Source organism: Phodopus roborovskii, unplaced genomic scaffold (genome assembly GCF_943737965.1).
Source record: "Phodopus roborovskii unplaced genomic scaffold, PHOROB, whole genome shotgun sequence".
Taxonomy (NCBI): Eukaryota; Metazoa; Chordata; class Mammalia; order Rodentia; family Cricetidae; genus Phodopus; species Phodopus roborovskii.
This window is the reverse complement of record NW_026126410.1, coordinates 35352005-35424093: the sequence shown is the minus strand read 5'-3', so window position 1 is coordinate 35424093 and position 72089 is coordinate 35352005.

Below are 72089 nucleotides of genomic sequence, written 5' to 3'. Positions count from 1 at the left end.
ATTTCCAGGTCACAGTCTATTGCTGAGGAAAGTCAATGAAGGATCTTAGGCATGAACTTGAAGAAACTGTGGAGGGATGCTACTGGCTGGCTAACTCATGGCCTCAGTCTTGTACAGCCCAGAGCAAACATACTAGTTAATAGAGATACCCACAGTGTCCAGGCACTCCTGCATCAATTAGCAACCAAAACAAATCTCACACATATACTCATAGGTCAATCTGATCTAGATAATTGAGACTCTCTTTCAGATGACTCTAGACTATTGACAAGTAAGGACGAGCAAGAATGATTTATCTGGGATCCTGGTTTCAGTTTGTTGTCACGTGGCTACACTACTGTGGGACTGTAAGGAAGCTGGGCATCAGGGTGAGAAGGACCAATAGAAAAGAGCTGCTAGCGTTACGTTAACTGGTAAGCGGGATGGGGGGTGAAGGGGGTGATGAGGACAAGGTATAGCCTTTTGGGGAAAGCCCCAAGTGACTCACTCCCTACAACCGAGCCAGCACCAAATCCCTCAAACTATTAACAAATTGGGAATTTGTTAGAAATGTCTTTCAGGCTTGCCTACAATCCCACCTTACTGAGACATTTTCTCAACTGGAGCTACTTCCTCTCCAGTGACTCTAGTTTATGTCAACTTGACATAGAACTAGCCAGCACATACACCCAGATGAACCTAAATGATACTAAGAAAAAATAAAAAATGCTTATTTTGCAATTCGGATCAGCATCGGATGTCACCAAATTAAAACAGGTGGTGGACTGGGACTTTTCAAGTTGTATCACATGTGCCCTTTCAAGGAACAATCTGCTACACAGCCTTTACCCATCTAGTCCACACTTAATAGCTTGCATCACCTGTGTTAGTATTTTACAGGGAGGTGCCTTCTGTTCTCATCCAGGGCCAGTGTCCAGTCTACTAAGAGCTGAATAAAATAGCTATAGAACAAGTCAACTCTCCTTGCTGTAATTGCCTGTTAACCAAAGTTATACATTATTTATCCACTGGGCAATAAGATGTAAATAAATTCCCTGCTCTGCCTCCAGGAAAGTGTTTATTTGGCCTTGAAAAATTCTGAATCAGGCCTGTTTGTGAGATTTCACTTTGAGAACATCACCCATGATCCACTAAATTTGAATGCATCTGCATAAATTTTGGCACAGCTATAACTTAATCACTTAATACTGGATAAATGCCCTTGCATGTAGACAGATATTTTGGAAGCAAAGAGGATTTTCATGTGATTTTGAAGGCAGTTTGCTTAAATTATTAGCTGATCTCATTCAACTTGTAGTTCATCTTTTCTAGTTTTTAAGAGTATATAAGAGCTTTTAGTAATCAAAGTGATACACTAGGATGGAGAATATAAATTTTAAACTCAGTAGGGTTTGACTTGTACTTGGGTTTGGTCCTAAAATCAACATTTTGGCAAAAGTCATGTGTAAAACAATTACCCTTGGCAGTCCTCTAGCTAAACCAGGCATCCCTTTCCTTCAAGCTCACTGCAGCCAGATCCTCATGTCAACACACTTCCATTTTGTCAATCTGACATCAAATGATGCTGCTGGCTGGCATTTAGGGGCCATTACACAAATAACAGGTAATCTATTCTTTTTTTAATAAAAAGTAAGAATTGTTTTAGTAGTATTAGATATCCATGTAATCAAAAGCCAAGACAATTGCTGAGATAGTGACAGATTTGTTTCCCATTTCCTTTGCATAGGAATGGATGATTTTTGGTGACAAATCAGACATAATCACAGTAATATTCTCTCGTTCCTTTCTGTTAGATGCTCATAGATGCGAAACATTTGTTAAAGTTAATTGTCCTCAATACCTTGTCATAAACCTATGAAAAGATAAAGCATGCTTTGTGCTCCTTCCACTTTAGCACTTCTGTGTGGCAACACAAGTCACATTGCAGGTCTGGGGTTTCAAAATAACCGTACTGCAACCACCTGGGAGAAAAATAGGTTTTCCCAACATACAAAGATTTTTTTTCTGACAGCATTATCTGTGATTCTATGTTTAAGACTATGTTGATTTTTTTTAATAGCTAATGATTTCCACTGTCAGAAACATCTGAAGAAACAGATTGAGAAGCTGGCATATGGAAAGTGTTCCATGGATATACAACTGGGGACTTCTCATAGCATGGTTTTCTGCCCTCTCTTAGCATGCTTTAACCCTGAGATTCAAATAGCACCTCAGTCCATTGAAGACTAACAAAGATTTCATCTGGCATATGGGTGTGTCAACAGCTCAGTGATAGAGCCACTGCAAAACCATCGAAGATTTTCAAAAGGAAAATGAGTAAGAGGATTCAGGGTGCTGACACCTAAAGAGAGAGAAAGTGAAGGCAACTGCTCTTCTATTAATTACCTTCCCAGTCCTCGAGGCCACTTTGAAAAGTTGATATGAGCATTATTCCATTTTGCAAAAGAAGAAACAGAGATTGAAAGGTGTTCAGTGACATATCCAAGGCTATAGACACTGTAGGTGATACAGTAGAAACACAGACAGCTCTGTCTGTCTACAGCACTCCAATGGCTGCACTATATCATGCAATTAAAATTATCCCTAAATCCCATGCTTCCTCTCAGCCTGTATCACAAAGATATTCTTGTTTATTTTTGTGACAGTTTTTACTAATCAAGCAAGAAGTTTTTGAGTGCTTATTTCTTTAACAGATTTGCATATAGCTTGTTAAATGTATAGCAAGAATTCTAGGTCTGGTTACTTAAAAGGAGTTTGGTGTTATAGTCCTCACAGAGTGCATGCTCTTTCTTTTAAAGCCCTTGTTTTCAGTCCCCAAACAGGAGTCCTCAGTCCCATATTCCCTCTGCTTCCACTTCTCCATAGAATAACCTTCTCTCTCTTAATAGAAGAGCATAAATCAGGATGAAATGGGACAAAAGAGCAGGTTTGGGGGTCACTGTTTCACATAAATACTTGCCAACAATCTTTCAGTGTCTACCCTCACAGATCCAAATTGCAGAGGTAGATAGAACTTCCCATCTCAACAAACTCCCACTTCAGGGTTTCTGTGATAGACATCAACTTGACCCTCTCTCCAACTCATAGTCCAACTTCCTGTGTGTTACTAAATGTATTATAATTTGCCTTTTCCTTTCTTCCAAAATTATGTTGCTGTTGTAACTACACCTATGCCTACAAAGGTCACTACAAATGTGACCCACTAGGTTGGTTCAATTCCCTTCCCACTTGAGTGTAGAGGTTCCATTTGTCCTTCCTCTTCCTCTCCAAGGGTTATGTACAAAAGCATTGGATATGGTTAGGTCCATACTTAGGCTACTGGATCACAAAAAGCCAGGTCCCAAGTGAGAATGATGAATGGACACCATGTTGACTACAAAGAGTATGTGATTACTGAATACCAGCAAAATTCTTGAGTTTTTCAGCAACTAAACAAATCAGGTAGCAAATACTTGATTTAAGGAAAGCTGCAAAATGACTCTGTGGTCCCTGCTCCTCCAGAAGCTACAACCAACATGGGAGGATGAGATCCCAATGATGGAATCTGTACCACAAATGCCAACATCCTGGACAATACACTCAACTGGATCCATCACGTCATCTTCATTTAGAGTTTCACCTTTGAGTTAAGGTGAGAGAATTAGGGGTTAGTATCAACCAAACAAGCATGTGATAGCATTTCAGAAGGGAGGTCTTCAAACCCCAATATAGGGGTCTCAGGGCCCCCTAGTACTCATATATCGCAGAGCTCAGGAGTGGGCTATTCTTTGTATTCTATGAGATACTACCATATGCATATTTTTCCAAGAACCCCTCCATTTTAAAGGTGATACTATCAACTAACACAACACACATGGGTATCGTACTGAAATTAAAAGAAAAAAGTCACATGCTAAATCTTCTACATTTGTGGTTAGTAGCTTTACAAATTGAAATCAGCCATCATGGTGATACTTTTTTTTTTTTTTTAAATAGACAGATTCTTCAAATTTTAGCTCTACTCCCAACAACCACAAGGCAAGCTGACTGCTAAACACTTGGAAGCACAGTACTGATTATTTCCCTGGTTACTGCTTTCTTTACCTCTCAGTTTGCCCATGACTAAATGGGTATAATACTTCTGTTTTCCTTTGTCCTTAGACAACATGTTATTGAGACTTGAGCTAGGTCATAAAAACAAATAATATAACACTATGCAAACTCTACTATGAATACCCAGTGAGTAAATTCTCCATGAATTTTCTATATCAAAAGAACAAAACCCTAGAGAATAAAAATTGAAGTAATCTTTTGGTACCTTCCTTTCTCTTTTACTAAATAGCAAATTTAAATCACTCTTCTCAGAAATATTAAAACAATCACCCTTTCTGAAGGTGAAAACCTTGTCAGATCAATGTATTAATAGTTTATATTTGTACATAAATATATTTTACAAAGTAAATCTATATGCCTTATGATCTTCAACTCTGCTAACATCTATTTTTATTTCAAAATTCCAATATAACTCTCACCTTGTTTCCCCCCCTTACTCACATATAAAATAGACATTTTTAGATAAAATACAAATTGAGTTTCAGTTTCAGGTGAGGTGTAGGGATGCACAAATCCTATCTTAGATCCATATCTTGGATTTTATGGACTCTGTTCTGAATGCTTAAATTGACATCAACTCTATGTCCCTCATTGGAAATGGATGTTGAATCAGAACAGTGTGGCTATTTATCATTGGATGGAAAAAAATGTTATGAGGTAGGCAATTCAGATAACATTAGACAACTGCAACACACCAGGTGTTCTGATTATTTATAGAATGGTTCTGAGAGTGTAAAGAGGGACAGTCACTAAAATTGTGTTTGAAGGACAAAAATGGGGACAAACACAGTGAGCGCATCAGAAGGCACGCTTCACAGATGAGATATCACAGACTTTGCGTTTCATCCATCTTATTTCCTGGAGCCATCTTTCACACTTTCTCCTAAGGGGAGGACTTTATTAGGGGACCACATTCAAAGATATGGTGAAATATAATCTCAAAGAAAATTTGCAAGGAAGAGACTTAGCTGAGCAAAATCTAAAAGAAATATTTTTTTTCACATATAAAGTATAGCCTGGGAAAATTGATAGGGAGAAAGAGAATATCAATACTTAAAGAAATTGAAGAATGAAATATGGGCTAGAGAGGTGAAATTTGTCCAAGACAAAGGAAAGAAAGACCTTTAGGGAGGGTAGTAATGGCATAGCATTATATCTTTAATTACTAACAGTTCAAAATTATACAGCCCTCTTGACCCAAGCTCTCCATCATTACCAGAATGAAATCTACAAAGGAAGATATGAACAGACTTATGCATCTTTTCAGGTGCCAAATACGTGTGTCCTCACCAAGACCCTCCATAGGTCTTTTATCTTTATCTTTAAATTTTATCTTTGATTTAGCATGAAAAGCCTGGTCCAGGTAAAACAATTTCAGGCATCATTGAGCAGGAAAGATTTGGCTCATGGAATCTATCACAAGCTATCAGTTGTATGTACCTATGTATTTTTAATTATTTTTTTAGTGTTGGCACAGACAAAATATAACTTCAAAGTACTGATAGTCATGTTGAGATTCAGTAGGTAAAAATTTCAATCTGAAAATAAACTAAGCGTGTGGCACAATTAGATATTATAATAGTTATTGTCAAGGCTGGGGGCTATTGAAAACCTTCTATAAAGAGACATAGCAGCTTCCATGTCAGTAACCTCTTCCATACTTTATTTATGTATTTACTCACTGGATGTATATTATTGAACAACTATTCTGTGTCAAATCATAATCATATCATTTGTTTTCTGGGGAAAGTCAACATGAACACACACACACACACACACACACACACACACACACACACACAAGAACATTCTCCCATGGACATTCCATTCTAGGCAGTGTCAAAAAACAAGCAAACAATTACAGAAAAACACGTCAACCAATGACAAAGTGTTCTACAGGGACCTGGGAAGACATGACTCTTAAGTTGTGTGGGCAGAGATCTCTCTGAGGAGGTCACGATTTATTAAACCAAGTATTTATAATAAGAAACAAAATGAAGAGAAATAAAGAATGGCCTAAGAACAGGACACAGCTATGTTAATTGTGGAAGGAGCCCCTGTGGCCTCCCTGGACTGGATGAGGAGGATTGTGAGGAGAATCCCAAGCAGATTGAAAAATCACATCTTCACTTCTGGTCTAATTCCTGAGTGTCAAATGCCACAGAAAGACAAAGGGGGGTGGGACACATGGAAGAACGTTAGAGGGAATAGTATAACTCATAAAAGCATGTCTCTAATATTCATAGCTGGGTTTCAGGTTTGATCACAAGCATTTTTATTAAACAAGTGATTACTGTGTTTTCTTTGTAGACAAGCCACTTAGTTATATCACTAAATTAATAAACTTGATTTTACTACCAAAGAGAAAGTGAGTTTGCTCACTGTATGCATCATCATTATTATGCACCAAATGGAAATAATGTACCTTGGTACCTTGATCCCTGTGCTTGAAAGTAGTCACATCAATTTTTTCCTATTGTTCTTTTTTCTTTCTTTGTATGGGAGTGGGAGCTATGAGATAGGGTTTCTCTGTTGTACCCCTGGCTGTTCTGGAACTTACTCTGTAGACCAGGCTGGCTTCTCTCAGAAATCCTCCTGTCTCTGTCTCCCAAATGCTGGGATTAAAAGCATGTGCCACCATACCTGGCTCAAGTGCTTCTTAGAGTAGGGACATATCACATCCTTCATAAATAGTAGCAACATTGTGAAACCACCCATGCTATCCTTCCTCTCGTGTCTAGCAATTACTCCCCTCTTCGCTATATCTTAAAGTTATTACTTCATGTTTTGTTCCCACCCCCCCCCAACAAACCATTTCCATCTGCTTGCCACACCGGGAATTGTTTTGACCCTTGGTAACAGGTTTAGGAGCTGCTTGCAAACCAATTTCACATTTGTATTCATGTTAAGCTGCTCCTGGATGGTCTCCCTGAAAGAGCTTTCAACATAGAAACCAAGGGGTCACTTTGAAGCCTGGTTGGTTTTCACATCTTTATTAAGAGTCTGAAGGAATGGGAAAACACTAGTCATGTAAATCTGATTTTAAGTTGGAAATTTCTGTGATGACAGAGGAAGAAATCGAGGAGAAAACCACAGAATGGCTGAAATTCAACTTGGCAAGTTATAATGTAATATATTAGAGAACTGAAAAGTACTGCAAAATGTGGACACCCAGTTGATGAGGGAAGTCAATCAAATATTAATGTCTTCAAGGCCCGAGAATGATAGCAAAGTTAACTGTGCATGTTAGCAGAACCATGACTGGTTAGGCAATGATTGGTGCTATTTTGTACCATATATGAAGATTCACTCTAGGGATAGAAAAAGTGAAGAATAGACAGATGTCATCAGAATTCAGCAATGTGTTGAATCTGCCACTATGTGGAAACCCCTCTTAGTTGAAGATATATTAAAGGTAAGAGTCAAGAAAAGAGGGGAAGGAGAGAATTGACCTTCCTGTAGACAAGTAGAGTGGGTACGAAGCAGCTATGAGAATTTATCTGCTTAGCAATTATTGAAGGTCAAAGAAGTGTGTGTAACACACAGAAAGAACTTGAAAGCCAGATTTTGAATCTCCCATTCTGCCTTTTGTTTGTTTTCAACCTTGGGAAACATATTTGACTCACAAAGTCTCAGTATCTTGATCTGACAACCTGAAACAGCAGAAATGCTAAATTATTATAGTTGTTTGAGAAGTGAGAGGGAAAGCATGTGCTAAGAAATTAATATAGTCCCCGATACAAATAAGCTCAGTAAACAGAGTGCAAGAAACAATAACAATAAAAACTTGGAAAGGATTTTTATAGTAATGCACGTAACATTTTGTCAGAAATTTTACTTTCCCTTAGACTTGGGCAGGGCAATTTTTCTAGATGTGCCATTCAACCTATAGTTTCTACTGTTAACAGTGTTAATTGTAAGTAGTTTACTGCCTGCATCCCTTTATCCACCATGTAACTCTGCCATCTGTCTGCCTATCTCTTCTTAATCAGAATAGTCCTAATGGGTAGTCCTGGATGTAGTGCTTTTTTGCATAAGGAGAATATGGAATGAGAGCCAGATGGTAAATTCAAGTATATTTAGGACAATCACTATTTAGCTTCAAAAACAAACACACAACATTAAAGTGTCTTTTCTTTGTTGTACATTACTTTTCTGGTCCAGATAGCTTCTTAAACCCCCCCCCCTTTTTTTTAAATGATAAAAGTGTTCCATCTACTCATGATATAACACATATACATATTACCTTAAATCACAAAATTTCAAAATTGGAATGTGGTGTAGCTGAGCAATATTGAAAGGATTCAAGTCACCAAATAGCCAATTGTTCTCTATTGTACATGCCAAATCTCTTCGGTAATTGTAGACTGAAAGTTCCTTTAAAAAGGCTTTTTTAAGATCAATATTTGAGAGTAACTAAATTAGAACTACAGAGTACAGGAATGGGCAAAGGGAGAGAATGTCACTATAAGGACAAGGATGTACGGGACCTGGTTCAATAGATGTTCTTTCTTCCTGGAGGTTGCTTGCTATTTCACACATTTCCCAGAGACACAAGCAGTTGAAGAAAGTATGCCCCCCCATGAAGTTAGAAGCCAGCATTTCCTGTGGCAATCTAGGTCTGCTATATTAATTAACAAGACACATTCCCTTTTCAATTGAAACCTTGTGCTCCGATGACTTGGTCAATCAGATAACATTGAAATAAAAGTATCTACTCCCAGTCATTTTTATGAAAACGGAAATAAATGGCATAATACTTACACATTGTCCAGATGTGTTCACTTCTTTGTCCAAATTGAACATTTTTTCAAAGAGTAGGTAAAAACTATGAAGTAGACATTGTTTGAAGTAATAGGGCAATTTCAAGTCTTTCTCTACCATTTTGACTTTAGTGCTACTGAAATAAGTTATTGTACTTTAGGCTATTTCTAGTGAGGTTATCAAACTACATCATAATACTTGCTCGAAAGTTTAGTTTTCGAAACTATGATTATCTTGATGAATACCTCACTTCTTCCCTTAGCACTGTAACATAGCAGAGCAATAGAGAAGATATTTTAAATTTTATAGTATACCTTGAAAATTGTTTTTGAGATTATAATCTAATTATAGCATTGCCCCTTCCTTTTCCTCTCTCTAGACTTTCCCATATATCCTTCCTTTGCTCTCTTTCAAATTCAGTCTCTTTTTCACTAATTTTTGTGATACACACACACACACACACACACACACACACACACACATATATATATATCTTAAACACATAAATACAATTGATCAGTTTATATACTATTACTTGACTACTATATGTGTTTGGTTTCAGGCCTGATCCCCTAGTATGAGCTGCCTAAATGTGACTTGGACAAAGAAGACACTAATAGACATACTAATGTGAACAGGGCAGGAAAGCTTACAAGTCCACAACCCTACACAAAGAAGTACAGGCTAGTAAGGACTGCTAAGAGTGGGAGAAATAGTCTTCTATTGGTTATCCAACAACAGTGAATGGACATACTCTCATTATCAGACTTCCTGTTTTGAGCCAGAATGTATTAGTTACTTTTCTGGTTACAAATGAGAGATCACCTAACAAAATCAATGTAAGGAATGGAAAATTCATTTTAGTTCACTGTTGGAGTGTGGTACTGAAATAATGGTGGCAGCTGGTCACTGTCAGGAAATAGCAATGAGGGCCACAGTTCAACTCACTGTCCCCTTATCATTTGGCCCTGGACCCAAGCTCATGGAACAAGGCGTTCCATATCAACTAACCTAATCTAGAAAATCCTGCACAGCTATCCACATTGGGTAGTTTCCACAGTGTTTCTAACTTCCACCAACTTAACAGTTAATATTAACTCTTAAAGGGGTCTTGTCTGATCTGGAATACCAGGTTTTCTTGTTGTTTTGTTTTTTGTAAACCGTGCTGGTAGCAATTTTCCTACCATTTCCTCCCAAGCACTGGAACTGCTGGTGTGCCACCATGAGTGATCTGTTTTTCATTTTTGCCCAAAGGAAGTTTCCTCCTTAAAATGGAGAACATTTTTACTTTTTGTAAATATAATAATAAAAAGTCCAAATGTGAAATTGGTCAAATTAAATACAAGTTTATTATCCTTGAGAGGCTGAGGGAGAAGGATTGAGAGCTTGAGGCAAGTCACAGAGCAAGAACCTTTATCCAAACTAACAACAAACAAGAAATTTTAACTAAAAATACAGGGACAATTTATGGAACATTTACCCTAGCCTGCACCGGCTAAATTATTACTCCTCATGATTGAATCACATTGCCCTTTGCACTGCACCAAGCTCATCCAGGTGACTGGAGCAGACTTCACTTTGTTGTAGGTGAAAGCAAGTTGCCCTACAGAAGACTCAACAGCACATCATTAAATGTCTGCTACCTTAGGGGTGCTCTCTGCTGTTCTGACTCAAATACTTGATGTCGACATATGTTTAATTTCATTTAACATTTACTGCTTTTGATTTGGAAGTCTATTCTCCCCAGATGTCCTTGGCTATGAGAGAAAAAGCATGGAAACAATGTCTCTGTTATTTACTACAGAGAACGGCTCTTTTATTTATATGACTAAGTCAGTTCTACCTAAATTGCTTCACTCGTCACTAAAATACTATCCTTTAAATTCGTTAGTTTGTGAGTACACTGTTTTACAAACAGTTAGAAAGCACTTACACATCTCTAATTCTGTTCATGGAAGGGAAATTTTAAAATAAAAAAGGAAACAGGGAACTACTCAACATTTTCCTATAGCTTCCCCAGCCAGATAACGCTTCAAGCTATTCTAGATGTCAAAAATGTTTCATTCTTCCAAATCTTTGTGCAAAAACAAACAAAACACAACTAAACACCCCCAAAATGATAAAAAATAATCAAAGCCAAACAATTCAAGTGATTAAGAAAAAAGAAGAAAACATACAGTAAATGTGACTCAAGAGTGCAGAGTTGTCTTGCAAGTGAGAAAGACGAACCACAAGAAACTACAGACTACTCACTCAAAGCAAGGATTCAGGATTCCTCAGCATTTCTGAACCTTTCTGCGACACAGAGTCTAGATTCCCCCACAGTCCATCCAAGGAGCAAGACAGGAAATCCAAGAACTTTCATGTCTACCACCCTCCAGAGTGTCTATTCTTATGAGTAATGAAATCTGAGAGCTGCTTGCATATGGTGTCCTGTGTATTAAAAATCACACTGCCCTGCTCCTAAAACTACCTTGATGACATTTAATGTGTCAAGTAACAACAAAAATTACCCCTCATGTATCTTACAGTGTCATCAAAATGCCTCCAGAGACAGAATATCCTTCGGCTCACTCAGGTCTCAGCCCCCTTCAAATGTGCTGTCACCCCTTATCAAAAACTAGCTAGAGATTCTTTCCTTTCTTTCCTTGTACCTCTCCTTTTTTCATTTTTATCATTTTTAAATTTCATTTTACTTTCCAACCACAGTTCTCCCTCTCATCCCTTCTCCCACCCCACCCTCCATCTTGCCCTCCTACCCCACCCCCAACCCACGCTTCCTCAAGGGTAAGGGCTCCCACGACGATTCAAGATCCTGTCAGTTCTTTTCTGTACACTCTGATGGCTGTGTGAAACCCAGGCTCCTTCAGAACATAGTGCAGGCTTCTCCTGCCTGCCTCTCCTTTACCTCAAGCACCCTCCCAGGTGTCTCCTTGCAGATTCTGGAACACAATCAGCCGGTCGCTCTCCTGGAGCTTTTGAGCCCTTAACAGGCTATTGGGTAGACTGCACTTGATAAGAATAATTAGAAAAGGGTTCTACAGCACCGCCACTAACACCCCCAACACATACATACACATACACACTTTTTCAGGAAGAGGCTTCCTTCTCAGAACCTCCCCAGTGGAGTCACCTTATGTTCAGTTTGGGTTTTTATAAGATCTCACTGTCTTAGCTCAGTTTCTGTGTTACTGTGGTAAACACTGATCAAAACTACCCTGGGGAGGAAAGGGTTTATTTGGTTTTCAGTTTGCAATCCAGTCCCAAGGGAAGACAGGGCAAGAAGACCAGGCAAGGCCAGAAGGCAGGAGGAACTGAAGCAGAGAACAGGGAGAAATGCTACTTCCGGTTTAGCTTTCTTTCTTTCCTTTAAAAATAAAGTAAATTTTATTTAAGCTTATTTAAAATGTTAATTTGTTTATTTAAACTTTTACATGAAATATATTTTGATATGATTATTTTTTCTCCTCCCCAAATTCCTCCTAGATGCTCTCCACCTCTCTGTCATCCAACTTCTCTCTCTCTCTCTTTCTCTTTCTCTATCACCCAAGGAAAAAAAAATGAAAATCAAAACAAAATAAAAATAAGACAAAAAATACCAAACCAAAACAAAATTACATAAAAAGTTCACCAAAACAAAACATGGAGTTAGCCCTGCTCACTGTGGGCTAGGCTCTTCTATATCAATTAGTAATCAAGAAAATGCCCAAAAGAGGCCCCAAGGCCAGTCTGATGCAGGCAAGTCTTAAAGGAGACTCCATCTATCCAGGCCTATCAAATGGATAACTGAGATGATTCACCACACTCACTCTACCCCCAGGGTAAGGTGTGTTCCTTTCCCACTTTCTGCTCTGCCTGGTGTTCAGCAGGTGGGAGTAATTCAACCCATTTCGTTGCCTTCCCTTGCTTCATCGCCCCCTTCAGCATCAGAGTGGGGAGAGGGCATGGGGTTAGAAAAAATGATGCTGTGACTCCTTTACACCTGGAGCAACTTGAGTTGCCTCCTCCTGTCTTGGCTAGAGCTCAAGTGCAAGCCTCCCAGGCTCAGCAGAGTGATTCTTCTCTTCCCGTGTGACTATGACACATCCCTTGGCTGCTTTCAGCAGGGTGAACTAGAAGGTTGATGGAGATTGCCCTCGGATGCTTGGCTCCTCACATTGTTTGGTAAAGATCCTTATCATTCCTTGTGCATCCTGCCAGTATGAGAGTCTCAGGGAAATTTTTTAAGGCATCTTGTTTAAGTGATAGAAAATAGAAGCTTCTAGATCTGCCAAAAGATCAGCTGATAGCTGGCACACTTCCATGTCTGCCTAAAAACTTCATGTCGCAAGCCCAGATTTGAATGAAGGAAACCAGTTCCCACTTCTTAATCGGAAGAGTAGCATACTTGCAAAAGGTGGGAAATAACATATGAAATTCATTATTGAGGATTCTTTCTCATCCTGGCCCTTCTGATTGCTATGTTACTTCCAAAAAGCTCTGGTTACCAGCCTTGTTCACTTCACCTGGGTCTCAATTTAAATGTCAGCCCCAAGACCATCAACCATTTTCCACCAATCACAAACAACTACTGGTTACACTGAGCTTGTTTTCCTCATTTCCTTTCTTATTTACTATTTGTTATACATTGTAGTTATTTACTACATAAATGTTACTTATTTGTTACTGTGTGTGCCTACTAAATCTTTAGTACACTTTGGAGTGTGAAGTCTTCAAACAGCAAGACATTTGTTCTTATTGCTCCCCCACTATTTTTTTTATTTATTTTTTATAACCAAGTCCACTAAAATGAAAACAAACATTTATGGACACTATTTGGGAATTTGGGCATTGTTCTATCCAAACTACTACCTGCTGATAAGGGGCGCTGTCATGGGGGATTCGAAGAAGATTCAGAAATCCTGGCTGTAGTCTGTAAGGCCGCTTTGTCCAGCTGTTTTGAATGTAGGATCACCTGGTAGTCTGTTTCAGGCGGTCTGGCTTGATCAAACCACATTAGTCTGGAAGGAATCCACATCTTTTCATTTTCTGTGGAAACAAAAATAGAAATCCTTTTCACCAGTGACTTCTCCTTGAACTTAAATTTTGGAGTCAAAGCATTTTTTATTTATATTTAATTTATTATTTTACATGTCGATCCCAGTTCCCTCTCCCTCCTTCCCTCCTTCTCTCCCTCCCTCACTTTTACACTTTCTGCCCTCTCACATGCATCCTAACCACCCTCCCCTCCCATCCCCCCCACACCAATTCCATATGTAGGGGAATGCCATCCAGTTGGGGTCATGTAGCTCTGAGAGGTCATGTGAAATAAGGACTAGGGATTCTCTCCTGTCTCTAGGTTAAGGCAGTTATCCCTCCATGGGGTCCTTTTGTGCACCTGGCTCCACTGGCTGAGGTCCCTTAGACTGCTCAGTCCTTCTGGCTAAGTGTTTTCTCCTGTTTCCAACAGGCATTAGATGAGGGCTCCATGGATAAGTTAGTTGTTGATCACACTCTCCGGGAAGGGCATTGATGGTAGCCTTTCCACAGACGCTCCAATTGTTAGTTGGCGGCAGTCTTGTAGTTCTCTAGACCTTTCTTTGTGTTCAGTTTTCTCTTCAAACCAATGATGGCTCCCTCTTTTATGTCTCTCTCTCTCTCTCTCTCTCTCTCTCTCTCTCTCTCTCTCTCTCTCTCTCTCTCTCTCTCCTGTCTTCTATTCCTAACCGGGCTCAATCTTCTGGTCACACATGTTTTCCTTTCCTCCCCCACGTTTTCTCCTACTTCTCTCTCCATTCGCTGCCCCCCCTCTTCCCCTGTGCTCTAGGGACTTGTCCCTTCCAGGTTCTGTGAGGGAATTTATATGAATCTCTTAGAATAAACCTTGTATCCTAGTTCCTCTGGTGGTGTGAATTATAGGCTGGTGATCCTTTGATCTAGCTCTAAAATCCATATATATGAGTGACTACATACTATGTTCCTCTTTTTATGAGTGGGTTACCTCATTCGGGATGGTTTCTTCAAGTGCCATCCACTTGCCTGCGAATTTCAAGATACCATTATTTTTTTCTGCAGAGTAGTATTCCATTGTGTAGATGTGCCACATCTTCATTATCCATTCTTCAATTGAGGGGCATCAAGGTTGCTTCCAGGTTCTTGCTATTACAAATAGTGCTGTTATGAACATAGTTGAACAGATGTCTTTGTTGCATGGATGTGAAATCTTTGGGTATATGCCTAAGAGGGGGACTGCTGGGTCCTGTGGTAAACTAATTCCCATTTTCCTGAGGAACCGCCATACTGATCTCCAAAATGGCTGTATGAGTTTGCACTCCCACCAGCAGTGGAAGAGTGTTCCACTTTCTCCACATCCTCTCCAACATGAGTCATCATTGGTGTTTCTAATTTTAGCCATTCTGGCAGGAGTAAGATGGTATCTCAAAGTTGTTTTGATTTGCATTTCCCTGATAGCTAAGGACGTGGAGCATTTTCTTAAGTGACTTTCAACCTTTTTGATTTCCTCTATTGAGAATTCTTTCTTCAGTTCTGTACCCCATTTTTTAATACGGTTATTTGGTGTTTTCCTGACTAGTTTCTTGAGTTCTTTGTATATTTTGGAGATCAGCCCTTTGTCAGATATAGGATTGGTGAAAATCTTTTCCCAGTCTGTGGGCTGCTGTTTGGTCTTGTCCACTGTGTCCTTTGCCTTACAGAAGCTTCTAAGTTTGAAGAGGTCCCATTTATTAATTGTTTCTCTCAGTGTCTGTGCCCCTGGAGTTATGTTCAGGAAGCTGTCTCCTATACCAATTTGTTTAAGGGTACCTCCTACTTTCTCTTCTAAGAGGTTCAATGTGGCTGGATTGATGTTGAGGTCTTTGATCCATTTGGACTTGAGTTTTGTGCATGGTGACAGACATGGGTCTATCTGCAGTCATCCAATTGTGCCAGCACCATTTGTTGAAGATGCTGTCTTCACACCATTGTATAATTTTAGCTGTTTTGTCAAAAATCAGGTGTTCATAGGTGCGTGGGTTAATATCAGGATTTTCTATTTGATTCCATTGGTCTACCTGTCTATTTTTATGCCAATATCAGTCTGTTTTCAGAACTATAGCTCTGTAGTAGTGCTTAAAGTCAGGAATGGTGATGCGTCCTGAAGTTCTTTTATTGTATAGGGCTGTTTTGGCTATTCTGAGTCTTTTGTTCTTCCATATAAAGTTGATTATTATCCTTTCAAGTTCAGTGAAGTATTGTGGTGGGATTTCAAAAGGATTGCATTGAATCTGTAAATTGCTTTTAGCAAGATTGCCATTTTTACTATGTTTATCCTACCTATCCAAGAGCATGGGAGATCTTTCCATTTTCTGGTATCTTCTTTCATTTCTTTCTTTAGAGCCACAAAGTTCTTATTATATAGGTCTTTTACTTGTTTGGTAAGCGTTACACCAAGATACTTTATGTTGCTTGTGGCTATTGTAAAGGGTGATGTTTCTCTGATTTCTTTCTCTGTCTCTTTGTTGTCTGAAAAAAGTAGGGCTACTGATTTTTTTTTTTTTGAGTTTATCTTGTATCCTGCTAGTGTGCTGAATGTGTTTATCAGCTGTAGGAGTTCCCTGGTAGAGTTTATTGGGTCGCCTATGTAAACTATCATATCATCTGCAAATAGAGACAGTTTGACTCCTTCCTATCCAATTTGGATCCCCTTGATCTCCTTTTGTTGTCTTATAGCATTAGCTAGAACGTCTAGTATGATACTGAAAAGATATGGAGAGAGAGGGCAGCCTTGTCTTGTTCCTGATTTTAGAGGAATTGGCTTAAGTTTCTCTTCATTCAGTTTGATGATGGCAGTTGGTTTGCTGTATATTGCTCTTATTATGTTTAGGTATCTTCCTGTTATCCCTGACCTCTCCAAGACGTTTATCATGAAAGGGTGTTGAATTTTGTCGAAGGCTTTTTCCGCATCTAGGGAGATAATCATATGGTTTTTCTTTTTCTATTTGTTTATATGGTGGATCACGTTGATAGATTTTCGTATGTTAAACCATCCCTGCATTCCAGGTATGAAGCCTACTTGGTCATGGTGGATGATTTCTCTGATGTATTCTTGAATTCGGTTTGCCAGTATTTTATTGAGTATTTTTGCATCGATGTTCATCAGGAATATTGGTCTGTAGTTTTCTTTCTTAGTTGTGTCTTTGTGAGGCTTGGGTACCAAGGTTATTGTGGCCTCATAAAAAGAGTTTGGCAATGAACCTTCTGTTTCTATTTTGTGGAACAGTTTGAGGAGTAGTGGTATTAGTTCTTCCTTGAATGTCTGGTAGAATTCTGCACTGAATCCATCTGGCCCTGGACTTTTTTTCGTTGGAAGGCTTTCGATGACTGCTTCTATTTTATTGCGGGTTATAGGTCTATTTAAGTTGTTTGTTGGTTCTTGATTTAATTTTGGTAAGTGATAGTTATCCAGAAATTTGTCCATTTCCTTTGAATTTTCAATTTTTGTGGAATACAGATTTTCAATGTATGACCTGAAAATTGTCTGGATTTCCTCTGTGTGTTATTAAGTTGCCCTTTTCATTTCTGATTTTGTTAATTTGCATGTTCTCTCTCTGCTTTTTCGTTAATTTGCTTAAAGGTTTGTCTATCTTGTTGATTTTCTCAAAAAAACCAACTCTTTGTTGCATTGATTTTTTTGTATTGTTTTCCTGGTTTCTATTTTGTTGATTTCAGCCCTCAAGTTGATTAATTCCTGGCGTTTACTCCTATGGGGTGAGTTCACTTCTCTCTGTTTTAAGGCTTTCAGTTGCGCTGTTAATTCTCTTATGTGACTATCCTCTATTTTCTTCATATGGGCACTTAGTGCAATGAACTTCCCTCGTAGCACTGCTTTCAAGGTGTCCTATAGGTTCGGGTATGTTGTGTCCTCATTCTCCTTGAATATTATTTCTTTATTTCTTCTTTGACCCAGGAGTGGTGCAATTGCACTTTGTTCAGTTTCCATGAGTTTTCAGGTTTTCTGCTATTTGTGTTGTTGTTGAATTCCAATTTTAAAGCATGGTGGTCCGATAAGATACAGGGGACTATTCCTATTCTCTTGTATCTGTTGAGGTTTGTTATGCCACCTAGTAAGTGTTAGATTTTAGAGAAGGTTCCATGTGTAGCAGAAAAGAAGGTATAGTCTTTTGTCTTTGGATGGAATGTTCTATAGATGTCTGTTAACCCCAGTTGAGACATAAATTCTGTTAGTTCTTTTCTTTCTTTGTTGAGTTTCTGATTTGTGGTCCTGTCTAGTGTTGAGAGTGGTGTATTGAAGTCTCCCACTATAAGTGTGTGAGGTTTTATATGAGCTTTCAGGTTTAATAGTTTTTCTTTTACGAATGTGGGTGATTTTGTATTAGGGGCATAGATGTTCAGAACTGAGACTTTGTGTTGAAGGATTTCTCCTGCGATGAATATGAAATAACCGTCTTCATCTCTTTTGATTAATTTTGGTTTGAAGTCTAACTTGTTAGATATTAGGATAGCTATGCCTGCTTGCTTCTTATTTCCGCTTGATTGGAAAATCTTTTCCCAACCCTTTACCCTGAGGTAATGTCTATCTTTGAAGCTTAGATGTGTTTCTTGTATGCAGTAGAAGGATGGATTCTGTCTTCGTATCCATTCTGTTAGCCTGTGTCTTTTTATAGGTGAGTTAAAACCATTAATGTTGAGGGTGAGTAAGGACCATTGACTGTTGATGCTTGTTTGATTTAGGTTTGTTGTTGGCAGTGTTTTTGTGAATATATTAGTTTTGCTTTACCCTTGGTTTCTGGTGTAGTTGGATTATCTGTTGCCTACATTTTTGTGGGCATACTTACCTTCCTTGGGTTGGAGTTTTCCTTCCAATACTTTCTGTATGGCTGGATTTGTAGATACATATTGGGAAAATCTGGTTTTGTCATTAAATATCTTGTTTTATCCATCTATAGTGATTGAGAGTTTTGCTGGATATAGTAGCCTAGGCTGGCATCCGTGTTCTCTTAATACTTTTAGAACATCTATCCATGACCTTCTGGCCTTGAGGGTTTCCATGGAGAAGTCAGGTGTAATTTTGATAGATCTGCCTTTATATGTTACCTGTCCTTTTTCCTTCGCTGCTCTTAATATTTTCTTTATTCTGTATGCTAGGTGTTTTGATTATTATATGTCGAGGGGTCTTTTTACTTTGGTCCAGCCTATTTGGGGTTCGGTATGCTTCTTGTACTTTCATGGGCATGTCCTTCTTCAGATTTGGAAAGTTTTCCTCGATGATTTTGTTGAATATGTTTTTGGCACCTTTGAGCTGGGCTTCCTCACCTTCGTCTATGCCTATTATTCTTAGGTTTGGCCTTTTCATGTGTCCCACATTTCCTGGATTTGTTGGATTTATGATTTTCTTTGGTCGATGAATCTATTTCTTCTAGTTTATCTTCTGTGTCTGAGATTCTTTGTTCCATCTCTTGAATTCTATTGGTTATGCTTGTGTCATTAGTTGCCGATTTTTTTTGCCCAGCTTTTCAATTTCCAGCATTCCTTCGGTTTGTGTTGCCTTTATTTTCTCTATTTCAGTTTACAAGTCTTGAACTGTTTCCTTCACCTGCTTAATTGTTTTTTCTTGTTTTCTGTACTTTTTTTTTTTTTTTTACTTTCCTTAAGGAATTTGTTCATTCCACTTTTTTGTTTGTTTTTTCCTCCATTTCTTTAAGGGATTTTCTCACATATTCTTTGACGGCCTCTATCATTTTTATGATGGTAATTTTTAAGTAGTTCCCTTCTGCTTCCTCTGCTTTGTTGTTGTGTTCCATTCTAGTTGGTGTAGATTCCCTAGATTCTGGTGGTTTCATGCTTGTCTTTCTGTTGTTAGGTGTTTTCTTTTATTGCAGTCTTCCCATAGCTTCTTCCCCTCTCTCTATGGTACTTCCCTGGTGGGCTTCTGTGGATCAGAGATTCAATATCTGTAGCTCTGTGTGGTCAAAGCTCTATAGGAGGTCTCTCTGCAGACAGGGACCCAGGGATGGGATCAGTACTGAGGATCCATTAGAAGATACCTCTAGCCAATGGCTCTAGCCAATGGCTGCCAGAAGAGGACAAAGGCTGAGCTGTAACTTGGGAAGTTTTTGCAGGATAGTTGGATCTCACTAGAATCTGTAACTCTCCAGCTGAGGCCTCTTTCTTTAGCAGAGGCCCTACTTTGGGGGTCAGGGATATTGCCTATGTGAACTCAGAGTGGACCCGTGGAGATAGGCAGATCGCTGGGAGGGACTCCCCCACTATTTCTTATCTAGAAGAAAGGTGTCAGTCTTTAGGAAGGTAAGAATGGCTCACTCCATTTTACTACACTAAAACCCAGCTCTAGTAAGTGTTATAAGGACACAACTCTCTTTGTCTACCTAAATTTCATTTGAGAGAAGTATTTTCAGTATATTCACTTTATTTATTTTTCTCTCTAGAGAGTGACAGATTCCTAAGTAAATTTATACCATAAATCTAACTTGTTTCTTTGTAATATAAAGGATTTCATCTGGACACAATGACCTCAAAGTTAACGAAACATCTTAATTTCAATAAATAATTTTCTTATTGAATGATATTTTCTTATTGAAGAACAAGGGGGAATATTGTCACATCTTTGATTGTCCTTCCTTCAGTGGCTTGTTCTAGTAAATTAATGTCCATAATTTCAGAGAAAATTTTCTCAGGGAGGTTTTATGCTGTTGGTTTTATACTTGGATCTTAACAATACTTAAATATCTAGTGTCTAGACATCTGCCTTTGTGCCAGATCCCAGGACACATGTTTTTCATGGTTCAAATATTGGGTTGTTTCAAGCAATTGACCATAAAAATCTTCCATGGTCTTTGGGCAAATGTCTGAGCCTTTACGCATATACTCTCAACAAACAACCACCACAGGAACTGCCTCCCTTTAGATTCTTTTGAAACTCTGAAAAAAAAAGAGGTGATTTGATATATTACTTTTCAGGAAAGAATGATCCTTTCCCAGGAACAACCATACTATAATATACATTGACTTAAACATGACTTGGGTTTAGAGAGATTGGTCAATGATTGACAGAATGTTCTACTCTTGCAAAAGATCAGAGTTTCTTTTCCAACATCCATGTCAGGCAGCTTACAAACACCTTTAACTGTAACTTCAGTAGATCCAGTGCCTCTGTTCTCCAACCTGTACTTGCATGGACAAACCCACACACAGAAAATATACACATAACTTTAAATGATAAAATAATTCTTTGAATGTGATGCATTATATTTTATTCTTTAATGTATAAATAAATTCTTAGTCCCCAGAACACCCTGTGCATTTCATCAGAAATGTATTGAATACATGAGCCTTAGATATCTTCTTATACTTACATTTTTACTTGATGGCCTCTTCCAGTAAGGGAATAAGAATATTAGCAGTTCATTGCCTTAACCACTTGGCCACCTCATCATTGTTGGGAATAAGAATATTAGGAAGCTCAATGTTATATACTTATTTAAATATGCCTGTACTACAAATGGCATTTCGATACACAATATATTTCTCTGCTTTGAGTTCTATTCTAAATATATTTTGATGATATTCTCTGGAGACAGATAAATTCATTTTTATTTTTTAAGTTGACCAATTTCCTTAAGTTTTTGACAAATATAATCTCAAAAGGCAAAAAGAACTTCTGCTTAGAAATAAGTTCACCCAGTGGTTGCTCTTCAAAGCCCATACCTTGCCTAACCATTCCATATTGAAAATTCTTGTCTGAAGATCATTATTCCTTTAATGGATGGTTACTGTCTTCATAACACAGCTGTTATCCCATCAAGACACTGTTAATGAACTTGGCAATATAAATTGCATTAACTTTTTGGCCCTAAGGTTAATCATAGGTAATATTTTCAAATATGTCTTTTATGTCCTGAGCTTTCCTGATAAATATGGTTAAGTAAAATCAATTGGGAGGAAGAATATCAATACAATGAAGATTGCTTGGCAATAGACATTGGACTCAGGTCTGAGGAAAGGGAAAGAGATGCCTGTGCATCCCTAGTCTGACACAGAACACAGCTCTGACCCAGAGAAGTGCCACTTCCTTTCACCTAAACTGTAGGAGTGCTGACCAATACATCAACATTATTGTTTTGAGTATGATATCATTGTATTTTGCATAGAAAATGTATGCAGTTTTGATGGGAGATGTCATTCTGTAAATATGTTTCTCATACTGGTTAATGAATAAAGCACTGTTGGCCAATAGGAAAGCAAGATAGGCAGAACTAGGAGACATGGAGGATTTGAGGAAGTAGTAGGGAGTGGTCAGCATGTAGAGATTGGAGAGAGCAGATGCCATCCCCACTCTCCGGTAAGATGAGACCACGTGGAAATACTTAGATTAATAGAAATGGATTAATACTTAAGACAGAGCTAGCCAATAAGAAACAAGTAACCGGCCAGCAGCATTATATCAAATACAGAGTCTTGGTGTATTATTTGGGGCTGGCACGGTGGTGGGACCAGGCGGCGGGGAAAAAAATCTACTCGTAACACAGTTTCCTGGCCTTCGTGTCAAAATGGGCACTGCAATCTTTACTAGAATAAAAGAAGTCTACTATATAGTTACACGCACTAACTAAAGAGAAACAAACTGTAAATATTATGTAAAATAGTAAGTTTAAAACAAAATGTATTTTCTTACTTTTTAGGGACAACAAAGTCAAATTCATCTGTTGCTGCTGCTTCTGTGATTAGCCCTCTTTTAAAGATGTTCTTTACGCCTTTTGTTCTTTGAGATTATTGTATAGTTACACAATTTCCCCTTCCCTTTCCTTCCTCAAACACTCCCATTTTACCTATTCTTTCTCTCTTTCAAAATCATGGCTTCTTATTTCATTAATGTTGTTACGTGTGTGTGTGTGTGTGTGTGTGTGTGTGTGTGTGATGTGGTGTGTGTGTGTGTGTATGTGTGCACAAGCGCCGCGTGCATGCATGTATGCAGATATATATATATTCCTAAATAAAATCTACTCAGTCTATGTAATGTTACTTGTGTGTATGTTTTCAGGGCTGACCAACTGGATAACCAGTCAGTGTACTCTTCCCTGGGAAGACACTTTCTCCCACTTGGCATTCTTTAGTTGCCTGTAGCTCCTCATATAGGGTTGAAGCCTCCTGGGCTTTCCCTGTCTATATTAGTATGCCTATTGTCCTTATTCAGCTCATGTGTATGAGCTGTATACACACAATATATGTATATAGGTAAGTGACATGGAGGCCAGAAGGCAGTGCTAGATTCCCTAGGGCTGAAGTCTCAGATGGTTGGGAGCTGCCCCATTTGGGTTTGGGTGGTAGGAACTGACCTTAGATTCTGTGCAAGAGCAGTGAGTGCTGTTAACTGCTGGGCCTTCTCTCCTGACCAACTTACATCCATTGCTCTGAGTGCATCATTTTAGCCCTTATTGATTCATTTGATGGACTAATCTGGTAACAAAATATAGGTTATACGGAATTTAAAATGATGAAGATTGTACAGGTCATTAGAAACACATTTTGTGATCTAATGTTTCTTATTTTAGTTTCCATTAGTGTGATAAAAATAATGGCTTTAGATTTAAATTCTGCATCATTTGTCTGAATCTAAAACGATGTTATTTTTGAACATTTTGATATAGTCAATTTAGTCATTTTCCCTGATGCCTGGGATGGTGACATCAGTATTGGAGATGATAGCAACCACCATTGAAGAGAGAAAATTAATTTATATTTGAATTGGATCCAGAGGGGTTTTTTTCCATTCAAGTACAAAATCAGTACTTCTCAGCCCTTAGCCCAAAATGTATTTGCAAAGGTGGAAAACCTGGCTGACACTTCCTGAATTTATCCTATTTCATCTTGGCTGATGGAAAAAAAAATCACAGAGCATGTGTTAGTGAGGGAGTAACCACTACTCTTCTCACAGTGCATAATGGGGGTAGGAGTTTTCCCACAAGTCACTGAGGCACCATTTTCAAGCAGACCTCTGCTCTCAGGGTTGGGCTACATGGTTTCCGTTTCTTCATTAGCTAGTACATTTGAATATTTGTTAGAGAATACTTTCTGTTTGGTCAAAGAAGCCCAAAGGAAGCAGAATTATCAGAAAAGGTATTGGATTAAAAAAAAAAAAAAAAAGTGACACGCTTTAAGCACACTACCCCCTTTGTCACGGGGGTGGGGGCATAAATCAGACCCTTTCCAGAATTCATTATATATAGATCTGAAAGCGTCAAACAATAAAACAATGTAGACTAAAGACATTCAGTACTAACAATTAGGAGTCAATGAATAAGACAGGAGTTTATGGACCTATGACAGTGGTCTATACATCATAGTCAAACCCAGCCTGCTATTTCTTTTCATTTGAAAAGATGTAGTTGGCTAATAATGATAGTGTGTGTTGAAGATTCATAATGTGATGATTTAATGTACATGTACATTGTGTACTGCTTGCAGAGTTACATGGAAACATACATCACCTCTTGGTGTTACCATGGGGTGGGGAAAGGGAGGATTGAAATTGAAATTACACTTACCAATTTTTGAAGAAATAATCTTGTATTATTAGCTGGGATTGCTATGGAATACACGAGATCTACGAAGTATATTCATCGTGAAACTGAAAATTTGTAACCTTTTGACCAATGTCTGCTCATTTCTGTCACCTTTTCTCCACCCCTGGGAGCTGCCAATCCTTCCTTGTCTTCTTTGAGATCAGTAATTTCATAATGGAGTCACACCATTTTGTCTTTCTATAACTTGCTTATTTCATCCAACACAATGTCATCCAGGTCTATTCTTGTTGGCACAAGACAGATTTACTTCCTTTAATGTCTAAATCTAGCCACTGTAATACAGATGATATTTACTGTAACATAGACAATATAGACAATGTAATATAGACAATATTGTCCAACACTGTATAAGTTTGGCATCTGGTTTTCTATTGTTTCCTTTGCTGTTTTAAGCCTTTTTATTGGATGGAGTCCTACTTGTTAATTTTTCCTCTGTTGTTGTCATCTGTTTTAATTAAATTTTATTAAGACACTGTCTCAATATTTGTGTGTATTATCTGAGTGTTTTGTGCCCATACTCTTTCAAAAGTAGCTATGGTAGGTGTATCTATCCTATGAAATATTAAATGTTCCCATCTATTCCTTTCTAGGAAATGTTTACTTGTCTCTCATCCAGAAAATATGTTGAAGAGAAAGACTATGGGAAGATTCAGAAGAGATCCTGCTTTGGGATTCCATAGATGAACACATTTAGGAGAAAGGACCATCAACAGAGAATGCATGAACTAGTTGACATGAATCTTGGCTTCTTTAGACTGTTACTCTGGGTTATTGTGTTCTAAGTGTTTCTCCTGTTTTCCCCTCCAAATTTTATGAGATATGCCATTATGCTCATTTATCTCCACTGGAGCCAGAGACTGAAAATGGAGCTTTGTGTGCCTCATGTCCCAGAAGGAGGTCAGTCAGGAGTGAAGTGATAGAAGATGAAGAAAAATACCACTGTGTTGCATTTGTAAGTCCTAAAGAACAGTCACTGTGCCCACAGTTAGTCAGTTGAGTGTTTTCTTTATTGTAATGTCAGGACTGCAAACTGAAAAATTATAACATCATCTTTACACATTGGAGAAGCACTGAAGATTTGACATGGAAAGAGGTGTGCTTTGATATTTTCCTAAGGGGATGAAATTATTACAATACTTGTAAAGCATATTGGAGAATAAGAGAAGTTGCATCACAAAGAACAGCTAGTACACTCACTTGAAAAGTTCCAATTGGTGCCAAGAGCTAACGGGAGACAAGGATGAGCAGATTGTATTTCCAAATGGCTGCTTAAAGAGTTTTTATCCTGTTTTCCCTCTCTTCATATCACACTGATTTCTGCAAAGGGTTTTCTCTGTCTCTCCAGTTGTGGCAGGTCTACATAGTGTACTCACACTGTGAAACTCTTTGGAGTAAGATATTAATTCAATACAGGTTCCATCTGGTTCTCTTGGGATGCTTACCATCATTCTGTAAGAGAATAGCTAGATGTGGCAGAGGCCATCCGTGAGTTTCTGGCTTAAAGCTCAAATGGGGCCCCAGCCAATGGTGATCAAGTACAATCTACATATGCTTAGGTGAGAGGTAAGATTGCCGAAGTTCCAAACAAGAAGCCACAGCATCATGAATAGCTGCCTGTAAAACTGCATCGTGGAGTCCAGTCAGCAAACACTTGAAGAAAATGAAATGATTCCTGTTATGCTGATGTGTGTGTGATTCACTGCATGGCAAAAAAATGCCAAGGAAACACAGTAAGAAGAAAAGGAAAAGATGCTCAAGTGTGTGACCATTGCTCTTTAATAAACCCATGGAAAAGTGGAGTTAATGTTGCCAGGTCCAGCTCTAATTCTTATTTGTTTCACTTTGAACAAGTGGCTTAAGATTTATTTTCCTTCCCCAGTGTGCCACTGAGCCCACAGGACCCTGCCTTTGCCAGGAGGTGGTCTATAGGAGCCAGAAGCACAGCATTCAAATTGCTTCCCATGCATTTCATTAAAAGTAAAACATTATACATTCTAAGTCTGTCTAATTTCCTGAAATTTTTGTAGTGTCATTTTCTTTTGATCCACTATTTTTCTACACATATATACCTCTGTGTGTGTGTGTGTGTGTGTGTGTGTGTGTGTGTGTGTGTGTGTGTGCACGTGCATGTGCACCACATTTTCATTTTCCTCCATGTGTTGATGGATGACTTGGTTTATTCCAATTCTTTCTTGTAGTGAATAAAGTATAGTAAATGAAGCACATAATCTCAAAAAGAAAAGAAACTTATGTTTCTTCCTCATATGTGAAATCTAGCCAACCTTACATACACATATATCTATGTATATATGCATATATACATATATATGCACATATATGTATGTATATATATGCATATATACATATATATGCATATATATATACATATATATATATATATATGAACAAACACACATGTGAAGTGCACATGCAGAAAGGGGAACAGGAAAGGCTTAAAATTAGAGGACAAAGAAGAATTGAAAGTATATAGATAATGAACATGAGTTGTTAAAAAGGATATAAAGCTGTTTTGCTAATTCTGTTAAGGATATTTCATTCTTGGTATTGGATAAGTGCATAAAATATATATTCATTAGTGAAAGTGTAAAGTCCAATGGGAAGCATTATGGCTTCAGAAGTTCACTGAGGCATACACACTTTGGGCCTTGTTAACTATGGTGTAATGTTTATTTTTATATGCAAGGGTATTTTTAACAATAATGTTTATAAAATTAAAAAACTAAATTAAGAATATGCCATTCATCATTCCATGAATCCAGTTCCCAGGAGGTTACAATGGAGTCAAAAGGTGCTGAACCCAGGGTTGCAATTCATTTTTAGGAGTATATTTCCTAATTACACTCTGAATATTTGTCCTCAAGCCACAGAGAAATGTCTTTCCCCATCAAACAAACATCTCTTTGAAAGAGATAGAGTCCATTACAGAAAGTCACAATCAATCAAAATGCAAAGAAGCAATGAGTAAAGGGTGGCCCATCTCCATCTGACCATCTACAGCACAACTCCTGCACGTGAGGCTCAGTGATCACAGCATAGAAGGTAATGCAAAGATTGGAAGAGCCAGAGGAACAGGAAGTTTGCTGTAGGAGTGTGTGTTCTAGAAATGCCAGGGAGCTGTAGCCCATGAAGTCTCATCAACATGGCTGCCTAAACAGGACCTGTACAAGGATGACACCAATAAACTTAATGACATGGAAGGAAGAAATCTCATAGGGTCTCAACCATGCACAAAGAATCTGCAGGCAACTAAGGAAGGATGATAATGGGAAAATGGTCTTCCCCAGGGAAGAGAACAGCAACTGAATATCTAATACCAAGTCACTAGCTATGAAATCATATACACACAGGTTTCATATTGACTGAGGAGTCAGCATTTATGTATTATGTAACATTTAGGAATATGGTTTGTGTGTATGAACAATTAATGAAAAAGACAGCAAGGGGTATATGGGAAGGGTGAATGAAGAAAGGGGAAGGGGAAAATGTTATATTTTTAATTTGAAAAAATCTTTAAAGTATGTTTAAAAGACTAGTTTTATATCCCTCCACCCCTCGTCTTTTACATGATGCTTCATCATTTTTTACCTTTTACTAATTCTGTCACAGATCCTATAAGACCCTACAAGTCTTGCTAAGGCCTTCTGAGTGCACTTTAATCTAATTATGGCAACAATTCCAGAAGCATGTCATTCATTTGGATTCTATGAGATATGTGATTTAACAGGTCACATTCTTGGTCAAATTCCACTAGTCAACCAGGATGCAGCTGCTTGAGCATGTTCAAGGATGTGGAAAGCAGATTCATCTGCTTCCACACCTGCACTCGCCACTTCGTTCTCCAAAAACAAAATTCTCTCCCACTGTTGGACTGAGAGTAATGCCTTTGGGTTTGCCATCTACTTCTTCCCCTTGTTTATATGACAATGCTCCTCACTTACGCTGACTATACTTACTATTAAATTTTATTTTGTTCAGTGTGGGTGGGGAGAGAAAGAGGGAAGAAAGGAAGAGAGGGAGGAAAGAAGGGAGGGAGGGAGAGAGGGAGGGACAGAGATATGGAGGTGGGGACATGCCAAGCTATGGGTGTGGCTGTCAGAAGACAATCGCATGGAGTCCATTTTCCCCTTCAACCTCTACACAGGCTCCAAAGGCAAACTCAGGCTGTCAGTATTGTGTTGTAAGTACATTTATCTATTGAACCATCTATGTGGATTCCAGAACAAGCCCTTTCTAGTCTACCTTACTTCTTAAATCCACCACTTTCCTATGTTCTCTGAAACATTGCCCATAAGTTATTCTCTCTCTTCTTAGTGTCTGGCTACCCCCTTCTTTCATGACTCCTTTCATGACTTTACCCATGAAAAAATAATCCACTCAAAAACCTACCACTGCCTTATCTTTTTGTCTCTGTAGTGTGCCTTTTCCTCCTTTTCAACAACACCTTAAAAAGAGATGCCTGGCTCAATTCCTGCTTGCTCCTTGTTGTGGAGGCATTTGAGTGCCACCCACATGAGTTGAATCATTAGGACAGCCAACCATGCACTGAAGTGGTTTCCAGGCTTACTGCACTTGACTTCTGTGACAGTTCAGAGATTTTTCACCATTCCATCCTTGAAAATAGTTAGTTCACTTCCCTAATTTCCAGAAGTCTCACAAACAATATTTTGTTGTTTTGTTTCCTTCCTTTCTTGTTTCTCTCCTACTATTTTCTTTGCCTCTGTCTTTTTCTTGTTGGTTTGGAGGGTAGAACTCTAGGACCAGTGCATGCTAGGCAAGAGCTCTCTTTCTACTAGGTCCAACTAGTTACTCACTTTTCCTCTGTTTCCTGGGCATTTGTTTTTTGTTTGTTTGTTTGTTTTTCATGTACAATGCCTTACCCACTTAGATTCACTCTCTAACATTTCCCCTCACTTAGTACCATGCCATTCAGGACTTCGTATGTCTTGTACTGAGGTATATAGCATATGATTTTATATCTTTGTCAACACTTTTCACTAGTACTGGATATGAAGATGCAAGAGATGGGAGAGGAACTTCTCATTTTCATTGTTGAACCCACCTATATTAATCAAACTTATGGGCCTTTGAAACCAAGTTTATTTCAGCTGGCCAAACTTGCATATACTGAAGTAATGACAAAACTTCCCCACACTAAGCTTTCAGGGTCAGACATTTGAAGGAAAGACCACTATCATTCACTTCCTTTGCAACTTAAAGGAAAGAATACAGTACTTTCTACTAAAGACCAACTAACCACTGGGCCAAGCTCCAGTAGTCCAGCTGGAGAGAAGGAGGAGCTATAATAATATGAGCAAAACCCACAGAAACAGCCAACTCTAGCTATTGGGAGCTCACTGACCCTGGGCTGACAGCTGGGGAATCTTGAGTAAGACCAAAATAGGCCAACTTAATGCTGATGACAGTGAATGGCTTGGGCAGTTTGTGGGGCTACTGGCAGTAGGACCAGGATCCATTCCTTGCACATGAACTAGCTTTTTGGAACCCACTTCCTATGGAGAGATAACTTGCTCAACCTGGACTTATGTGGAAAGGCCTTGGTCCTGCCTCAACAGGAAGATGGGACAGACTTTGTTGATTCCCTTACCCTTGCTAAGGAACAAAAGCAGGTGATAAGGAGAAGATGGAGAGAACAGGAGGAGGGGAGAGAGGGGGAACTGGGATTAGTATGTAAATACACACACACACACACACACAAACACACACACACACACACACACACACACACACATACGAATATATATCCACAAAAGCATTCTAAGATATTAAAAGGTTAAGTTACCCCCTACAATAACATGTTATCTTCTATAGGCAGGGGTGTATGTGCATTAATTTATTTCACCACTTTATATGCAATTTCTACCCATCTGCATTACATGTGGACTCCCCACAATGAGTTGCTATCAATGCCTAAGTCTACAGAATAAATCTTGGCTCTGCTCAAGTCACCGGTCTCTTGTGAGTCTGTTGCTTTACCCTTCTGTGATTTTTCTAGATAAATAAGACCATTAGGTGGGAGGAGGGAAATTGCTATCCCTAATGATGTCCTGGAATAATGGTGTGGCTCAAAAAGGCAAGTGCTTTGTTTTTAGGGACAGGAAGTTAGCCTCAGTATTTCAAGGCTCCAAAAGTGTAATTGATCTTTGGGAAAGACAATATAAGAAAGCAATATATCCTTTTGAATACAGGTCAAAAGTTGAAGGCATGGCATATGTGATTATATCAGAAATATTGCAATAAATCATAACAATTGAGTTCTGCTCTTCAGTGAGATTCTCAGCATAACAAATAGCTCCAGAATATAATACCATAATTAAAACTAAGGTAATATTAAAGTATTGTATCATAACTTATCCTACTATATTTAGACACTTTGATTAAGTTGGAGGAAAGTTTATTGGCTGCTAAGAATACATAAGTAGTTTTCAATTAATTTGTTACAGATAAAAAGTAAATAAGTTGTCTCCCCCAACTAAATTGTTATTTATATTTCATTATTCTTTTTTATTCAAATAGTTGTACTTGAAATTTTCAGATTTTGTTATTAATCTCATTAATCTCATAGCACAGAGAGTGACATATCTTATATTTACAGTGTCTCATTTTCTACTGTCTTTTTTGACCTATCTCACTATATCCAAGTCTCACATTAATCTTATGAAGTAGATAAGCCAGATATAATTTCACAGATGAAGGAACTGTCACCTCATTCACGGTCATAAGAGTAGCAACAGGACTAGAGGAAAATTCTGATCATCTGATTTTTAGCCGTGCTCTTTGAAACTCATCAATGATTCCAAACTCATAAAATAAATCTGACTTTTCTACAAGTGAGCATTGGATTTTCAGGGGGTGTGCAGATCCTGAATTGCTTGCTGACTTTTGATCACTGCTTTCTTTTTGCCATTTCAAATCGAAATGGCAAAGCTTGGGAAGGTGTCCAAGTTTTACGCAGTGAAAACTTTACTTCTTGGGACTTGGAAAAGTCCACTTGAGTCTGTCAATGTAGGGAAAACTGCCACTCATGTAAAATTCATAAGATAAATGAATTTTTAAAACTTGAAATGATGGCTAAGTTATAACCTCACAAACTATTTCAAGATACATCAGTGGTCTTCAGTATTATCAAACACAATGTTACTTGTACAGGTAAAGCCCTCTTACAGGGAACAGATACAACTGGACAAAAATATGAAATAATTGTTTTCAGATCCTATAAAATAGGCAGCACAGGTTTGTAAGCCATGAGTAAAGAAACCGTAAGATAAGCTATAGGTGTCTGGTCTGTGGACCTGAAAGAGTGGCCACACCCCTTTGGATGTGGCTTCAGGTGGATGAAGTGGAAAGAGAGGAGCTTGAAGTGTGGCTTTCTTTTGGATGCTCTTTCTAGTGGGTCAGGGCATCCAGTAGCAAGAGCAGGGAAACACTCTGGTGGCTCTTTTTACTACATTTTCTGTCTAATTGTCCCCAATAAAACACCCATTAATCATTTATCTTGGGTCTGGTGATGTAATTACATCCTCGCCTTCAACAAACTTCTTGGGGAAACAGCAGCCTAACTAGGAACACTGGCCAAATGATAGTGGTTCGAGGAGCTGTGTCCTGAAGCCACTATTAGAGCTCTGAGCTATTATCCCTTTTCCCCAGGAAGCATGTGGCTCTTTCTTCTTCATACCAACTCTTGACAGTTTATCTAATGAAACAGATCACTGGTGACTGTCCTATACAGAAAAGCAAGCACACCATTGTCACTTAATTCCTTTCGCTTTCATTTATTTGTTTCAGCTGCTGTTGCTTGGCTCTATGTTATTATATGTTTTTGTTTGTGGTCTCTTTCCCATGCAAGTTTCACAATAGCACTAGATCAGATTTGCCTATTGATGCAGCTATGCTCCTGGCACAAGAGGGACTGAATCTACATTTGTTGAGTGGGAGCTGACAATTTGTGTTCATATAAATATGATCTTTATACTTAAATGTATCAGTGTTGGGAACGAGAGTGATGTATTAAGCATGTGGTGTAAGGAGGTAAAACTAAAAATCCCATCCCTTAGAGGAAATGAAAAGATGCTGATAGGGAGAAGGAAAGACAGAAAGAAATCTAGCAATGACCTTTGTCATTGTCACTTTGCTTAGAGTTTATGTTCTTAAAAGAAGTTTGCCAGTTTTCAAATTCCATACTCTTTTCTAAGTGATATTCTTCAAATATTAAACTGAGGTTGCATGATGACATCAGCAAGAGCCATGTTAAACTGAGCCTCCATCATAGTTTCTGATGAGAACCCATCTTCTTCCCTGTATGCATTAGACAAAAATATGCTAACACTTCATTTGTGACTAGCACAAACACGTTTAAAGTTGACCAGCACAGTAGGTATGAAGCCAATAGTCTAGGTAGGAAAGATCTGAGAGCAAGTATGGAAGACACTGACTGGTGCTGAAATAGAAGTCTGTACAGATTGCTAAGGAAACTCAACAAAAGGACATTTAACTTAGGCCAGCTATAGGAAAAAGGACTATAAGAAAACTATACATGTGCTGAGCCCAAAGTCATCTGCTTATTTTGTGTGCAGAAGGAGGCAAAAAAAAAAAAAAAAAAAAAAAACAATAACAAGAAAAAGCCACAAAGCCAAAACAAAGAAAAAAGAAAGTTCACACTGAAGACATCTACAGGAAGTTCCTCTTTGTCAGACCAAAAGCAATATAACAATAAAAAGTCAGATCAGTAATGTGGCATGCTCCTCGGGATTTTGTATTTAAAAATGAGTAACTGTTCAAATATTAAAAACATGACCAAACTTGGACCACTGAAAGAATATTCAAAGATAATTAAAAGAAATAGATCAGTTCGTAGACTATTGTTTGAATTAAATCCAAAACAATAAGGGCCTGATGCAAATTAATGATGGTAGGGAGACAGAGATGGGGAAGCATAATGGACAGAACTAACCATGAATCTTAGTTGTTATTCAAATGCCAAATGTCATGGGCAAGGAAGGGTTGGGTTTTCTGAGGAGATGGCTGTGAGGATGGGTATACCTGCACTAAGGGAAATCCATTGGTGGCTGCCATTTATTTGGGTGATATTTCTGTCCATATCTCAAACTCAGGAAAATCCAGAGGACGGACATCTACCTTCCCTCACAGTCAAAAATAGTGTGCAAACATGTGTGTCTTCACATGTGCTGTGAAGCCATGGGAATAGATGGGATATCAAGAAAACAGTAAAGGACATGACATTCATTGCTATAACGAATATCATTATATCTCTAACTTTTGTGCCTGCTTTTAATACATTTTTCCTTCCTGTTGGTTTGCCATGTCCAACTTCAATATGTTGCTTCATCTTATTATATTTTATTTTGTCATATTTGATTGTTTTCTCTTAGCAGCCTGTTCCTGTCTAATGAGAGAGGGGAGGAGGGGGGCAGGAACTGGGAGGAGTGGAGGGAGGGTGAACTATATATAATCAGGGTTATATTGTGTGAGAAAAGAATCTATTTTGAATAAAAGGAACAATAGTAAAATAATAATAAATACTATATAATAATAACAATGAAACACCACATGGTTTATTTAGTGCTACAAATATAATGGCGGTACAATGTTGTGATTATTTGGGGTAAGTAAACAGTAATCTACTCTTTTCCTGTACAGCTATACACTTTAAAAAAAATTGAGACATCTTTATTGAATTGACTCCCTCCAATAAATAAATGATTGAATGAGTGAATACCACAGCCAAAGGAAACCTAGGGAGGGAAGGGTTCCTTTGGTTTATGGTTTACAGTATATCATCAAGGGATGCCACAGCAAAAGCTCAAGGCAGGAACCTGAAGACAGGTCTTGAAATGACATCATAGAGGGATATTGCTCACTGACTTGCTTCATCTGGCTTGCTTACCTGCCTTTCTTATACAGACCACTCCTTCCTGCCTAGATATGGCACCATCCAGAGTAGGCTGGACCATCCTACATCAGCTAACAATTAAGAACACTTCGCAGACATGGCCACATGCCAACATGATCCGAGAAATTCTTCAATTGAAGTTTCCTCCTCCTGGGTGATTCTAGGTTTGTGCCAAGTTGACAGCTGAAGCTATCTCTAACAAGTGGCAAAAGGCAACTTTCAAGTAAAATATGTGTATTTAATTTCTGTATAAGCAAACATCTTTTGTTGTTCCAGATCCAAGTTGGATGCAGCGAACTTCTGATAGGGATTTCAAACATCAGTTTCTCTCTAAATAAAGGGACTTACCTGAACAGTGGAGAGACTCATGCTGAATATCTAGCAGCTGTAAAGTGTGGGCAGAGACTCTGGGAAAGTATGCTAGTGACAGTGCTTCCAGACCTTTAACAAGGACCATGTTTCCTTCCGCCTGACTTTTATAACACATGCTCTTCTCTACAAATTCCACTCCCAACACCTCCTCTTTCCATGCCTCTATCAGCACAGTAGTGTGTTATTAACTACTTAAAATGTATATCACAATCTCATATATCCAGAGCAAATTCAAGGTGGTGCTACAAAGTTGTCTGGTGTACTTCTGATGGTAAAAATAGTTTTTGGATTTTTGTTTGTTTTTAAGGATTTATCAAGAGTGACCCCAGCTAAGACCCTAATCATTCGTGGAAATGGTGCCTGAACTGCCCTTCTCCTGTAATCAGATTGATGACTACCTGACTTATCATAGGACCTTCATCCAACAACTGATGGAAGCAGATGCAGAGATCCACAGCTGAGCACTGGGCCAAACTCCCAAAGCCCAGTTGAAGAGAGATAACATGAGCAAAGGGGTCAAGACCATTTTGGTTATACCAACTTAAGCAGCTGAACTGAGCGAGTGGGAGCTCACTGAGTCTGGACTGACAGCAGGGAAACCTGCATAGGATCGAACTAAACCCTCTGAATGTGGGTGGGTTGTGTGGCTTGGGCAGTCTGTGGGGCCTCTGGCACTGGGACCAGGATTTATCCCTAGTGCTTGAACTGGCTTTTTGGAGCCCATTCTCTTTAGAAAGATACCTTGCTCAGCCTGAGGGCCTTTATCTTGCCCCAAGGTGATGTGACAGACTTTGTTAACTCCCCATGGGAAGCCTTGCCTTCTCTGAGGAGTGGATGTGGGCGTGGAGGGGAAGGTAAGAAGAGCAGGAGGAGAAGAGGGAATGGGAACTGGGATTAGTATGTAAAATGAGAAAATATTGTTTTAAAATAAAAAATGATTTAAAAATTATAAAAGAGAATTGAAAAAAATAATTTCTTTTTTTCCTTTGGTATATGTATCTATGAATGTGCATGTGAGTATGTGTATACAAGTACCCATAGAGTCCAGAAGAGGGCATCAAACCCCAGAAGCTGGAATTAAACATATCTGTGAGCCACTTGATGTGGGGGCTAGAGTCTGAACGCCTCTTGTCCACGTCTCTAGACCACTGAGTATAAAGTTTTGTAGTATTTGCAAGGATAAGATAACTGACATTCATTTGCACAAAGACTGTACCAATTGCAAGTTCTAAACAGCTGGCACTACAGTCACACAGGGACTATAAATCCAATGACCTAGGAAATAGATTAATAAGGTTAATGTAATATTTGTGCTGGATAATTTTATGTCAACTTGACACAAGCTAGAATGTTTTGGAAGGGGAACCTCATAGAGAAAATGTCCTTACCGAATTAGCCTGTAGAGTCATTTTCTTCATTGATGATCTATGGGATAGGGCACAGCCCATTGTGGGTAGTGCCACCTCCTGGGATGATAGTCCTGGAACCTATAAAAAAGCACTATGCAAAACATGGGGATTGCCTTAGTTAGGGGTTTTATTGCTATGAAGAAACACCATTATTATGGCAACTCTTATAAAGGAAAACATTTAACTGGTGTGGTGTACAATTTCAGAGGTTTAGTTTGTTATCATGCAGGACATGGTGGCTTGCAAGCAGACAATGCTGGAGAAGAACCTGAGAGTTTTACATCTTGCAGGCACCTGGAAAAGAACTGTCTCACTGGGTGTGGCTTGAGAATATATGAGACCTCAAAACCCTCCTCCACAGAGACATACTTCCTCCAACAAACCCACACTTATTCCAAAAGACCTCACCTCCTCATAGTGCCTCATCCTTTGGGGACCATTTTCTTTCAAGCCACCACAGTGAACCAGCCAGTGAATGGCACTCCTCCATGGAGTCTGCTTCAGTTCCTACCAACTTGTGTCTGCCTTCTTGAGTTCCTGCCCTAACTTCCCTTAGTGAAGGATTGTCTCCTGGAAGTATAAAATGAAATAAACCCTTTCCTCCCCAAGTTGATTTTGCTCATGATGCTTCATCACAGCAATAGAAACTCTAAGACAACATTTTATTCATCAGATTTTGTCAGTCAGAAAGGTGATCCTCACACTCAGGTCTTCTGCAAGCTCTGTCTGCTCCACAATGGGTTCTCTGCCTGTTTACACATTTCCATCACTTGGTGGAGAGTTGGGAACCTCGTGGCTCAGGACAGACTTAACAGTACCCAAACCACATCCCTGAGGAAATATTGCCAAAAGACACAACAGTGGAAGACAGAGATGAAATTCTTTGTGTATTTGCTTTTAAAGAATTCACTCACTGATGGTTGAATTGTGCCAAGTACTCGTGTAAAGGAAAGTTGTTCCCCTTATGTGAAGAAATATGTAGTAGATAGATTATTTCTATTGATTCTCAGTTGTTGATAGGTTTTATGGTTTGGACTGCAAGATTAAACACCTAGCAACTCTCTGTGTTCTCATCTACATAAATTTGAATCAAACATTTGGGTTCATGTTTTAGTTATCTTTTGAGTCCTTCTCCATCAAGTATATTAGCACCTTCATAGGAATAGAACCATTTACTCTAGTAGATGAATTTATTTTATTATTTTATTAATACTTTTTTCATTTATTTTACATTTCAATTACAGTTTCCCCTTCGTCCCCACCTCCCAGTCCCTCCCTCTGACTTCTATTTAATCACTTCCCCATATGCTGCTCCTCCATCTCCATTCAGAAAAGGGCAGGCCTCCCATAGACTTGAACAAAGCAAGACACCTCAAGTTGAGGTAAGGTCGAGCTCCTTCCAATGAATAAATGCTGGGAGAGACAACCATGCATGGGGAATATGTTCCCAAAAGCCAGCTAAGCACTAGGGACAGGTCCTAATCTCACTGCAAGGAGCCTTACAAAGAGACCAAGCTACCCAACTGCCATACCCATGCAGAGAGCTATGTCAGTCCCATGCAGGCTCCCTAACTGTTGGTCCAGAGTCCATTTGCTCCCACCAGCTCAGGTCTGCTAGCAGCAGAAGTTTTTATTAATTAGCTGTTTGTGGTGTCATACTTGCACACATGCATTATGAGCACATCCACCTATTTCCCTTTTGTAACCCCCACCCCTCTTCTTCCCGACTAGTCCCCTTCCCACCTTCCCCTGCCTTCCTTCCTCCATGCTTCCTCTTCCTTCCCTCGCATCTTTCTCTCTTTTTTTCCCAGGTCTTATTCAGGTAGTTTGTGATATATTAAGCACGCCCATGTTGTTTCCATCAGTCAGTCCCCATTGCCGCCCCCCCCGCCCCCATCTTACTCCCATAGTCCTTCTACCTCTTCTCCCTTGACGCTATCTGGGCCTCTGAGGTGTGATATCAATGTCCCACCTAGAGCTAAACATTCACAGCTGAGTTTTGAAATCATCTGTTTCCTTATATAAGCCTTAACATACCATGAAATTATTTTTCAGTCTCTCTTTTTAAAAACTAGATCATATCTTCAATAAGGGCCAGAAAAGCAAGAACAGTTGTGCACGAGGGAAATTGTTTTAATATTTCCACATTGCCCTGGGATTCTTTGAACAAAGAAATTGTCTCTGCTTTGGAATCCTATCCATTTGCACAAAGTAGCATTTATTATGTTCTATTTCCAGTCTTATAGGAACCCGTGGCTCTGTGAATAGAGAAACTGAGTAAGAGTTATGGTTCCAGCTCAGTGGTTGTGTGAAATGAACAAGGTACTTGAACTCTTCAGAATCCAGTCTGAAACATAAAACAGGTAGTAAGTGAGTGACTCATGCAATATTTTTTGTTTGTTTGTTTGTCGAGATAGGGTTTCTCTGTTAAATAGCCCTGGCTGCCCCAGAACTCTCTCCATAGACCAGACTGGTTTTGAACTCACAGAGATCTGCCTGCTTCTGCCTCCTGAGTGCTGGCTGCGATTAAAGCCTTGTGCCACCCCATGCAATATGTTTATCCTGTTTTATTTGACAGAAATAAGTTTGCTTTGAAGCTCTGACTTCAAGGTCATTGAATGTATACACATTTAGAAAGCAATATCATGAAACTCTAAATACATAAAGAATTTAGCCATATTTCTCATCTCATCCTGAAAATAATAGGAAACTTGATATATATTTTCATTAATTAGAAATGATTCCACATTCAATATTTCCTTTCATTTGGGAAACATCTGCTTAGGTGATAGTATTGCTATCATGTAACACTGTGTTTTGTCTTAGTCTCAGAATCTGATTGACCTTGAATGATACTTACAAAAGACCATTGATCTCCTGATACATCATTATCCTCAAAGTCAACGTCAGTGAAGTTCCCTCACTGTAAGAAGCATGGCAGTGGCCACATGTGCAACCAAACATAAGGCAAAGTCTAACATGGACTCAGAGCCAAGAAAATAGACCTGAAGTGCATATGTAGTTGAGTGCACTAAAATCTTCACCAGAGATGGACACAGATTGAGTGGAGTGGTCAAGAATCTGCTTTGATGCAAAGCTAGTCTTCTAATTACTATCTAGTGACAATAGAAATTACTACAAATGTCCACAATAAAGTAGCTAATGCTTAAAACTTTTAGAGTCAAGGAGAAATTATTTAACATATGGAGGGGCAAGAAGAGCTTTAGACTTTAATTGAAAATTGGCTAAGGTTACATCTTTTGCTTCAATTCCATGCGAATGGTATTAAAATTATACAATACTTGTGTTCTTTGTTCCAATACAGATATTTTCTACCAGGTTATGAAATCCTAGTTAAACATATTTAATTTAGTTGCTTGCTTTTACTTGCAGTGCTGATTTTAAATTGGAATTTAATTATAAAAAGCATTGACTAAATTAGCCTCAGAGTTACTTTTATTGTTTTTATGCAGTGGATTAAAAAATAATAATATAAGCAGGGTGGGACTACAATAGAACAATCCCATATAAACTCTCTGCTCATGGATTACTCCACATTCTAGCCTACTAAATGGTCCAATGAGACAAATATCTTGCCCTGTTCAGGAAGGGCAGTTAGGAGCACATTACAAAATCATGTGTATCAAGGTGCTATTATCAGTAAATACTGTCAGATCTGCACAATTATATGTCAGATACACTGGGCACATTTAATCTAGGCAAAATGTAAAGCGATTGAATTCACATAAGGACTTAGCTTCATGGTACTGACTTTGCCACTGGAATAGGGAAAGAGGTAATGTGTGCAGTTCCTTATGCTACAGCTGTTTCTAGATTGTGTGGCACAAATGCTTAACTCCACTGCTATGTTTGCCTCTTTAAGATGACATCATCCCAGTTGTTCGCTCCCAAGGAAGGATTATACAAGCAGATAGACATTCGAATATTCAAATAGAAACTTTTTTCCTCATTATGGAGGTAGTTTCCAAACCTCATGGTGGTAATAGGGCCTGACTGAACTGTGGTCTCAGGTAACCCTCCAAGTAGTGTTGGAGAAATCTCCTAAGCTCTTGAGACTCTGTATCCTCCTAAAATACTGGTCCTTATGATCCATCCTGTACCAGAGTTCAATACTCCAAGCTGTCTAACTTCCTTGCTCAAAGCTGGCTCTTAAACTCTTCACCAGAGCCTGAGCTCACAGTTCATGCAATAATGTTTAAATTTGCTGCTGTAATCTTTTCTCTATTGAAAAATGGAAGAATACACAAATAAACAAATGAATCAATAACAAATGATGATGTTTATATTGCAGACATTTCTAACATGCCTTGTTCATTTTAAAATGCCTAATATGTACTTATTTACATTTACAAGAGCTAGGAGCCTGAATTAAGGATTTCCATATCTGCCAACAGGATGAGCAAAACGCATTTCTTCTAGGGAAGAAACGTCCCTCCCCATTGTTTTTGTGAAGTATATTGTTTTGTTGCTTCCTGATTTATATTTATGTAGGAAGAAGAAGCTAGAGCTTCACACATATTCTGCTCAGAATATAAAAATGATAAATTATGTGAAGAAATCAAATAGAAATGAGATTGAAAGAGAAAGGGTGTTATAAAATGTCTAGCTATTAAATAGCATGCTCATGAATACTTTAAGTGGATATTTTAAGTAGTTGTCTATGCTAAATAATAATATCATTTAAGCAATTGGATATCAATTTGTTATTATTGCTGATTCTATGAAGTATATTCTGAAGCACTTCATGGAGACTTTATTATAGTTTGGTGATTATGATAACTCCTAAAGTTATTCATTTAAAATGTTTAAAATATGATGAGAAAACATTGTGAACATGTGACTCTGCTGGGAATACATAGATGCACTTCTCAGAGCTCATTCACGCACACAGATTGGGATCACTACCCACCATGAGCTGCCTCCACCTGTCGTTTCCCTAACTCAACACATCACCAGCTGAAGTCTGACCAGTCTTTTCCTTATCAAAGCCATTTTCATTAACCACTAATGTTTATTTCATGAATCCAGTGGACATCGGCTTTCCTTGCTTTGATCAATTTGAGGCTGGCTGCAACTTTATTAGTTTTCTAGGTATAACAAAGCAAAAAAAAAAAAAAAAAAAAAAAAAAAAACCTTAGAGGCTTAAAGGCACTCTAGCAGCGTTTGGAGACTCTGGGTAGATGTTAGATGTTTCCTTGCCTCGTCTTAGCTTGTGATAGTGTCTGCCCGTCCTCAGTGCTCCTGCCCTACAGCTGTCTCAGCGAAGCCTCTGTCATCACAGGCCATCTCCCTCTAATACATCTACATCTTAGCAGGGCCCTGTCTTGTTGGATTAAGAATTTACCCTACTCGAGTGTGACCACATCAAACCAATCACATCTTCAATGGCCCAATTTTCAAGCTGGCTCATATTCTAGGTTCCAGAAATGAGGACACACAGTTCAAACTGTATCTATGAGAAGTCTTGCACTTTTCTTTGATAAACCCTCAAAGCCCGTGCTTGAGCATCTCCTTAATCACCTCTGTGATCCTTCAGGCTCCTCATCTCTTCTTCCTTGACCTCTCACCACCACTGTACCTAAGGCCCTGCACATGGCACACATTCTAGTCTGCAGGCCATCTGCTGAAGACATCCATGTCCCAGATTTCACTATGGGCTACCCAGTATCTCTCATCATGACCTCTCTTCTGAGCTCAGATATGCAACTGTCTCCTTAAAATAACCTCTTGACTATCTCACAGGCATGTCTAACCCACTGCTCCGAAATTCCACTGCTCACCCCACACTCCATCTGTGCTCCCTCAGTTGTCTCTAGCTCGGATTCTGACACCCACACCCCCAGTTGTTCATGCCAGTAACCTGACAATCATCTTGCGTCTATTCCTCCTCAGAACATATCTTGACTCAACAGAGCTTTCTGTTTGGCTTGCCAATACTCTAAATCGAGCCATCATCAGAACTCTCCTGAAATCATTACATGTTGGGTAGATTCCAAAGTCCACACAAGGCCTTCAGGACTCCTTTTATTAGTTATTAGGCCTCTCTTATGATAAAAGTTGACAAAGCCCTCTAAAGAATAAGTGGCCACCTGCATGGATATGACATCAACCTCCAAACCCCTTTCCTGTAGCTGAAGTCAACCTTCCCTGCTTGGTAGGATTCCCAGGGAGAGGGTTCAGGGCAAGTAAGTCCTAGTGGAAGACCCTTCTTTAGGAAATAAAGGGAACACAGGAAGTTTCTGCCTGTATCCACTGTCCCTCATTTGTGCTCAGTTCAAAGTAATCAACTTTGGCATGTAGCATTTCCTAAAGTCCATTGGCAAAACTATTACAAAGGAAGTAGACAAGTCCCTGACTTCAGATGACTAATCCAAGGTTTTATAGTGTAAGCATTCATTATAAAGGACTGAATGAGTCAGTGAGTGAACAGTGACAGTATTCATTTTAATGTTTTAATTCCTCCTTGGTACACATTAGGCTTTATTGAGATTCTTCTTATGCTAACCAAGATGTAAGAAAAACTATTCTCCTAAGACTTTCCCTTCCCCGCCACAAACTTTCTCCTATATCTTAAACCATTTTCTATATTTTTTCCATTGTCTATCAATATTGTCAAAAACAATTGGTATTGTCCAATTCATAGCTATACTTGAAGGAGCCCAAGATTTTGGCAATGGCATGAAGGGAGTGAGGCTGGAAAGGCAACAGTTTTGGAGTTAAGAGTATGGGTTTGGATGGTTCTCTCACCTTGGTTGATTGTCACTCAGGCCTTCACTGGGCTATCAGCACCGTGAATGGATAGTAAGGGAAAACAGGAAAGTTACTATCATAGTATCTGTCAAGATACACCACAACTGTTAACGTTCTGTCCATTATCTTGCTTTCTGAGTTTATTTCCAAAGGCCACTGAATCCAAGGTATGCTAATCACTGTCTTAGAAAAGGGAAAATTCTTTCGAAAACCTCTTTTATAGCCATGGCAAAGAAATGATATTTACTTTAAATAATTTATTTTCAAATCCTTTAAATATGAGTTTAGTGATAAGACAATCATCAAAACAAGTCACATGAGTAGCAAACAACCCTGCTACTTTCTCCACATTTGCCACATTTGTGGTCTTGACTTGTTATTCTCCTTTTAAATTTTTTCACCCCTTATTACCAGCCTGCCTTCCCTTCACATATATCTAAACATCTGACCTGCCTTTGGGACTCTACTACCATTGCCATTCCATTGTCCCTTACTGTCCATTGTTATTACCACTAGCCCAGATGAGTCTAGAGCTATTACATTCAACCAAGAGTGAGACAATCCCATAGCATGCTCCTTACTCCACATCGTTTCCTCTTTAGCCACACTTCCCTCATCCGGCTAATATCTGCAGCTTTGATTACCTATACCAAGCCCATCTATAACCATGTAACTACTTGGCTTTTGGAATAAAATGCAGAAACCTATCACAGAATTTAAAAGCCTTCTACCATCTGTTTCCACCTTAATCCCCCTTGCCTTCAGTTTTATAGATCATTCACACTTCCCAAACTTTCTACTGCTACTCAGAGTGCCTTTCATTAGAAGTCTTTTTTCTCATACCCAAACTCCATCTGTTTTCATATCTAAATTAGAGATTGTTAGTGTTTTTTTCTCATGAATATTTTCTGATATCAGAATATTACTTCTGATATCTCCTAAGAAAAAATATCCAAAGTTTATTTTTAATTACTAGAACTGATGGGCCTTAACCTTCGATTCTGCCCATGGTCATTTGCAGCATTTACTGCATGTCAGTGTCAAAGGAGTCCTTCCAAATAATAATGTCCCTAGGTGACTGCAACCACTTACTTCCCCTAGAAGAATCATGCTACTTCTTCACCGTTTCTCACTATCGGTCGCATTTTCTTCAATAACACCCCCAAGATATAGCACTAAGAAATTCCTACCTGCAAACACTATTTTCAGTATCATCTAATTGGAAAGATTATTTAACTGTCTCAGGGGATACCTACACTTGACTTTGCTCTTACTATTAGTTACAGCATTAAACACTCAATGGGACTGCATGTCTATGTGCTGATTGTATTCTACTAGAAAGAAGTTAGGGTTTTGCTGATCTGGAGGATATTAGTTAATGTTTTATCCAACTAAGCCAATGAGTTCTAGCATTCTTTCCCTAAACTGTGTGTAAATGCCTCCAGTTTTCAGAAGGCTGCTTTGTCTACTTTGCAGGTCTCTCAATGGTGGTTTCATACAACTCTGACTCACACAATTCTGTAACACAGATAAAAAAAAATGACCCAGAGACTGATATTAGGGTTCAAGCTTCAAGCTCAATATCAGACACACAAAGCAGCTGGCCACTAGCTTCTTACCTTCTTACCTCTTCCTCAGGATGAATGGGCTGATCTGAGCTCTCACCAAGCCTCAGACTGTAACCTCTCCTCAGTGTGGCTGGAATATGAATGCCTCTGTCTTCATCGTTGCTGGAGAATGAATGCCTTACTTTTGTCTCATATACTTCCCTAATGTTGGGGTTAAAGGTGTGAGCTATAATTCTCTTTTAGACTGAATTGTTCTTGTGTAGATCTGGGTGGCCTTGAACTCACAGAGATCCATCTACCTCTTAATCTTGAGTCCTGGGATTAAAGGTGTATACCACCATCTCCTAGCTTTTGGCTGCTGGGATTAAAGGTATGTGCCTGGCTTCTATGGCTTGTGTCTGACTTTGCTTTTCTGAATCCTCAGTCAACCTTTAATAATAAATCATAAACAATATATCACTATAAAACTCTGTATTTTCATAATGTTCCTGTTTGAGTAAGAAATGTCCCCAGCAGGCTCACATGTTTGAATACTTGCTCCTTAGTTTCTGTTGCTGCTTGGGGAGGTTATGGAATCAATAAAGTGTGGAGTCTAGCTAGTAGAAGTTGAACAATAGGAGCAATTCCCCTCTGACTCTGGTCTGTGTTCTCCATTTTTTAACAGGTGTGAAGAAGTAGCCATTCATGCCACCACCCTCCTTACTATGAGGAAATGAAATCACTGGGCAACTACAAGCCAAAATAAGCTTCTTCTTTAAGTTGTTTCTGTCAAGTATTTAGTCACAGTAATGAGAAAAATCAAGCTAATGCAAATGAGAACTGTGCCTTTTAAGTTTTAAATTATGCATTAACATCCTCATTGGAAGCATTTTAGAATTGTTTGGTTTTTGTAAGACCCACAGCCTCACTTACTTTTTGTGTGCTATTTATTTTTTTATAGCTATTATCCTCAAGAAGGCTGGGCCCATAAAGAAAATTCACCTTTATATCTACAAATGGCAGACACTCAAAAATATCATTTGAATGTGAGGGAAAATATGGTCAAAAGTTTGGCTTTTTATAGTGAACATTAAGAAGGAATTTTAATTGATAAAATTATGTTAAACCCTATTTAAAGTTCTCATTTTTTATAAATAGGAATTCAGAAACCTTCAGTTACCATGCTTGCCTTTGATATATTCTTTTAATTTTACAACATCATCTGAGGAGGTCATTATTATCAGGTTATTATTATCACTAAAAGGAGGGCCTCAGCACCATCAACAACCACATTCATATCAGTTATTATAATAAATTAGGTGAATCAAAATAAAATTTTTGTATGGATAGCAAATTGGAAAATACACAACATAACTTTGATATGTACAAAGCAAATATCTCTGATAAGTGTCTCAAATCAGTTGAGTGGTTGCAGAACTACATTAGTTACCACTGCACTGGTTACTCAACCTTCCTAATGCTGCAACCCTTTAATATAGTTCATGCTGTGGTGACTCCCAACCATGAAAATATTTTATTTCTATTTTTTCTATTTCATAACTGTATTTTTGCTACTGGTATTAATCATAATGTAATCTGATATGCAGGATATCTGATATTTGATCCCCAGAGGGTCATGACCCCCAAGTTGAGAACTGCTGTCATAAGGTGAGGCTCCCCTGTGTTTGTTCCAGACTGTACACATACTTTCCTCTCCCACAAGTTTCTATTGTATGATGTCAAACATCATGTGAAGCAATGGCTAAGGAGATGATGTCATCATATCTGTCATCTGCTATGAGAGGCTCTGACTAAGCAGATGGTGTCATCATATACTTGGACTACAACTATGGAACAAAATAACCTTCTTTATAAGGTACCTAACTGTGGAGTTTCTTTTCTGTTGCATGTGATTCAATATCCCACTTAAAGGGACAGAGGACAGAGGGAGAAAGTGTTTTACAGCTTGTAATTCTAAGTTAAAGTCCATCACTGTAGACAAGTTGGTCATGTCACATGGACAGTCAAAAGCAGAGAGAAATTAGTGCACACATACTGGCTCACTTGCTTGCTCTCAGTTTGATTTCTCCACTTGTAGTAACAATTTAGACTCCTTGTTCAAGTAATGGTGCCCTACACTGGGCTAGGTCTTCCTGTATTGGTTAACTTAATTAAGACAAAGCCACAGACATGCCCACAGTCTATTCCATATATACAAGACCTCTCTGTGTGAGAGTTTAAGTTTATCAAGTTGACAAAGCTAACCATCAAATCAGTCCCAACGTTTTGTTATAACAACACAAGTAGAATATGGCCCCACTGAATGAAGCTAGGAGCTGGAGTGATAGATCAGCCATAGAGAACAATTACTGTTCTCATCAACAACTTGAGTTCAGCTCCCAGGACACTTATTGAAAGTCTCACAATGAACCTTTTAAAAATAGCTATGCCAGTGGAGGTTTATTGGAGTTTATAGATAACATAAGTATGCAAAACTAATCAGATTTATAATAGGTGAATGGCTTTCTTTTTTCCTTGTTTCCCTATATGATTATTCAGTGCCAACAATAGGAAAAGTTGAAATATGGATGAGTTTTGACATGTGTAGACAATCCATCTATCCACTTAAAATGAATTGCTTAGGAATAGCTATTGAGGGAAATTCTGAAATTTTCCTATGAAACTCCCATTTTCCTTATTGTTTTCTTTCTGTTCAATGTAGGCTTTATTCTGTTACTCTTGTCCCTCATTTGATCAGTCATTTACTCCTTGCCATGACTGACTTCCATCAATCTTTAATCTCCTCCATCTCTCACCTAACCTTCACCTGTCCATTTGGCAGCTCTGTGGCCTCCATAATACTTTGTAATAATATTACAGCATTTTCATTCTAAACTTTTTAGTCTATTGAAAACATGAAAGTGCTTACTTTCAGTTAAAAGGATTTCAGGAAAAAAATGATATGGACAATTTCAGAAATACTAAGGATTCTTCTATACTCATTTCAACTATTGTGCCCGTTTAACCTATTAGATAGGCTAGTCATGATGACACTAAAGAAATGGGAATGATTATAGTAGAATAAGCAAAAACAATCAATGAGAAGATAAAATGCTGCCAAGGATATTTAAAAACTAGTACATTTTGGGACTTTGCAGCCCACATGGTCCCTGTTATAACAACTCAGTTGAGCCTTTGTGGAGAGAAACCAGTCCTGGACAGCACACAAAGGGGCATGTAGTTCCTTGTAAAGCATTATTTCCAGCAGCAGGCAGCCCAGCAGATTTGGTCTGCCTATCTTGGTATAGAACACAGACTCTGCTGACTTAATAAGATGCAATGTACAGTCTTGGTGTCAGTTGGTATTGGGACAAATGATCTGTCAAGATGCTTGGGAAAGACTTGTGTAGTCATAATAGGATTTATATAACCATGATGACTGACTTACTGTGGTTCAACTTATGACTTCTCCACCCCATGGTGGAGTAGAGGAACTATGCATTAAGCATAAACCAAATATTGGTTTTTGATGAGTTTCAATCTTTCACTAGACTGGCAATACCTGAAGGGCACAGCAAGCCAACACACTCAGTCAGCCCTGTGCATCTGAGCTGTAGTGTTCAGAACATAGTGAAAATGGAACACATTTTTAGCTAATAGATTTTTTTTCTGGATGTTCACCTATCCTACATCAAGAAGTATCTGTATCTAGTGGCTCACAACTCTCTTAACATGGAAAAATTAAAAATACTAACTAAAATGCATATTACTATATTTATATAGTATTATTCTATTTCAAGTCATTTAAAATGCTTATGTCTAAAACTTTAAAGTAATATTCAATAAAACTCCACTGAATTTTCCAATGACAACTATCTAAATTCTTACATTTTTACATTTAAGTTTCAAGTATTCGCACAACATACCTTCACTTACTCGTTTAGAAACACATAAGGAAATTAAGAATTATTATATACATAAAGTGATTAAAATGGAAATGCCAAATCCTCAAAACTCCATCAGTCAGTTTTTGATAATTTTTATTTTAGCAAGGTAAGTATAAAATTCATTTAAAATATATTTTGAATAGTAATTAAAACAAATATTATTACTTAAATGAATAAATCCCCAATTTTTCTAATATTTTAATGGTTTTTGGAACTGTCCCCAAGAGAATAAGAAACAGACTTCCCACAAATTGTGACTTATAAATCACATTTATTGTTGCCCACAGAAAATTTTATGCTTAATGTATGCAATGAATTATGTGAGGCAATAAATGTGTGTCATTTAAATATATATAGCTATTAACTGTGGATTTCACATTTTATTAAAGGAATTCTGCAATGCATTTCTAAGTGGCTGTCATTTCACATAACTGAGACTAAATTTACACAAAGTATTTCTTCTGTATAATGTGTTTTTTAACTCAGCGTTTAATATTTTTCACATTATTTTGATTTTCTTTGTGTAATCAACTACAGGAGTTTAAATCTTTGCATAGGTGCTAGATATGGGCTCAAGGAAAGCTCAGCTGCTAAAGGCTAGACTCACAACTGTAAATAGGTGCTAGATATATGACTTAGTAAGTACAAGAACTTACTGTGAAAACATGAGGATCTAAGATCAAATCTTTAGCACTCATGTAAAAATATGGGCATGTTCATGCATGCACATGTAACCTCATGCATCAGGGAGCAGAGAAAGGACAATCGCTGGGGCTTTCAGGCTTCCTGACTAGCTCCAGGCTCAGTGAGAGACCCTGCCTAAAAGAAATATTGTCCTCTGGCTTCTGCATGCACCCTCACACGGGTACATGTATGTGTAATATCCTTGTGTGGGTGATTTTTGTGGTGAAAAGATTCATTTAAAGTCAAAAGAATCCTCCAGTCAAATGACGTTTTGCCATATATGTATTACAAGTACCCTTCCAGTACAGTGACATGCCTCTACAGTTAATGTTTGTCAGCTCTGTGGACTTCCCAGCTTCTCTGAAAATGAGAGGTTAAGGATAGCGTCTCCAATAGCTAACTAAGCACCAACATGACATGTTTACTAACTGTGTGTCTTATTCACTATACATTTTATTTACCACGGACAAAAGAGCTACAACAAACGCAGACTAACTTCGCCTCTCCTTGTTATCAGTGTCTTCCTGTAGCTCCTATTTTTGAGACCACCCCATAACTGCACTCCCTTCCCTTTCAGCAGCTAAAATCATCTTCGTTCTCACCAGCCCTGGAACACCATCTCTACAGCCTATCTCTACACATGTCCCCAATGGGATAATTAAGTTTATGTGTCCATCTGATTGAGATAAGGAGTCCCAGATAGCTAATAAACTATAATTTCTGGGAGAATTTCCAAGAGGGTGCCAGGCAAAGCTTGCAATGTGATTCAGTAGACTTAACAAAGACCATCTTTATCAGTGTAAATGGGCACCATCCAATCACACTATTGAAGGTTCAAATTTGATTAAAGTGTGGGAGAACGATAAAGTTGCTATCTCTCCCACTTGAATGGGACATCCATGTTCTCCTACTATAGACATTGGATCTCAGGTCCTCAGGACTTCAGACTTAGAGCAGTACTAATATGGTTGGTACCACTCAGCTTTCCCTGTTCTCCAGGTCATGGGCAACACACCCCGAGATGTCTTAACCTCCACAGATACATGAGCCTGACCTTTGTAATAATTTCTTGTATAACTCTACATTCATATCTACATACAATAGTTTATCACATATTCTTGGAGTAGCCTCCCTGCTGATATGAAATCTATGTATACTTATGTCCCTTGTGTAAAATGGCATGGTTTTTACATATAACCTTGGTATATCTTCCTGCATACTTCAAGGAAACTCTAGATTATTTATGGTAACCTGTAACGAGTACTGTTTTTCCGCCTGCCGCTTGGTCTTGTCCTGCCTCTGCGCCAGGCCCAAATACCACACAGAGACTCTGTATTTGATACAGTGCTGTTGGCCCAGTTACTTGTTTCTTGTCGGCTAGCTCTGCCTTAATTATTAACCCATTTCTGCTGATCTATGTATTTTTCTTACCGAGGAGCCGGCGTCATACTGCTTTCTCCAGTCTCTCCATCTTCGCTCCTCCTTCCTACTTCCTATTTCCTCCTTGTCTCCTAGTCCCTCCTATCTTCCTTTCCTATTGGCCAACAGTGCTTTATTATTAACCAGTATGAGAAACATATACAGAATGACATCTCCCATCAGTAACCAATACAATTTAGATGCTAAATAAATAGCAGCTATCCTGTGCTTTTGGTAGATAAGTGACAAGGAAAAGAAGTCTATCCATTTTTAGCACAGGTGCAAGTTCTTGAGCTGATTTTGACCCATGTTCAGTTCAGTTCAGGGCAAGAATGTGGAACCCACATACATAAAGAGCCAGGAGTGTATGCATATACATATATAATGTATAAATTTATCTGTGTTATAGAGTATATATTGTTTGTTCTATCTCTCTAGAGAAACATGACTTAGATTTCTACAAACACAAGAGAGATGGTTATAATTTGTCTATCAGTTCTGTCTTCTGAAAAGCACTTGTTTGCATGCAAGTGCTTTCAAATCTCTGTTACAGATTCTATTGTTCTACTTCTGTGACAGAGTATCATGACAAATGCAGCTTACAGAAGAAAGCATTTCATTGGTCTTACCGTTCAGAGGGGGAGTCTATGACCATTCACATGTATAACAGACAGACAAGCATGGTTGGTACTAAAGCAGTAGCTCTGTGTTTATATCTTATCTATAAGCAAGATTGGGGGGGGAGGTGAGAACAAGCTTTTGAAACCTCAAAGTCTACTCTCAGGAACATACCTCCTCCAACAAAGCTATACCTTCTAATCTGACCAAAACAGTTCCACCAAATGGGGAACAAGTGTTTAAACATATGAATCCATGGAAACCATTCCTGTTCAAACAACTATAAGGTGATAGGTTAAGATATTATTTAAGGGCAGCATGCTGGGGATTTGAATCCAGAATCTGCCTTATTAGTTAAATCTCTAAGACTGTGCTTCTGGGCTCACATGCTAAGGCCACTTTGCTTTCAGTTCTTTGTTTTGTCTCTCAAATTCCCTTTTCCCATCTGCACTTCCCTTTTCTAGCTTGATCTTCCAATGTCTCAGACTGTGAGAAAATCCTATCCAACTATTTGATAAGAGTCAGAGTTTCTTAAAATTCTGTCCTCTATCCATAATAATTATATTTAGTATTTTTAACAAATATCATAAAATAAAATGAATTATAAATATGGTTTAAGAAAGTATGATTCTCATTTATAAAGCCATGTAAATGCCGCTAATACAAATTAAAAATATAACCAGTGTAGTCCAAAATAGAATAGAAACATCACTGTATTGGATTGAATCATGGCTTCCCAAAATATACAGACTATTTTGTAATACTAGGATCCTTGCAGGTGTAATTGAGAGAGAGATTTGGATCATACTAGATCATCCTAAATTAACCAAGTGAGGCTGAGATAGAATGATTTGTTCTTGGAAATGGAGACATGCATACAGAGTGAAGACTTGAAACCATGAAATCAGGGTTGCAATGACTTGTCTACAAGTCATGCAATGCAAAATATGGAATTTGCCATCAGAACCAGGAGCAAGCCACCAGTGCCACTCTCAGAGCCTTAAATGAATCACCATGCCCAACACCTTCATTTTTTTTCTTTAACTTTTTAACTCCAAAATGGTGGTAGGAAAAATTTCTGTCACCCAGTTTGTTATACTTTATTATAACAGTTCTTAGAAACTAACATAGGCTGGTACATTTTTACTCCTCCAAAAATATGAAAAAGAACACCTATATGTTGCTATATCCTGGTAATGAATAATGATAACAGTTTCTATTTTAAGCCATATCTTTGTAATTCTTTTTCATGACTTTGTCGACCTTGATCCTCAAACATGTGTATTCGATGGTTCACAAAATGAGATTTGCCGTCTGTTCCCAAACATTGTTGGTTGGGTCATCATACTTATTTATCTTATTTTAGAAACATTTCATTCACATTAAGCCACAGATTTACAAATGGTCAGAAAAAAGGCTAAATGTCATAATAAATGTAGTATGTATCCTTTTGCAAATTAAATTCAGAAATCAGAAACATACCCATGTCTTTGCTGGTATCCACACCAGAGGCCTTCAGACTCCTTCCCAATGAAAACATCTAACTACAAGTAGCAACTCAAGGTTGCCATGAAAAGAAGCACTATTAAATGTCACATTGTTCATTTTGATTGACATTCTTTTAAAGATGTTGAATAAGTCCAGGAATGCATCCTGCCACAGGGATTGAAGGCACACACTACAGGGTGAGGATCTGAAAAATTCTGCCATTTGCATGCCTGTGTAGCTGAGAGCTTTCCTATTAACATCCAGATAGAATGCATCTCTCATTAGAAGACAGAATTTTAACGTGTTAACCTGAACCCCATGTGTGTATAATTTTTTATTATTATTATTAATTCAACCATAATTGTAGCAAATGTTTAGGTCTTATACCAAAAATACTTTTGGAGAAAGAAGACATTGTCGTTTGCTGGATTGGTTTGGAATTGCTGGTTTGGGGTGATAATAAGAGTAGAACACCTTTAGCCCAATTTTATTACCATCTATAAATTCTCTATAAATAAAGCACCTTCTTATTGACTATACAGACTACTTCCATCACCCAGCTTCCTGTACTTCACTGCCATGAATGTTAAGGAAGAGAAAGGGGAAGCCATGCCAGATTTTTAGGGATGACATATAAAATACCATTCACTGGAGTTCCCATTTTCCTTCCATGAGCCTCTGGGTGGAGTCATGGCTTCCCTACTGCTAGTTTTCTCACCTGTGACTGTACCTCTATGATGTCCAACCTTGTACCCCTCCAATTTCTGCTTCTACAATCATGTGGCTTTCATACTGTGTGTCTCTGTCTGTAATCCAATTACCCTCTTTAAGGACATCATATTGAATTAGTGCCCACATGTATGACCTGATCGTAATTTAGATCCTCTCTCTCTGAATAAGATGATATTCATAGTTATGTGAGCTGTATTTTCAAGCAATAGCCTCAGAGGAAATGATTCAATTCACAATAAAAGTTGAACTGTTCCACTCCTGTTAACCACAAAATGTTTTGCATCATATTAGAGTCACTTAGGGTGACTTCTTGGGGATTCTGATGGCTTGTTTGAAATGGCAATGATCCCTTTTCAGTGACAACATACTGAAAAGTGTACATTCTTTGTCTTTTTCTATAAGAAAAAATTAACAAAAATCCTGGCTATTGTTGTTGCAGTTTATAATACATTTGCTGTTCTTGATGCTGCCTCTTCATTTGATACCTATGTTATTGGCAATGCTTCTCAACTAGCCTGATCACTTAGCTGTATAGTAGTACTCTAATTTTTAGTTATTCACATGTGCTCCCTTCCTTTTTAGTGTTAAATCCTTTAGTTAAGTTGTACTCTTAAATCTCTCAAGAAAATGTAATGTTTTAGTTAATAAAGCTTTATTACATATCCATAATTCCTTCCATGAAATCATAGGCAATTTTAAAAGAGTTGTCTTTCTTCACTTAGCTTTTGGAAAGACCGAAAGGATGTTTAGTTCAAATTAGGAGTTTTTGTAAAACTCTGACTTCCATCCACATATAAAATGCTTTGTCCTTTCACTCTGTGCTTCTCACCCTTCTTAAATTCTCTCAGCAGTCATGTCTCCTTTTCCATCTATGTATTTAACAGAATATTTTCCCACACTGTGATGGTTTCAGTATCACACACATGTGCACAGCTCCAATTTTCCTTACTACTTCTTCATTTTCCTTCTGCTGGAAGACCCCTGCATTCAGTGACACAGGGCTCTGCTTGGTTTGTGTTATGCACCCCTTCATCTTCTAATAGTACTCTTGGAAGCCCTGCCCCTGCATCTGCATGCACTGTGCACACACACACACCTCTCCAAACAATGCACTTGGCAAACTTGGAACCCAGCCTGCCTCTGGCTACAGGTACATCCCTCTTGAACCACTAAGATAAATTTGTCCTCCTCTTGACAACCACCCAATTTAGATTCTACTAGAACAAACATTTGTTGTATCTGGGTGGAGGAATTTGGGAAAGCCCATTTGCCTTGAACCAGTTTTGAGTGCACGAACAATATGGAACAAGTATTTGCTCTAGTGAATTTTGAGGGAAAATCCTCTGTTAGCCATTTTATGCCTGCTCGTAATTGGGAGTGCATATGGTTAAATCAGATGCGTTATGAGAGGGGACATGCACAGTTCCTGAGAGCAGTTAGGACTGAAATAGCTCATTGATATCTGGAGTCTTGAAAGGAGATCCTTGGCTGCTGTTGTCAGTGGAATTCATTTCAGGGAAAGAAAATCATCCTGGCCTCTGTCTCCCTTTTGCATTCTCATCAGTGTTTCTCTTTGGCCATGCCCATATGGATTAGCAAGGGAGGCTCAGGGGTATAAGGCAACATAAACTTTCCACCCAAGGCAAGACAGGGAAAATAAATGTTAAAGATTGGGGAGAAAGAAATGGAATTAAGCCAGCATGCCATGCTGAAATAGCTGGGTAGTAGAATTAGTAAGCCCCAATGAACCACCCACTTTCTTTAGTGCATGGTCAACCACTGGATCTCTTAAAGGTTGAGACTGAAGCTGTAAAAAGGGTCTAATTTTTAGTTGCTCAAGTTTACTTCCTACATCATTATTATTTCAAGACAAAACAGAAGTGAGTGGAATATGCACAACAACTTGACAAACATTTAAGTCGTTTCTATTGTGACCAAAGAGGAATGCACATCATCTCGATTTGAGCTCTGCCATTGGTCATGGTTGTCTGATGAGAATATACTGCTGATTGTGTGTTCCACCATTGAAACCCACGGGCAGAGCTCTTCCAGGCAGTATGCAAAGTGTGCTTTCATGTACCATCTAATCAAACTCTAAAAGAAACTAGTGGGAGGCCATCTGGATTAGAAAGCAAAAGGGTAAAGTAAGATTCTGACATGAGAAATACCCTCCAAATGTCTTCTTTCATACATACTAGAGGAGGGAGATTAATTTAGGTCACACTAAAGATACAGGGAAACAAAAAGGAGAACACAACTCCACCTGATAGTAATGTCTTTCGATTATCCTAAAGTCAGAGATGCTAAGTCTCATATCAAAATTAACTAGTATAGTCTTTACTACATTGTATCCAGAGAGAACTGCCAGGGAAACAGATGCATTCTGGGTATCAGGAAAAGGCAGGCTAGCCAGAATACTGAGGAAACTCTAAATGTGAGCAGGCATTTTCCTTGCAGTTATAGATCACATCATCTTTGGTTACCACATACAGTGTGACCAGTGCGGACATTATGAAGAATCCTAAAAACACTAAGGAGAATGAACAACCTTAAGATCCAGAAATATTGTTACTGGATATTTACCCCAAAAAAAGTTAAATCAGTGTACCAAGATATAAAGTCTCTTATTATTCACCAAGTCATCGCTTCAACAAAATTAATTATCACTAGATACCATATGACAACACCAACCTCACACAAACACACACTCAAACACTAGAATACCATCCACGCAAAATTTTTTGAGTGAAACATAAAAGGAGACTATACTGCTAATTAAGTAAGACAGACAGGCAGACAGACAGACATAGGAACTTTGGAGAAAGACCTCCTAAGTTCACCCTGACCAAATGGATACAATAGGATGGTATAGTCCAGATCTACATCATCTAGGTAAATTGTAGTTTGGAAAAGATGTTTGGATATTAAATACTGATGCATAAGATAAAAGGCCAATAATGAGAGGATCACAGGATTCTCCATGGTGATAAAATGGATATATAAAGATAGATAACAGGGATAAAACAGTAATATTGATGTAAAGACCTGAAAATGAATAAGAACCAGGGACCCTGATGAGATCTTGCCATGGTGAAATGCCATGCCCTTTATACTACCACCATCAGCTTCGAATAGATTTCTATTGAAAGGCCAGTGTGGTAAACAATTGTTTTCTGCTTTAGTGATGCTCCATACAGTGCAAGAAGGGACATTTGTCATTGTGTCTAGGAGATCTGAATAGATTGATAAGGACATATGCATGGGTGATGTGAGGGTGCCTAAAATTATATGAATCACCTATTATTTCAAATAGATGATCTCTGATTCTTGTATGTGTTTATTTCAGGTTCTATGACACCAGTCCAGAAACCCAAACTGCTGATTTTAAACATTAATAGTTAAACATAATAGTAAGGATTTGACTCTACATTTCTTCCTAAATACAGTTTTAAATTTTATTGATTATAATAACACATCTTTATGGAGAACAGTGTGATGTTTTGGGATTTCTACACTGTACCAACTCAAGAAATTAGGTTACATTTCATGTTAAACTTTTACCTTTTTTGTAGTTATCAGGCTGCAACTTTGGACCCACTACCCAGTTTTTCCCATAGTTCTCTCTTCTCTTCTTCCCTTGGCCTATAGTGACCATTGTTCTTACCAGTTCTATGAGCACTCATATATTTCTGTATGAGTGAGATCATATAGCACTTCTCTGTTTATCTGTGGCTTATTTCACTTAGCTGTGTGGTTTCTCATTACTTCCATGTTTTGGTGATAAAGTTTTATTTTTATTTTTTGAGTGGATATTTTTCCTGTGTGTGTATGTGTGGGGGGGGAGGGGGTACATGGTGGGGAGGGTGGGGGATTTGTGTGTGTGTATGTGGTTGTGTTTTGGTGGTATGGGGTATGTGGGGTGTGTATTTGTGGTATGGGGGGAGGGTATGGGGGGGGCTATGTGTTTACATGTGGGATGTATGTCTGTGTGTCTGTATGTGTGGTATGTGTGGGTATGTGGCATATGTGTGTAGGTGTATTTGGGGGAGTGTAGTGTGTGGGGTGTATGTGTGTTTGTGGTGTGTGGTGTGGTGGTGCAAGCTGGTGTGTGTGTGTGTGTGTGTGATATTTGGTTTATCCATTCATCTAGTGATGAACACCTTGGTGATGCCATGTCTAGGTGACCAGTGTTTCAATAAATGAGACTGTGTCTCTTGATGTAGAGTTCATTTTCTTTGATTACATACCCCATAATAAAATTGCTGTATTATTGCAATGAGTCATTGATCTTGTTCAAGACCTCTGGCATACCATCATCCTTGAGTGAAGTGGTGGTTTTGGTTGTTTTGTTTTGTTTTTAATTGATTGGGGGGGGCACACTTCAGGAGTGAGGAGCATATATGGAGGGGCTTGAACAGAGCAGGATTGAGGTGCGTGGTGTGAAATTTCCAAAGAATCAATAAAAAGATATGTTTAAAAAATTGCTGGATTATGAGGTAGTTCATTCTTTCTAGGTGATTTGTAACCTCCCTGTTCTTTGTTAAAGTGGCTGTACTAATATACATTTATCCAAACCAGAACAAAAACAAAAAGGCCAACATAAAAAATCAGATTTGATAACAGGAAAATTATTTAAGCAGCCATATCCCCAAAAGAGGACATGCAAATTGCCAACCAATATGAAAAAATGCCTGACCTCAGTAATCTTTGAGGAAACAAATCAGAATCTCAATAAGATATAATCATTCTACTTGAAAAAGACAAGAAACACTAACCAATATGTTTCAAACTAAGTCTCCATTTTTTTTCCAATCACTGTTGCTTATAGTTGAACTTTACAAATACATTAATTTCACACATTCTGCACTTTTAGAAATGGAAGTTATTTAGAAATTGTTCCATATTCACAGAATAAAAGTTGAATTAAAATCCTAGAGATTAAGATAGTTTTCTATTAAATAAAGCTGGGGAGAGGAGCTTCCATTGGATAAACAGTTTAGGAAACTGCAAAGCTATCCTGGAAATTCAGGAAGGAACCTCTTACTTTCTGCCAGCTACCAGGGTCACTGCAGCAGCTGGGGTGGGGAGTCTATAAATTCAGAGGAAAGTGTCACATGAAACTCTAAGGCTTGTTGTGGAGCCCCATGTGGTCTATGTGTTTGTATACACAATTTATTATTATCATCACTATATATAACTCTTGTCAGTCTGCCCTAGTAAAGAACAGCTGTCTCCCACAAAACAATGTGCCTCTGAGGAGTTCCTAAGGAAGTCTCAGCTCAAAGCAAAGCAATCAAGACTGATTAAAAGGATAGCATTTAACCAAGGGAGAGGCAGAGCTGACACGGAGGAAGGAAGAAGAAATCATTAACACTGAAAATCACGCTTTCCTCATCCATGGATATTAATGAATCTGTAATTATGATGATATCTGTTTATAGTCACAATCACCTGTTCCAATGAGGAAATTAAAAGGGTCTCTGTAATAACACATACCGGGTGGTTTGAGTTTAAAATCTGTTATATTCCCAGCATGCAATATGTGATGTTCATTAGCATGCACATGTGCAAAGAACAAATGTGGTAGATATTGAGAACTTAAATTACTGACACCCTCTTTAAAGTCATCTCCCTAGGAGATTATAGAGAACTATTCCCTCTTTCTTCTTTAGGGCAGTTTATTAGTCACTCATGAGTCTCTCTGTCTCTGTCTCTGTCTCTCTCTCTCTCCCTGTCCCTTCCCTGTCTCCCTTTCCCCTTCATCCTCCCACACACATACTTCATAAATATTTATAATATTTTAAGCCAGCATTTGATCTTGCATATTCATAGATATTATTAAATTTTATATTTGTTACTACATACTAACATACATTTGAAATAGTTTAGATTCTAAGTCATTCTTTTGGTTTTCTTTTTAAAAAGAAAACAAAACAATAGCTATTTACAGTATTAGAGATATAGCTCTTCCTTTTTATGTAAAGTTTCACTTATTAAAAAAAAATATTTCTTTTACAAATCTGAATGAAAATTTGTTTAAATTTTATCATTACAAGTGAATTAATGTATTTCACAGACATATACACATACACATGTCCAAGAAGAAGCAGATTATAACATGGTTGGTTATTCTAAGAGTTTTGAGATGTTTTTACCAACATAGATTATATAATATTGCCTGTCATTAATTAAAGGTAATTTAACCCATTTTATCTAGTAAGAGCTTCCCCATATTAAATAGTTATTACTACATATCCACAGAAAGGAGGAAAAAAAAAAAGCTCTCCATCACTTTGCGAACATATCCACCATGGAGAGATAACTGCCTTAATCTAGAGATAGGAGAGAAACCCTAGGCCCTACTTCACATGACCTGTTAGATCTACATGACCCCAACTGGATGGCATTCCCCTACATATGGAATTGGGGTGGGGGGATGGGAGGGGAGGGTGGTTAGAGTGCATGTGAGAGGGCAGAGAGGGTAAAAGGGAGGAAAGGAGGGAAGGAGGGAAGGAAGGAAGGAGGGAAGGAGGCAGGGAGGGAGGGAGGGAGGAAGGGAGGGAGGGAGGGAGGGAGAGGGAACGGGGATCGACATCTAAAATAATAAATTAAATTTAAAAAGAAAATGCTTTGACTCCAAAATTTAAGTTGAAGGACAATTTACTGGGGAAAAGGATTTCTATTTTTGCTTCCACAGAAAATGAAAAGATGTGGATTCCTTCCAGACTAATGTGGTATGATAACGCCAGACAGCCTGAAACAGAGTACAAGGTGATCCTACATTCAAAACAGCTGAACAAAGCAGCCTTACAGACTACAGCCAGGATTTCTGCATGTTCTTCGAATCCCCCATGAGAGTGCCCCTTACCAGCAGGAAGTAGTTTGGAAAGAACAATGCCCAAATTCCCAAACATTGTGTATAAATGTTTATTTTCATTTAATTGGACTTTGTTATATAAAATAAATTTTAAAAAAAAACTCTCCATCTTTCAAACTAATTAGATATGATCATATGATTACATTCAGATAAGGACAAATCAAAACCCTAACAGATAATCTATCATCACAAAAAAAACAGTTGGTTTGCCAGTATTTTATTGAGTATTTTGCATCGATGTTCATCAGGATATTGGTCTGTAGTTTTCTTTCTTAGTTGTGTCTTTGTGAGGCTTGGGTACCAAGGTTATTGTGGCCTCATAAAAAGAGTTTGGCAATGAACCTTCTGTTTCTATTTTGTGGAACAGTTTGAGGAGTAGTGGTATTAGTTCTTCCTTGAATGTCTGGTAGAATTCTGCGCTACTCCATCTGGCCCTGGACTTTTTTTGGTTGGAAGGCATTCGATGCCTGCTTCTATTTCATTGTGGGTTATAGGTCTACTTAAGTTGTTTGTCTGCACTTGATTTAATTTTGGTAAGTGATAGTTATCCAGAAATTCGTCCATTTCCTTTGAATTTTCAATTTTTGTGGAATAGAGATTTTCAATGTATGACCTGAAAATTGTCTGGATTTCCTCTCTGTCTGTTGTTATGTTCCCCTTTTCGTTTCTGATTTTGTTAATTTGCATGTTCTCTCTCTGCTTTTTCGTTAATTTGGATAAAGGTTTGTCTATCTTGTTGATTTTCTCAAAAAACCAACTCTTCGTTGCATTGATTTTTTGTATTGTTTTCCTGGTTTCTATTTTGTTGATTTCAGCCCTCAAGTTGATTACTTCCTGGCGTCTACTCCTGTGGGGTGAATTAGCTTCTTTCTATTCTAATGCTTTCAGTTGTGCTGTTAATTCTCTTATGTGGCTATCCTCTGTTTTCTTCATATGGGCACTTAATGCAATGAACTTCCCTCGTAGCACTGCTTTCAAGGTGTCCCATAAGTTTGGGTATGTTGTGTCCTCATTCTCGTTGAATATTAGAAAGTCCTTAATTTCTTTCTTTATTTCTTCTTTGACCCAGGAGTGGTGCAATTGCACATTGTTCAGTTTCCATGAGTTTTCAGGTTTTCTACTATTTGTGTTGTTGTTGAATTCCAATTTTAAAGCATGGTGGTCCGATAAGGTACAGGGGACTATTCCTATTCTCTTGTATCTGTTGAGGTTTGATATGCCACCTAGTATGTGGTTGATTATAGAGAAGGTTCCATGTGGAGCAGAAAAGAAGGTATAGTCTTTTGTCTTTGGATGGAATGTTCTATAGATGTCTGTTAGCCCCAGTTGAGACATAACTTCTGTTAATTCTTTTGTTTCTTTGTTGAGTTTCTGATTTGTGGTCCTGTCTAGTGTTGAGAGTGGTGTATTGAAGTCTCCCACTATAAGTGTGTGAGGTTTTATATGAGCTTTCAGGTTTAGTTTTTCTTTTACGAATGTGGGTGATTTTGTATTAGGGGCATAGATGTTCAGAATTGAGAATTTGTGTTGAAGGATTTCTCCTGCGATGAATATGAAATGACTGTCTTCATCTCTTTTGACTAATTTTTGTTTGAAGTCTAACTTGTTAGATATTAGGATACCTATGCCCGCTTGCTTCTTATTTCCGCTTGATTGGAAAATCTTCTCCCAACCCTTTACCCTGATGTAATGTCTATCTTTGAAGCTTAGATGTGTATCTTGTATGCAGCAGAAGGATGGATTCTGTCTTTGTATCCATTCTGTTAGCCTGTGTCTTTTTATAGGTTAGTTAATACCATTAATGTTGAGGGTGAGTAAGGACCATTGATTGTTGATGCTTGTTTGATTTAGGTTTGTTGTTAGCAGTGGTATTGTGAATATATTAGTTCTGCTTTACCCTTGGTTTCTGGTGTAGTTGGATTATCTGTTGCCTACATTTTTGTGGGTGTAGTTACCATTTTTGGGTTGGAGTTTTCTTTCCAATAATTTCTGTAGGGCCGGATTTGTAGATACGTATTGGGAAAATCTGTTTTTGTCATTAAATATCGATGCAAAAATACACAATAAAATACTGGCAAACCGAATACAAGAATTCATCAGAGAAATCATCCACCATGACCAAGTAGGCTTCATACCTGTAATTCAAGGATGGTTTAACATAGGAAAATCTATGAACGCGATCCACCATATAAACAAACAGAAAAAGAAAAACCATATGATCATCTCCCTAGATGCGGAAAAAGCCTGTCACAAAATTCAACACCCTTTCATGATAAAGGTCTTGGAGAGATCAGGGATAACAGGAACATACCTAAACATCATAAGAGCAATATACAGCAAACCAACTGCCAATATCAAACTGAATGGAGAGAAACTTAAGCCAATTCCTCTAAAATCAGGAACAAGACAAGGCTGCCCTCTCTATATATATATCTCTTCAATATCATACTAGAAGTTCTAGCTAAGGCTATAAGACAACAACAGGAGGTCAAGGGGATCCAAATTGGAAAGGAAGAAGTCAAACTGTCTCTATTTGCAAATGATATGATAGTTTACATAGGTGACCCAATAAACTCTACCAGGGAACTCCTACAGCTGATAAACACCTTCAGCAAACTAGCAGGATACAAGATAAACTAAAAAAAATCAGTAGCCCTACTTTTTTCAGACAACAAAGAGACAGAGAAAGAAATCAGAGAAACATCACCCTTTACAATAGCCACAAGCAACATAAAGTATCTTGGTGTAACGCTTACCAAACAAGTAAAAGACCTATATAATAAGAACTTTGTGGCTCTAAAGAAAGAAATTAAAGAAGATACCAAAAAATGGAAAGATCTCCCATGGTCTTGGATAGGTAGATAAACATAGTAAAAATGGCAATCTTGCCAAAAGCAATCTACAGATTCAATGCAATCCCCATTAAAATCCCACCACAATTCTTCACCGACCTTGAAAGGATAATAATCAACTTTATATGGAAAAACAAAAGACCCAGGATAGCCAAAACAACCCTATTCAATAAGGGAACTTCAGGAGGCATCACCATTCCTGACTTTAAGCTCTACTACAGAACTATAGTTCTGAAAACAGCCTGGTATTGGCATAAAAATAGTCAGGTAGACCAATGGAATCAAATTGAAAATCCTGATATTAACCCACACACCTACGAACACCTTATTTTCGACAAAACAGCTAAAATTATACAATGGGGCAAGGACAGCATCTTCAACAAATGGTGCTGGCACAATTGGATGAGGGTGTGTAGAAGACTGCAGATAGACCCATGTCTGTCACATGCACAAAACTCAAGTCCAAATGGATCAAAGACCTCAACCTCAATCCAGCCACATTGAACCTCTTAGAAGAGAAAGTAGGAGGTACCCTTGAACAAATTGGTATAGGAGACCACTTCCTGAACATAACTCCAGGGGCACAGACACTGAGAGAAACAATAAATAGGACCTCTTCAAACTTAGAAGCTTCTGTAAGGCAAAGGACACAGTGGACAAGACCAAACGGCAGCTCACAGACTGGGAAAAGATTTTCACCAATCCTATATCCGACAAAGGGCTGATCTCCAAAATATACAAAGAACTCAAGAAACTAGTCAACAAAACACCAAATAACCTTATTAAAAAATGGGGTACAATACTGAAGAAAGAATTCTCAATAGAGGAAATCAAAAAGGTTGAAAGTCACTTAAGAAAATGCTCCACATCCTTAGCTATCAGGGAAATGCAAATCAAAACAACTTTGAGATACCATCTTACTTCTGCCAGAATGGCTAAAATTAGAAACACCAGTGATGACTTATGTTGGAGAGGATGTGGAGGATGGGGAACACTCCTCCACTGCTGGTGGGAGTGCAAACTCATACAGCCGTTTTGGAGATCAGTATGGCGGTTCCTCAGGAAAATGGGAATTAGTTTACCACAGGACCCGGCAATCCCCCTCTTAGGCATATACCCAAAGGATTCACATCAATGCAACAAAGACATCTGTTCAACTATGTACATAGCAGCACTATTTGTACCAGCAAGAACCTGGAAGCAACCTAGATGCCCCTCAATTGAAGAATGGTTAATGAAGATGTGGCACATCTACACAAAGGAATACTACTCTGCAGAAAAAAATAATGGTATCTTGAAATTCGCAGGCAAGTGGATGGCACTTGAAGAAACCATCCTGAATGAGGTAACCCAGTCACAAAAAGAGGAACATAGTATGTACTCACTCATATATGGATTTTAGACATAGATCAAAGGATCACCAGCCTATAATTCACACCACCAGAGGAACTAGGATACAAGGTGTATTCTAAGAGATTTATATAAAGTGCCTCACAGAACTGGAAAGAGACAAGTCCCCCAGAGCTCAGAGGAAGTGGGGGGGGGCAGCAAATGGGAAGAGATGTAGGAGAAAACGAGGGGGAGGAAAGGAAAACCTGCGACCAGGAAGATTGTGCCTGGTTAGGAATAGAAGAGAGGAAAGAGAGAGAGAGAAAGAGAGAGAGAGACAGAGACAGAGAGACAGAGACAGAGACAGAGAGAGAACATAAAAGAGGGAGCCAATATTGGTTTGAAGATAAAATTGAACACAAAGAAAAGTCTAGAGAACTACAAGACTGCTCCCAACTAACAATTTGAGCTTCTGTGGAAAGGCTACCATCAATGTCCTTCCCAGAGAGTAAGATCAACAACTAACTTATCCATGGAGTCCTCAACTAATGCCTGTTGGAAACAGGATCAAACACCCATACATAAACACTGAGTCGAACTAGACCCCAGATGCAGATGGAGAGGACAAGACCAGGCAGCAGAAACACATACAGACAGCTTACCTGAACAAGGAGGAGCTAATGGCCACTAGACTGATAGCTGGAAAGCCAGCATGGGACTGACTCAGGCCCCCCTGAATATGGGTCTCAGCCAGAAGGACTGAGCAGTCTAAGGGACCTCAGACAGTGGAGCCAGGATGTATCCCTGGTGCACAAAAGGACTTTGCAAACACATCCCCCATGGAGGGATAACTGCCTTAATCTAGAAACAGGAGAGAAGCCCTAGTCCCTAGTTCACATGACCTGTCAGATCTACATGTCCCCAACTGGATGGCATTCCCCTTCAAATGGAATTGGGGTGGGGGGATGGGAGGGGAGGGTGGTTAGAGTGCTTGTGAGAGGATAGAGAGGGTAGAAGGGAGGGAAAGAGGAAGGGAGGGAGGGAGAGGGAACTGGGATCAACATGTAAAATAATGAATTAAATTAAAAAAGAAATGCTTTAACTCCAAAATTTAAGTTCACGGACAAGTTACTGGGGAAAAGGATTTCTATTTTTGTTTCCACAGAAAATGAAAAGATGTGGATTCCTTCCAGACTAATGTGGTTTGAGCAAGCCAGACAGCCTGAAACAGAGTACCAGGTGATCCTACATTCAAAACAGCTGGACACAGCACCCTTACAGACTACAGCCAGGATTTCTGAATCTTCTTCGAATCCCCCATGACAGCGCCCCTTACCAGCAGGAAGTAGTTTGGAAAGAACGAAGCCCAAATTCCCAAATATTGTCTATAAATGTTTATTTTCATTTAAATGGACTTGGTTATATAAAATAAATAAAGAAAAAAGAAAAAAAAAGCATTTGGACTTGATGGTCAAAATTTCCAATTTGAGTAAGTGAAGTTATTCCTTAGAAAGACTGAAGACCATTTGGCATTGGATAACTAATCAGTGTACTCTTCCTTTGGGAAGACTATTTCTCCCACTCCCTGTATCCCTCATTGCCCAGAGTTCTTTGTTTTCAGTTGAAGCCTCATGCCCACCTCATAAAACATCTTTAAAATTCCATTCAGATAATAGATATGATGTTGTGAGGTGTATGTGGAGAAGGGAGAATTGGGAGAGGATTGTAAAGTAGATATGATCAAAGTACATTGTATACATTAAATAAATTCTTAAAGAATAGATAAGTAAAATAATTTTATAGTCCCTACAAAGTATATTCCAAGCCCTTGAATACTATAAAACTTATCAAAAAGGAAGAAATCACTATTTCCTCATATATGATTGATTATTAATATCTTCTTTAGATTCTCTATTTAACCCATTGAAAGTGAAATTCCAGTAAGTTTACTGTGCAAATTTGAGGAACGTCAGGTGTCAGGCTTCTACAATGGCAAACTCTTATAAGCTTAGCCTTGTGACATGATTGTGTGCTCCATGACTAGGAAATACTTTACATGGAAGTTTCTGATTTGCCTGGTACCACTGCCCTTCAGCCCCAAACTGTTTGACTAATTGCTCAGGCTTCTTATTGGCTAGCTCTCTCTTAATTATTAACCCATAATCTATGTATTTCTACATGACCTTATCTTACCAGAGAATTCCAGACATGTTACCAGACCTGTTATTCCTTCTGCGACTACATGGTGTCCATCTATTGACATTTCTCTGCCTTCTCTCCAAAGAATTCTCCTTGTCTGGGAACCTTTCATGCACCCATTCTTCCTGCCTGGCTACTGGCCAATCAGGGTTTTGTTCATCAACCAATAAGAGAAATATATATATTGAAGGACATTCCCCCATGAAAATACCATGCCCTTTTATACTTGATTCTAGGAATGAGAGTCTTCCTTTTGTCTATGGTGGCCTACAATGTTTTGCCAGAGGAAGCAAACCAAGACTACAGATGGTTATTCAATTCCCACATAGGCAAAAAATGTAGGAGAGAAGCCAGTGGTTCTAGTAACATCAGGCAGTGTCTTCAGAGGAGCAGCCTGTCATGACAGGAATGTATCAAAGTCATAATTGAAAGTGGACAGCCTTGATAGACTGAAAATTATTCCAAAGGTAAATATAGAGGTTCACCCTGAAAAAAATTCCAGGGGTGGGGAGGGTATGGCTATATAACAACTCAAAAACCAGACACAAAGAAAGACTCTAGGAGTTGCCTGCAACACCTCCAGGCCATGGTTTCCAAGATCCAGTGGGTCCCAATCAGGGGCCTCAAGATGGTGGAGTTTAAGATGACGGTGGTTAGGAAGGATGCTCAGACCTTGGGAAGTAATAAAGCTTATCCCAATTCTTTGTTCTCAATTTTAAAGGTCTTCCCTCTCTTCAGACTGCAGACATTGGTTGACCTCCAGAGAAATTGAGGATGCCAGAAATGAGCATCACAGACCATTAGTATAAACTGCTTGTCTTTAGGGAAGCTTGGAGTTTCTATTTTTCTTATTTCCCGAGAACATCATGAAAAGTCAACTTAATTCCTAGATAGTTGTTTCTGTCTTCGTTGCTTATATTGGATATGAGAGGCTTCAAACATATATAAGAGCATTAAAGGAACTTGATACATTCCTTGCTTCAGCAATTTTCCTTCATCTGTATGCACCACCGTCATCCTAGGCCTCTAGACTATTTGAGAGCAAATCTCACACAATCATAAATGTGCATATAAATATTACAGAGGATCTGTCTAAAATATATAGAATGAATTTTGGATCAACATGAGGAGAATATTACTCAACTTCTTCTAAAAAAAAGTTGCTACTTCACAAAAAGGAAAGTTATTCACTTACTTCTCTCCTCAGATTTACTCTTTCTGCCTGCAGAATAAATTGAGTCATGATGGATTACTTTGCTTTCTTTCTGTCTACCCTGGAAATTCCAGCATTTACTCAAATGAAGTCAAGAAATGTGGTTGCATTATCTTCTTTCAAAAGTGTATCAACTTCTCATTCACAGACTAAAGAAGGTAAATTCTCTCACTGTGTAAATGAGATATGTCCAATGACCAGATGATGTCACATGATGCATAGGTCAAAAGGGAATCTTCAAACCCATTGCTCATCCATTAGTGTACCTCATTCATATCACCCAGGGTTGTGAATCTCAAATGCCACACTCAAGAAACCTATATATAGCTCCTTTTTGCCTAGTGGTCTCCCATTCAAATACTTTTTCTTTACTTAACTTTTATTTAAATGAGAAACACTCTTGTTTTACATACCAATCCCAGTTTCCTCTCCCCCCTCCCAACTCCCATCCTCCCACCCTACCTCTCATTAACTCTTCAGGGAAGGCAAGGCCTCTCAATGGGGGAATCACCAAAGTCTGTCACTCACATGCTTCATAAAATAATTTCCACCAGCTGTGATTTTTATTTATATCCATTCAAGTGATTACCTCTTCATTCTGGACATGCCAAACTCTTACTAATCATGATGACCACACCATTTGCTCTTTCCTGACTATAGAGCATCTTTTTCCCCCATGATACAATTTTCCTTTGCATATGTCTTTTGCCCTGTCTCAATGATAGTGTTCCTATTTGGCTGTAATTATTAGCTTTGGGGTACTACCAAATAGTAAAGGAAAATTATTATTTCAATTAATTTTTAATATCAGAAATTGTTCTTTTTTTGTCAGTCATGAAAACATCAATACTGCCACTGTGTTAGATAGTTTTTATGTCAACACAAATTAAAGTTATTTGAGAGGCAGAAACCTCAATTAAGAAAACGCCTTGATAGTATCAGGCTGTAGGCAAGCCTGTAGGGCAATTTCTTAATTAGTGATTGATGGGGTAGGTCCCAGTCCACTGTAGCTGGTTTTATCCCTAGGATGATGGTCCTGGGTTCTATACAAAAGCAGCCCAAACAATCCATGATTAGAAGCTAATAATCAGCACCCCTCCATGGCCTCTATATTAGATCCTGCCTCCAGGTCCCTGTCCTGCTTGAGTTCCTGCCTTAACTGCTTTTGATGAGCAAAATAAACTCTTTCATCACCAAGTTGCTTTGGTCATGGTGTTTCATCATAACAATAGTAACCCAAACTAAGACAATCACATAACATTAATATGAAGAATTCAATTTTATATTGCTTTGAAGCAAAAAGTACAATATGTTTTACTTGACATCCTCATGATACCAAAATTATTGTTTGTTTCTGAACCATGATTTGACATATATATCATATAAAATTATACAGTAGTGATCTATAGTTTAGCATATTGATATTAGAAAATGAGTTCCATACCCAGTTCAGCAAATACTGAGCACAAATTGTTAATAGAGGTCTCTTTTTTTGTCTAAGGATATATCCATAAATGAAATATACTAAGTCCCTACACTAACATAACTAAATTCTAGATGTGGGTAAAGAAAAGTAAACCAATAAATAAATATAGAAAGTAATCTTAGATGCAACAAGGTTAGTCAAAATAAACCCAAATTACAAATAAATACATAAGGAATCAGATAACTACAAATTACAAATAAATAAATACACAAGGAATCAGATGTGAAACCTGTAATCTGTGGAGAGCCCTATACTCGCATGCATACTGTCAACATAAACTGGACTCAGTGGGTTTTGAAAAGACTCCATGAAATTGGGACTGACTCATATACATGTGTATGTATATGAGTTATGCCAGATAACTCATATGTCTCTTATCACCATATAAGGTCCATATCTTCAAGAGATATAGACTATCTAACAAAAACCCCAGTGCCAGGCATGAGAAACCTCTTTCCAGTCTTTGGTCAGGGTAGCACAACAGATACCAAAAACAATATAGGCTATTGCCATTGCCCTTGGCTGCCTTCTACTACTTGAAGTTAAGACCCTATTACTCAAGTCATCACACCATTTAAACACAGAACTTGAAGTTCGTGGAAATGACTTCCTCTTCCCTGAGGACCAGCTTGATGGGAGATGTCATTCTGTAAATATGTTCCTCTTATTGGTTAATGAATAAAGCACTGTTGGCCAATAGGAAGGCAAGATAGGTAGGACTAGGAGACAAGGAGGATTCTGGGAGATGTAGTAAAGGAGAGTCAAGATGTAGGGTTGAGAGGAAGAGGTCTGGACCCTCTCTCTGGTAAGATAAGAATGCATGGAAATACTTAGATTAATAGAAACAGGTTAATATTTAAGACAGAGCTAGCCAATAAGAAATGCGAGTAACTGGCCAACAGCTTTATATCTAATACAGTGTGCCTCTGTGAGATATTTGGGGCTGACATGGCAGTGGGACCAGGTTGGTGGGAAAACTGATCATAACAAAATGGCACCTGCAATGTGGGTACTAAGAACTTCCACTTTAAATTTAACGAAAGCTTAAGAAAGGATTTTAAAAACAAAATAGCAGAGACAAACAAGTCTTCTTGGTAGCAACATTTTTCTCGGTTGGGCTCTCTTTTGCTACAGACAAGCAGATATTGGCACTGCTCCTTTAAGGAAGGTTTCCTAACTCAGCATAAGAAGAAAAAAATGCACAGCTCTTTTTTAAGAGACACTGCTAACAATTGAATGATGTGTACAACAGCTGGCAGTGGCAGTGACCACATCTCCAAGCAGCAGCATGCTGCTGGATGGGAGCATAGACGGCTGCTAAAACAGCTGTGGCTTTCATTTTAGCAATGTTGTTAAGCAGATAAAAGACTCATGATCAGAAAAAGATAAAGATTTACAGTAAAGACCGATTCAGATAAAGAAAAATCTCTAAAGGTTTACAGTGTGTTTAACATATACATAGGCTTGGGGGAGAAAAAGAAACAGGATAAAGTGGTTTTAAAAAATAGAAAGGAAGAAAGTAGCTGGGTGTGGTGGCACACACCTTTAATTCCAGCAATCAGGAGGCAGAGGCAATCAAATCTCTGTGATTTCTATGTGAAACTAGTGTACAGAGTGAATTCCAGGGTATCCAAAGTTACACAGAGAAACTGTCTCAATAAAGAAAAAATGGAAGTAGAAGAAATAGAGTAATAAAAAAGCCACTTGTAGATGAAAATCACACAGAGTCTGGATACTGTATGCTATTGTACTCTCTTTGTATTGTTTGACTGCTGGGGAAACAGCAACAACTATTAAAAGAAATGCTGCTAGATTAATCCAATTTATATATTTTAAAAATGCTTGGACTTCAAAATTTAAATCTAAGGACAGGTTCGTGGGGGAAAGAATTTCTACTTTTGTTTCCACAGAAAATGAAAAGCTATGGATTCTTCCAGACTAACATGATTTGATCTAGCAAGACACCCTGAAGCAGTGTCCCAGGTGATCCAATATTCAAAACAGCTGGGAAAAAGCAGTCTTGCAGACCACTATAACCAGGATTTCTATGTCCCCTACCAGCAGGAAAAAGTTTGGAAAGAATGATGCCCAAATTCCCAAATATTGTTTATAAATGTTTGTTTTCATTTAAATGGAGTTGGTTATAAATGGTTAATGATCAAAACCAATCTCTTTTTAAAAGTAAAAAGGGGATTATGGTACAGAAATGAATACTTTGTTTGGAATGGATTTTCATTTATTGATACAAATTTAAGTTCAATTTTGTGATATGTATGTTTCTCCTCTTGTATAGGTATTGTGTTTATATAGCTCATTTAAAAGTGTAATATTTAATTTAGTACAGATTATAGATAGTTACCTATAATAGTAAAAAATTATAGCTATGTTAGTTAGGATTTCTTGATATACAGAGATACATTTGAAATGGCTAAATATTCTTCAAACCTCTCAAAGACTAGAGAATATAGCATTTAAAATGGTTTAGGGTTTTTCTTAACAGTGAGGCACAACTGCTCCTGGCAATACCACCTGTGTTACAAAGGAAGATGGACATCAAAGAAACTCATTATGGAGTTTACATCCAATATGGCAAGACTAACCATTTGGGCAATAAACTGCTCTTGTCTGGACTGTTTGACTTTATGCTGTATAAACTGGACATGCAGGACCCACAGAAAAGTGACTGCTGAAACAAGATGGACATTGCTATAGGGTTCCTGCTTCATGGAAGAGTTTGCCAGA